Below are 69738 nucleotides of genomic sequence, written 5' to 3'. Positions count from 1 at the left end.
CCCCAGTTCCCATCAAGAGGTTCATGGATGTGAAAAATACAAGAACCCCGGCAGCCAGTGAAAACTGAGTCAGAGAACTCACTGACTAGCTCAGCTTCCTCCATATTTGTTGTAACCAGTTCTTCCTTGTCATTATCAGTGATACTCTCTATTTGGACTCTCTCTCTCAATAATGTACCTATAGAACCCCTTCTTGTTGTTTTTAACATCCCTTGCCAAATTCAGTTCTATCTGTGCCTTGGCTTTCCTAATTCCATCTCTGCAAGTTCAGACAGCATCCCTCTATTCTTCCCATGTGACATGCCCTTGCTTCCACTGTCTGGACTTGCTCTTCTTTTTCCTCAGTTTAATCAGAAGGTCATCAGAAGGTCCTTGCCAAGCCATGCTTATTCCTGCCTTCTCTGCCTGCTTTCTTATTTTGAGGGATGGAGAGCTCTTGAGTTCTCAGAAAAGCATCCTTAAAGAGTAGCCAGCTTTACTCCACTCCTTTGTCTGTAAGGACAGCTTGCCAGGAGATCTCGTCCAACAATTCGTTAAACAGCCTGAAGTTTGCTCTGAAGTTCAGGGTCCTTACTCTACTCTTTTCCAGGTACACGCTCCTGAATGAAGATCATGAACTCAGCCAGCATATGGTCACTGCAGCACAGGCTGCCTCCAATCTTAATGTCTTTAATGGTCTCCTCCACATTGGTGAGCATAAGGTCACCTCTGGTCGATTTGTCCAATACCTGAACCAGAAAGTTATTGTCAATGGATTCCAGGAGTCTCTTGGATTGCTTGCAGCTCATCATGTTGTTTTCCCAGCAGAAACTAGAAACATTAACTAGAGATAATTTAAACTTCCAAATCAGGCTCTGACAAGATGTCTGATGGCATGCCTGCAGCTGGCCCTACATCTCCAGGACACCAACAGAGCCACCCAAAATACAGTGAGTACCACTTAGTTGCTCCAAGCTTTGCCTATGCCTCACTTGAGGTGCCGCAGGCCTGTGTGAAGAATGATTCAGCTCGCCTGGCTAGAGCAAGCTTGTGGAAACCACACCTTGAATTGAGTCCTAGCAAGATTTGTGGAAGCAGGTTTAGGTGGATACAGGAGTGAGACACAAGGGGGACCATGAGCAGGGACATGTCCTCTATCACAGACAATAAGAAGTGGCTCATCTGAGGATGCTCCCAGATGCTAGACTCTCCATATTCGCCAGTGCTGTTGAATGTGAGATGTTAGCTGAGCACTTCTGGGTCTCCAGTAAGAGCTGATTACACAAAGCCAGGGTAATAGTAACAATCAGACAAGCTCTTTGGTGTGAAAAGGGGCAGTGGCAAGAAACAGATTTGAAACAAGTGATGTGATCCCAAATAACTCCCGAAGGAGGTGATGCCTCCAGTGACCCACCCAGGAAGAATAAACCCAAGGAAATCCCTAGACTATGATAAGCCATTGGGGGACTGGATGCACCACTAGGATGGGACATGCTGAAATATTATATCTATACATGGAAGATTTATTGCAGCTCAGATAACAACACAACCACCTCAATTACTTCTTCTTTCTCTGTTAGCTAGTCATTGTGTGAGGGGATTGATACTGATACTTCTGAAGGTTAGGAGCTGCGCTATGCTACTCTTCACCTGCCTGGGAATCACATCCTGCCCCAGTACCTCTCCCCTTGATCCACACACCAAACTTCAAAGGCATCGCATTGCTTCCAGTAGAACCCAGACTATGACCACAGGGATGGATGTTCCTTTTCCAGAGGCTTTCACCTTGTGGAGCTCCCACTGAATGATGTAGAACTGCTTACTGCTCAGTGCCATAGTCAGGCACCTTCAGGCCCAACATGTGGCAGAAAGTGTGGCTTGCAAGGTGGTGTGTGAGTGCCTACACCTGAGCAGAAAGCTACTACTGAGCCATGGATGGTGATAAGTTCTTCAGAAGGGATAGGCAAGGAAGGAGAGGTGGCAATGTGGCTCTCTATGTTAGAGAGTGTTTTGATATTGTAGAGCTCAGTGATGAGAATTATAAGGTTAAGTTTCAGTGGGTAAGAATAAAGGGGAGGGCCAACAAAGCTGACGTGGGGATCTGTTGTAGATCACCTAACATGGATGAAGAGACAGATGAGGTGCTCTATGAGCAGATGGCAGAAGTTGTGTGATTGCCAGCCCTTGTTCTCGTGGGGGACTTCAACTTCCCTGATATAATCTGTAAATATAATACTGAGCAGTAGAAGCAGTCTAGGAGGTTTGTATGGAAGAAAAATCCCTGACACAGCTGGTAACAGAGCTACCAGGGAAGAGACCTGCTAGACCTGCTGTTCAGAGAGAAGGACTGTTAGGAGATGTGGAGGTGGGGAGCTGTCTTGGGCAGTGCAGCCACAAAATGAGCTAGAGTAGAGTTCTCTATTCTTGGTGAAGTCATGAGATGGGTCAGAAAAACTACTTCCTTGGATTTCCAGAGGGTGGAATTTGAACTGTTCAGGACACTGGTAGGGAGGGTCCTTTGGGATTTAGTCACGAGTGGTGTCTCCCAGGGGTCAGTACTGGAGCAGGTCCTGCTTAATAGCTTTACTGATTATTTGGGTGAGGGAATTGAGTGTACCCTCAGTAAGTTTGCATATGACACCAAATTGGGAGGAAGTGTTGGTTTGTCTGAGGGTAGGAAGGCCCTACAGAGCTGTACAGACAGGCTGGATAGCTGGACTGAGGCCAGTGGAATGAAGTTCAACAAGACCAATTGCGCTTTGGTCACAATAACCCGAGGCAGCGCTACAGGATTGGGGCAGAGTGGCTGGAAAGATGCGTGGAGAAAAAGGATCTTGGGATGTTAGCTGACAGCCGGCTGAATGTGAGCCAGCAGTGTGCCCATATACTCAGCTGTGGTGAGGCTGCACCTCAAGTGCTGTGCTCAGTTTTGGGCCCCTCATTACAAGAAAGACATTGAGGCCCTGGAGTATGTCCAGATTGGGGCAATGAAGTTGGTGAGGAATCTGGAGCATAAGTCTTATGGGCAGAAGCTGAGGGACCTGGGATTGTTCAGTCTGGAGGAGGTTTAGGGGAGACCTTATCACCCTCTACAAATGCCTGAAAAGAGGTTGTAGGGAGGTGGGTGTTGGCCTATTCTCCTATGTAACTAGCTAACTGGAGAGAATGGCCTCAAATTGCACCAAGAGGGGGTTCAGATTGAATATTTGGAAATTGCATTGGCGCAGGCTGCCCAGGGAGGTGGCGGAGTCACCATCCCTGGAAGTGTTCAATGTTTAGATGTTGTTTAGATGTTTACTGAGGGACATGGTTTAGTGGGAAATAATGAAGGTAGATGGAAAGTTGGACTAGATGATCTTGGAGGTCTTTTCCAACCATGGTGTTTCTATGATTATATGATTCATTTCAATCAGAGAGGGATTGTATTCATCCACAAGCACTCAGGGAGGGCTGAGGACCACTCCAGGGAGCAAAGGAAAGCAAGTGACAGCTCAGGTGGGACTGGAGTGCAGCCTGCTAAGAGAATCACAGAATCGCACAAGTTAGAATGAACCTCAAGAAATCATTCAGTCCAACTCTCCTGCTAAAGAAGGTACTCCTCAATAAGTTGCAGAGATAGTCATCCAGACGCGTCCTGAATATGTTCATAGAAGGAGACCCCACAACCTGTCTGGGCAGCCTGTTCCAGTGCTCAGTCACCATTATTGTAAGTAAGTTTTGCATGTTAACACAGAACTTCCTATGTTCAAGTTTTAGGCCTTTACTCCTTGTCTTATTGCTAACACTGAGAAGAGCCTGGCCTCATCCATGTGCATCCCACCTCCCTTTAGATATTTACAAACATCGATCAAATTCCCTCTCAGTCTTCTGTTTCCCAGGCAGAACAGAACCAGGTTACTCAGCCTTTTCTCATATGGGAGATGCTCTAGCCCCTTTATCATCTTTGTGGCCCTCCACTGGAATGGGAAACACCCTGCAGCATATGTGGCATTCTAAGCTCTTCTCCATCCCAGGTTGGCCTGGGAGCCTTCTTGCTTCTCTTTCATGTGGAAAACTCTGTTAGCCAGATGGCATGGGTAAGTGTGCCTAAAGTACACTATAGGCTTTTTTCCAGACGCAAGGGATGGAGCTTCTTAGGACAGCAGATGGGCTTATTTCCCCACTGTGAGAATTGTTCCCAAACCAGCTCCTGAGCCCTGCTGGGAAGAGCACAGCAGTTTTAGGCAAGTCAAAGGAGAAGACCAGTTCAGGCCCAAAGCTACTCAGCACATTTCACAACTTCTGAGTGACTGAGCTTTAAATCTCATGGATGCCCACAGAGAGAAGCTCGACAAGAAGAAATCCTAAACCTGTTCTTTGCAGCAATAAAAGCACTTACACATGTGCATGGAAGCACAAGACCCAGAGCACCATGCTGGGAGCTCCCTGCTACATGCTTCACCACCCACTGCTGGCACTGAGAACACTGTGTCCACCTCTGCTGCAAGAAAACAGACAGGACCAGTCTTTGCTGACATCCAAGTGAGAACCTGAGGTCTTGCAGGGGTGTTTGTTCTCTCCCCCTCTGTCCCCACCTCAGTGTCACTTGCACAGACACATCTGGGTCACACAAACAAGAGTCAGCAGTTACTGTCTAAGGTGAGACCAGGAGCTCATACTTGCTTAATCTCATTTCCCTTCATGCCACAAGGAGCTCGAGTGCCAGCTATCCTTAGTCCCCAAGTACAGCTCCTCTCCTTTCCATCACCCTGTTTTATTAATGATGCTTATTGGCTTTGTGCCATTCCCGTTGAGCCAGGACGCTTTTTTCAGCCTCCAGATCTTCAGAGAAAAAGTAAACTTCACTCACAGGGATATGCCACTAAAGGCCCTTAAACCACGTGACAGGCAGGAATGCATTACGGTGAGGGACAGTTATTTATTTTCCTGGTTTGTGGAAAAAGCACATCCTGCAAATCCCTCTTTTGTACACTTAGCGTTTGTGTCTGTGCTCAGACCTACTCCTTGCTGAAGCTTCATCCCAGTAGTGTTTGGGGATGCCACAATTCCCCTAGTCCTATGAGAAGCTCTGCATGGCAGTGGTTCTCATGAGTGAACCCTCCAACTTCTTCTCTACTCAGGACAAGCCTCAGGAGGCAAAGATGTAGGAAAGATGCTCGAGAAGTCACGAGCCATGTATCATGAACAGGAGAATTCCTAGACTGTCACCTTTTGTGCCCATTACCCTCCCTTGCTTTGTTTTGACTCAGGAGAAACATGTTTCTCTAATATGTGCTGCCAGCTCATTAGGGTTTGAGGCCATCAGAGGTCAGCATCAGCCAGATGGCAGCTGGAGGGACTATGGGCTCCTCTCACAGGTCCTATCTCCTTCATACAGAGGATGTGACTGCTGGAAATACTCCCACCTTGATGTTTGTTTTGGTCACCTGGGGAGCTCAGTGCTTTTCAGTCAGTGTCAGCTGAGGCCCTGGGGAGATGTTCTTGTAGAATCTAAGGAAAGTTAATTGTTTTAGAGATAAGGCTGTGGTCGCTTCTCCAAGCACATCACAAGAGAAAGTATTGGGACAGAAAGAGAAAGAAAAAAAAAACACAAAAAACCATCAGCTGCTTAAATAAAGGGCTGATTCAGCAATGAACAATTATTTGGATAGAAGAACTACATCCAAACCCTCTATTATAAAGTGCCTGATCCCAGTCAGAGAAAGCCTTTTGCTGCCTAAGGGATTTGGAGTCTTTATATTATCCCAGAAGGAAACCTCATGTTTGCCAGCTGACCATTAGATTTTCCTACTTTGTTTCCTACTCAACAAACATCTTTTTCTGCTGCATTTGTATATCACTGTGAACTGCAAAGTCCTACTCCATGCCTGATTTTCCAGAATGCTGCTAGCATGCAGGGAACCTGGAGGAAATGCAGACACATCTGCAGATGTGACTTCCTTTGCCCTAATGCCTGTCCCAAGCGGTCCACCACTGCAATGTGGGCTGCTGTGCAGAAGAAGCCTGTGTTATCTGTCTGGATTGCTAGATTACTAGGAGCAGCACAGACTTGGGTTGCTGCTGGCCCAGTTCCCTCATGCCTTGCAGGAAGATTGAGGGGAAATGGATAAATGCTTGCAAATGGAGCAGTGTCAGACCAATCTATTTCCCATTCCCCTTTGACCACTTCCACCATTATTACAAGGTGCTGATGTCTCCAGATTGATAAATAAGAGCAGAGAAGCTGCAAGGGAATGTCACTGCTAATAGCATGCAAGACAAGATGATTGCTTTTTCATGCTGATGACTGAGACATTTTGCTTGTGAAAGTGTCGCTCTTGTGGCTGAACTTTACCCTCCTGTACCTCTCAGGGATACGTTTTCTCAGATTGGGCAAAGATATGCAGAGTCTGGGGCTGTTTCTGACCTGCCTTCACAATTCTCCCAGTCCAAGCATGAGAGATGAGGACTGAAATACAACCACTTCACTCCAGGCCCTATTCTGCCTAAATATCTCTTTTTTTTATTTTTTTTTCTTTCTTTTTGTTTTTCCTCCCACAGTATCTGCAATTAGCTCAATTAGTTTTCAGCTCTAATGCCACTACTTCTCACCAAACTCTATGCAGTCTCTTCTTCTTACAGCACTGCATCTGCCTGTGTATTCACCCATACAACAGTTTTGTAAAGAGACTCATGTCAAGGGTCTCATGAAGGCATGGGCTAGGGCAAATTTAAATGCATCCTGGGAGACTGGATTTGTTGTAAGGAATTAAAGGCTCCCAAAGATTCGTCTGGCCAAGTTGCACCAAGATCTCTTATCATAGAATCATAGAATCGCAGGGTTGGAAAGGGCCTACAAGATCATCCAGTCCAACCGTCCTCCCATCACCACTGCTACCACAAGCACTAAACCAGATCTCGCAGCTCCTCATCCAGATGCCTCCTGAACACTGCCAGGGACGGCGACTCCACCACTTCCCTGGGCAGCCATTCCAGTGCCTGGTCACTCTCTGAGAGAAAAAGTTTTTCCTTATGTCTAACCTAAACCTCCTCTGGTACAACTTGCGGCCATTTCAAGGCTTCATTCCCAATAACTGCAACACACATGTGGAATACAGGCCATTTAAGAAGCTTCCAGAAATGGCTGGTGGTCCAGGTGTCAAATAGTTCTAGTATTTGCTCCTGGTAATTGGGCCTTTCCTGGAGCTGGCTGTCATCGTGATAATCAGTGCAACATCCTGACTGAGAGGACTGAGGGATGTCTTGCCTGAGGGCTCAGCCCAGCTTATGACAGCTCTTTGTTGGAGGAAGACTGGATGCAGGATGCGGTGGGGAAATCTCTGCGTATCACCTACATGGCTACAGATACAACTTGTAGCAAGATCACTACAGCAATATCAAGAACCTTTCAAGGTCTTCTATGACATCTCATAAAGATCTCAGATATACAGTTTCAGGTGAAATTCACAGATCTGCTGCTGCCTGAGAAGCTTGGGTAAGCTCTGTGCATGGCTACAGGCACCAGCAAGTCACCAGGAGTGCAGACAGCCCCAGTGCCTTTATACTATGTAGCCAATGCTACAGACATGGTTTATAACACATTTTTAATTTTTCTGAAAAAATGGACACATTTCAGGTTTTACTGAAAAACCCACATTAAGGGATTTACTGTACTGAACGACTTCTGAGTGATATTTTACCTAGGTTTATATTCAGTGAAAACTAAACCATGCTTATAAACAAGCTTGTCAGCAAGTCATGGGAAAAGGGTAAAATTAAGCCGGAAATGAAAAATATTTCTTCTTTAATAGAAAATAAAAATAAAAATCTGGAATGTCTTCAAGATAGAGGTAAACAAAGAAGACATCTATTCAATAAAATCTGTGAAGAGGCAAATTAATATTTTTACAAATGTTACCCTTTCTTAAAAAAATCAGAAATGTTACCATCCACAAGCATGCTAGTCTCCCACTCTGTGTCATTTAAAAGGTACCAATGTGTTCTTATTTCAATAGCAACTTCAAAGGTGGGCTTTGGAAGCACACACAAAAGACTGCTCAATCCTGCAAGAATTTATTTGCACCAGATGTTGTCATGCTTAGTTGTGTATGGCATTAAATATTTCTCTCACATACATGGTATAGCCCAGAGATGTTTTGCTGGAATTATCAGATCAATTCTCAAGTCTGATCATGTAAAAATGTGGGAAACAAAAATAAACCCAAGACATCTTAATCCGAAGCCCAATGTGCCTTCGTGGAAGGCACTTTGCAGTGCTGAGAATAAATCCCTATCTCTGCTTATGTCCAAAATCCAAGAGTAAATTATTTGATGTTTATTCTTGCAACGTATGTGAAAGTTTTATTCATTACATGTTTGGCTCTCAGGATAAGTGGATAAGCACTGGCTGCTGGTCTCCAGGCTCAACAGAAAGGCTGCGAGCCTACCAGAGTAAGTGAATTACTCTCCTGTTCTCTAAACAGAAAAGGGATGATGCCCAAAATTCACTGCTGAGCCCAGCTCAGGCCCAGAGTATCAGAATGCCTCAGTTGGCCCACCAACCCTCATCCACCACCATCTCATCTTCTATCTCCTCTTTTCCAACATCTCTTCTCACCAGATCTTGTGTGACTGGGGCTCCGTACTTCTCCAGGGCCTGCGACAGCAGAGCCCCACTCTCCCACTTGGCCTCATGCAGGTGCTCCAGCTGAAATCCCTGTCAGCACCCTAAGCTGGCCTCCACCTGGCCGGCAAGGTTTGCCCCAGCTGGAAGAGATGGTGTGCCACCAGCACCATGCCAGAAACATCAGCAGGTCAGGCATTTTGCAGTCAAGCCTTAAGCCTCCACTTCCTTCCAGAAACACTTTTTATTCATATTCCTCCCTTCTGCCAACCCTGCCCCTTGTGCAAGGTTTGGCAGGAGCTCTGACAGGTTGCTTCTCTAAGGGAGACCATCTCTTTGAATTTCCAGCCCAGAACGTTTTAGGTTTGGGAGTGGGATTTTTAATGCTACATAAATTTCAGCCTGCATCAGAGAGGCCAAGTAGCATGGGCAGCATAAAGAAGGATTCAGAAGAGAGATTCACAGAAGTTACAGAGGCTTTTTAAAAAAAGAGCTATCTATGATTAATCTCCTAAATGCAAAGAGTATTTTCTGTGATGTTAATTTAATGAGTCACCACTGCTTTCACAGTGCTATCAAGTCCATCCCCTTGCCCTAGCTGCTGGAGTCCAGAGAATTCTGCTTCAGTTCAGACTAAGAAGTGCAGAATTCCAGGGGCAAGAAGAATAGCTGGACAAGGCAATAAAAGGCCTCCAGAATGGCATGCAAAGGGACCGAGTAACTCATCACTAACAAACTAGACTCGTAGATTTCGTGCCCTATTCCCACCCACCTGGAAAACCACCACGGAGGCCAGGCTCATCCCAGCTCCCCTGCACAAGAACATCCCCTGCCAGGGGCCAACACTCTTATCTGTGCTGTGCACATGGAGCTGGGAGAGCACTTTGTGGCTTCTACAGAGCTGGCAGGGGACAGAGCAGCAGCATGAGCATGGGTGTGGGATGTGGTAACAGCACAGGGGCTGCTTGCAGGGACAGGTAGAGCTGGGTGCAGGCAGGACCTTGCCATGCTATGATGGCCAGGCAGTGACAATCAGTCTATGCATTGCTACTGCCTTGCAACAGAGCTGGCAGGAAGCACTGGCAGTGTCAGGGGAATGGAGCAGGCAGGCCCAGGGGCGCGCTTGCCCCACTGGGCTCCTTGCACTGGCATCACCAAACAGCCTTGTGGTTACAAATTTCAGCCAGGACTGACGTGAACTGAGAGCAGATGGACAGGACTGGAAAGCAGATGGAGAGAAGGAAATTTGGACATAATTTAAAGGCCACTAAGTATCTTGTCAAGAAAACACACATTATGGGCAGCTGTCTGAATGGTAGACAAGCCCATGGCCAAGTGTGAGTGCAAAGCTGGAACAAAAGGGATGCAAAAGGAGGGCAAAACACAGCTACCGTTCACAGGCAAGTCATGACCCACTCAAATCTATGTTGGCACACACAGCCTCCAACTTGCTGGCATACACTGGTGCGGACAGAGATGGATGTTTTGCCATCTTTTGAAGCTTCTGAAGCAAATAATGCCAGGCATGATACTGGCCAGATCTGCGCTGGGGATACATGTATATGTGTGGCCAGGACACGGAAGGACTATTTAATTTTCTGTCACGTGGGTAAGGGTGGGAAAACTCTGTCCCTAAAACAGCCTGTCTTGGACTCATTCCACAGTGGAGAGTGTTTCCTGGTGGTTTACTTCACCTAGTTCTCCCAGACAGAAATCCTTGTGCTGGTAGACAGCTAGCTAGCTAGTAACTTGTATGCATACTGCTTGCAGCATAGCTGCAAAATCACTTCACAGTGCTGTGCCTAGAGCAGGTTGCTGGTGCTGGGCCACAGTCCCTCAAGGTCCTGGATGGCTTGGCCTCACTTTTCATCTCCTCCACCATGCACCCTTTCCCTGCAATCCTCACACTGCCCCACAGCTGCCCAGAGCAGAGGGGCTGGCTCCTGCACTGTGGCTCTGCTGACAAATGCTCCAATCTTCCACAACCCCATGGCTCTCAGCCCTAAGGCTGCCATGGCTTGTGAAGCCTTCCTGCTACAAGTGGCCCCGGAATCCTTTGAAATGAGAGTGGGAGCTGCTCACTACAGAGAGCAGATAGGAAAATGGGGGAAATGAGAGCCAGTTTGCTATCTGTATATTGGTTTCTGCACCCCTCTGCTGGGCAGTCAGTACTACTGCTAAATAACGCAGCAGTGAATCACAGTGGAGGGCAGTAATGAGGGTTGGCAAGAAAAGAAAATATAAAAATGCTACTGAAATGAAAATAACTTCATCAAAATTTCAAAACATGAAAGATGTTGATAATCTCTACTGACAGACAGACTGGAGTCAGTGATAACCTCCCAGGGCCCTATTCTGCCTGGAGGCAACAGGCTCAAAATATATTTTCATCAGGAGAATCACTTAAAGACAATCAAGAAGGGAATCCTTGCTCTGTTCTTCCAGTGATGTAAGATGCTGGACAGAAGACATTTGAAAATATTCACTTTTACCTCACTGAGCATTCACCTTTTATATTCTCTCAAGATAGCAGAGGTTGGGGACCAGTCTTGGAGACATCTCAAATCAGAGATTTTTTTGGCCTAAGCACAGACACCACGTGTATTCTGTGACACTATGAAAACGGCAATGTGACAGTTGTACCTACAGTTCTCACACAGATAGGTCAATCAATCTTACAAACATATATAGGACAAAATGAAACAGCAGACCTTTAGATACACTTCCCAAACTGAATAATAATAATAATAAAAGGTCTCAGCATATAATGAGTACTTTGTCTGAGCACAGAATAGATGACATTACTGTGACACTTCTCAGGGACAGGCAGGATGTCCGCATGGAGAGTGTATTTTTGCTGGAATGTATGACCATATAGGAGATGTAAACAGCACACATCGCATAGCACTGCTACTGGGGAAACACAGCAAACATACCTACTGCCCAAGGATATCTATCTCTGCTCATATGTGTAAGTCCAAGCTGTATAAGGATACCTCCAGACCTATATTGGGTGCCTCTGTTTAGAAAATGGATACATAGGGAGATGAAATCCTTTTGCAGAAGAGAAAACAAGAGACTGCAAGCTACAAAAGCCACTTGGCTGCCACCCTTAACTGGGCACTGATGATGCCCAGGGAGTGCCCACAAAACACCTAAGGACACCCAAATACACAATAGAAAAAAGCGTTAAAAAATCACATTCTAGCCACTAACATGCAGAAACAGTTACTGTCAATTCAGCAGATTTGCATGTATCACAGAAACACAGAATCATAGCATGGCCTGAGCTGGAAAGGACCTTAAACATCATAGAGTTCCATTCCCCTGCCATGGGCTGGCTGCCCCCCACCAGATCAGGCTTCCCGGAGCCCCATCCAGCCTGGCCTTGGGCACCTCTAGGGATGGGGCAGCCTATGCCAGGTGCTCACCGCCCTCTGAGTGGATGTGTGTGTATGTGTCAAGAGGTTCAGTTTTGGTCCAAAGCCCAGGCAGACACTCACAAGTCAGTGACTAGTCTGACCCAGCTCTGAAGGATCTGCTAAGCCACAGAAGATGGATGAGTTGCTTGAAGAACAGCCCCTGGGAGCCATGAACATCTCTTGTACCTCTGCTCACTTCGAAACATTTTTTAGTTTGTGCCATGACTGGATGACGACAGCTTTTGCAACTCTTTTATTTTAACATTTTAACAGTGAATCCATTTTAACTGCGAATCTACTTTAACTACAAATCCATTATAACTGCAAATACAAACTTACCCTTCGATATCAGTGACTGTGACATTCACCTAAAGAAGCGAGGCAAAATGCGAGCAAAACAAAAAATCCAGTCCTGGCAGCCTGCACATTTTGCCTCTTGAGCAGCACCCTGAGCTCAGAACCGGGTTCTCTGCCAAAGACATGACAGGGAATTGTTGATCTGAAAGGAAAGTGTAACAGCAATACTGTCATACACCTGACAGCAGTGTCCTGAGATGTCAGTCTTGCAACAAATAGCTGACACATAATGAATTCAGGATATGCATATTTTATACTGTTTTCATGAGACACACACATATGTCTGTACTTGCTACTGGCAAGATTGGAGAAAGATCATCAATTTCATGCTGAGGACTCCTTTGACAACAGATTGTAAGAAATAATCACTAGCCAAATATTAGTACTCAACAAAACAGACAAATTACATATGTTTTTAATTGGGCTAACAAAAAAGACCATTAAAAAGCTACCAGAGCTCTCTTTGTATCTTACAGATTATGATTAAGACTTCAAGTCTTTGTAACAAGAGAGCCTTTCACCTTTAGCAAAAAAAAGGATGAATTGTAATTTCTTCTTATGACGCTTCTCCCACCTTCCACTGCGGAAGCTGTGTGAAAAGACTAATACTTATCTTCATTTCTCTGTTCCCTCTTTGTCTTATGTGCCCAAGAAAACGCATCAGAGGTTTGAATTAGAGAGTTGCAATTTACAGTTCTGTGGAGCAGGTTGATTTGGTGAGCCAGGCCAGTCAACTAACACATTTGAGCCATTTATTCTGGGCTTTCAGGGGTCAGAAACACATATCCCTTTAAAGAAAGATGCGTACTTGTGTCAGGAATAAGAAAGGAATAAGTTGGGGCATAAAAATAGGACAATACAGAGATAGGGATGGGAAACAGCCCAGGACCACTGATCCAGAAGTAAGAAGAAGACAACTGGATCTTATCTGTGTCTCATGTGAGTAACATCTACTAGCAGGCCCAGCCTGTGTAAGAGGTTAGATTCATCTCTGGTCACTACATACCTGTTTTACAGCCACTTCTTGCCTCTCAGGTTTACCAACAGATCATTAGTGAAGGCTAAGATTATGCCTCTAATCACATCCAAGACTGGTCATATGGGTCCTGACATCTGCCTAGGCAGATTTTTTGTTGTTCTCCTCCTAGGTATCAGCTTGACCTTAGCTCGGCCATCAAGCCCCTTGAAGTGGGAGGATATCAGAGGAAAAAGAAGCAATGTGAAAAACAGGCAAGTGATTATGGGGGACAACCAGTGGAAAAAAAGGGCAGGGGTGTGGGAATCAAGGATTTCAAAATGGCTTGAAAGTGCACCAAAGGCAGACATTGGACACAGCACCCAGTGAGAAGGCACCATGAAGTCCCTTCGTCTCTCAAGTATAGGAACAAAGTAAGAGAACAGTCATGCTTCAAGATCCAAGCATGACTCCAAGCAGAGCTCCAAGCATGACTCCAAGCACCGGGGATCAACTTTCCATTCTTTACAGCAAGTCTCTCTCTGCAGTCATCTGACAAGAGCTTTGAGATGTCCTCCCAAAGCGTATAATGGGAGCCCTAGGAGGCTTCAAAGGTGCATCACCCCATGCTGGTATATCAGTATTGCATGTGAAATATGGAACTTCATACAGTCCCATCCTCTGATATTTGCACTTGGTGCACAGGCGTGAAAATTCACTGGAGAAATGGGCACTGTTGCATTGAAGATAACTGTACAATTCCTCTGCCACTGAATGGGCTTTGCATGTGTTCTAGTCCAGAATCGGAAAGGTCCAGGCAGCACTGCTCCCCTCACCAGCAAGACATGCTGCTAGGAATGACTCAGATCAAACAGAGATGGAATCGGGCAACTCTCTGTCTTTTGCCATCCTAGACATTCCTTTAATCCAGTATATGCATTTTAGTGCTATTTTGACTCTTTCTAGACCTTTCTCTCTTTTATACTTTGTTGTTTACTCATTTGGGTATTTTTTTCTAACTTGATGTGGCTCTTGGGAGATGGGTTTATCCAATAGATTTTGTGACAGAAAGACCAATTTTCATTTGTTTGCTTTTGTTTGCAAAACTTGACACCACTTTGCTTGGGGTAGGTAGGCCCCAGTCACAGTTCTTCAACAAAGCAAATCACAACAAAGAAGGTGCTGGGACTGTTTGTGCTTTTATGCTCCATACAGCCCACAGCCGAGCTGACTTTCTTTCAATTCCAGCAGCATTGTCTGGACATATTCTCCAAACAGAAAGCAGTGAAATAAACAGCAGCTGAAGTCTTGAAGCTCAGAGGGTGCACAAACAACACATTTGTCATAAAGAACTTTTTTTCCTGCTGGAGGTGGGAGAGAAATTCCTTATGCAGAGAGGCAGGGACGCTGCAGTTGTGTAACAGGGCAGGATTTCCATGGGCTGTGTGAAAATACAGAACTGCAGCCTTTCTTGAAAAAGCAGTTAATTTAAGGCTCTGATGATGAAGAGTTTCCACTTGCAGGGAAACCCTTAAGAAGAGGTTTAGCTTTCCTCTTATCCTTGAACATAAGCAGAGGTTTACACGCTGTGAGAAAGCTAGCACAGGCATTTTAACAAGAATTACCTAATTGCGTTGCCTCCTCCAAATGTTAGCATCCAACTCTCCTTTGCTGTGGGTGCCAGCACGGACAATTTCACATGAATAATCACAACCAATGTTCTTCTAATTTGGGACCCTGGATCTTTATCTCCTTAAAGAGCACGAGTGAAAAAGGACAGTAACGGGGTGGAGAACGGCTGGCGACGGGAGCTCAGCAGCGATGGGAGCAGCACCAGAGCGGTGCAGCCGCGCGGAGACCGCACGCCCGCACCAACAGCACGGCCGCAGCGGCGCAGGTCGCGGGGCCATGCGATCGGGAGACGCCACTGCGCATAGGCGGAACGGCGCTCCCGGTTAAGGTCCGCCACCGCCCCGCACATGCGTACAGGGCGGCCTCTGAGCCCCAAGCTCCAGCACGCGCGGAGGGACGCGCATGCGCGCAGACACGCCGCCCTACGCACCTCTCTTCCACCGTCCCGCTCGGGCAGCGCGGTGGCGTCACGGCTGCGGCCCCGCCCCTACCCGCGTTCGCCGTAACGTCCGCTGCGGTCCCGCCCCCTCTCTATAAAAGCGACCGCGGGCGGCAGGCGCCATTGTGCTGCGGAGCAGGCCGCGGCGGTGCGGCTTGTGGGCCTGGGATTGCACGCTTCCCGCTCTCTGTTCGCCTTTTTCTCTCTCTCCTTCTCTTTTTCTTCTCCTCTCCCTCCCCTCTCTCCCTCTCTCCTCCTCCGGCCGCGGATATGCCGCGCGTGTACATCGGCCGCCTGAGCTACCACGTCCGGGAGAAGGACATCCAGCGTTTCTTCAGTGGCTACGGCCGCCTGCTTGAGGTCGACCTCAAAAACGGGTGAGCGCCGTCTGCGGGCCGAGAGCGGCCTGCGAGCGTCCGGGCGCGTCCTCCCTTTTTCCCCTCCCCCCCACCCGAGGCCCCGCGGGGCCGCCCCTCCCCCACACTAGCGGCCCAGCCCGCGCCTCCCGCCGCTGCCGCGTGGCGCCCGCCTCAAAATGGCGGCGGCGCGGGGGGAGCGGGAGTGCTGCGGCGGGGGGCCCTCATTGTCCCGGCCTTGGGAGCCGCCGGCGGGCGGGGCCGGGGCTGACGGAGCGGTTCCTTTTCACCCAGTTACGGTTTCGTGGAGTTCGAGGACTCCCGCGACGCCGACGATGCCGTTTACGAGCTGAACGGCAAGGATCTGTGCGGGGAGCGCGTGATCGTGGAGCACGCCCGCGGCCCCCGCCGGGACAGGGACGGGTACAGCTACAGCAGCCGCAGTGAGTACGGTCCGTTCTGCGGGGGGCTGCCGGGGCGAGGGCCGGGCGGGGCCGCGCTGGGGTCGGTGTGCGTGCGGGTACCTGGGCGCCGCTGGGAGCGCTGGCGGCGGTTTGTCGCGGCGCCGCGCTGCACTCGGGTACCCCGGAGAAATAAGAGAGGATATAAGCGGAGCGGTTTCGGCTGCGAAATTGGGGCCGTCTTCTAGAAAGAGTTTCTTGTAGCTTAGAGATAATGTGCTCTGCTAACCTATGGGCTCCCCGCTCGTAGGAGCGCTGAGATAAAAGAGTGATGTTCCATCGCTAATGTTAATGAGTAAATATCGTTGCTTAATTGGGGTAGAGGCAGTCAGTGGTGACGGGTGGGGGAGGATTTCCAGCAGCAGTGTGGTGTATTCGTGGGGCGTGCTGTAAACTTCTCTATGCTCAGCTCATTCGTGTAGCTCCTTGAGGAGCTGAGCTGTGTGCATTAACTGCCCGGTACTGTAACTGAAGTACTGCGGCTTGCTGTTTAGTAATCTCTGAAATGGTGGTGTTGGGGAGGAGGGGAGGGGGGTGGGAATCTATCTGTTTAAAAGAATCGAATGTATGTTGTTTAAAATTGTTGCATGTTCAATTTCAAACTTTTTAACAAGTCCTTGATGTTTCAATTTAAAAGTGACCAGTGGGGCTGAGGCTGTGTCCACTGAGGCTAAGATGACTGCCTTTCCTGATTGGCCATGGCTTTTCCATACATTGTGTGACCCTTGCCCTATGACCCTTTGGCTGACCTTACCGGAAGCCATGACGACAGCAGCCTTTTGCCATTAGACGCAGGGTGATGGTGAGGATTCCAAGGGTTAGACAAAACTGGTTAAACTGAACTAGGTGACTGTTACCTTGCGTGTTTTGTGGCCAAACCACCACCAAAAACCTCATACTGTGATGTAAGTACTTAGTGTAACTAGTAAACGTTTTTGTAAAATGTAGAAATGCATGTAATCAGTTAAGTTTTATATTTTACAATGTTCTGTAAAATAAAACTTAGCAAGGTGAATCTAATAAGGAGCAGTCACTCTCTAACAGATCTTAGGAAGACTTACAGGATTTCAGTCTGTTTGATTTGCCATTAGTATATATTATGGCAAAATTGCAAGTTTATTGGAGGTATAGAGAAATAAAGTCCTACTCCAGTAAATATAACTGTTTAACTAACTTTTTCAGAACGTTTTAATTTTCTTCATGCTAGAAGACAATCTAACTTTATTTCTTTGTACAATAAAGGTGGGGGTGGTGGCGGATATAGCAGTCGGAGACAGTCTGGAAGAGATAAATATGGACCACCTGTTCGTACAGAGCACAGACTGATTGTTGAAAACCTTTCCAGTCGCTGTAGTTGGCAGGATTTGAAAGTATGTATTAGTGTTCTGTCATAGAATGTGTTGTGATCAGTAGTGGGCAGTAGCTTCCTTTCTGTGTAAATGTTATTTTGATTTCGGTGGAAATAATTGAGAAGCATTTGCATATGAGTGTTGGCACACAATCGGTGCTTTTTCATTTGCTCAGACTTGTCTCTTAAGCTAATGTAACTGTGAAATGCGTATGAAATAATTGTGTAATTTTTCATCTACTCTTAAAAGGATTTTATGAGGCAGGCTGGTGAGGTGACCTATGCAGATGCTCACAAAGAACGTACAAATGAAGGAGTAATTGAGTTCCGATCATATTCGGACATGAAACGTGCCCTGGACAAACTGGATGGCACAGAGATAAATGGAAGGAAGATCAGGCTGGTTGAAGACAAGCCACGGTCAAGCCATAGACGATCTTACTCTTGCAGCAGGTCAAGGTAATGTGTGGGATATGTCAGTCTCTGCATCAAGACAAGTGAAATTAAACTAAGAATATACATTTGTGTGTGTGTCTGCAGCCTGACCTACCGGGGTTACCTTCAGTTGGTGCTTTAGGAATGGGGTGATTACTGAGAACGTTAAGTTGTTTTATATAACGCAGCAGTGGAGTATGAGAGTTTTTACATGATAAGATTAATTGACAGTATATTGAGTTGAGGTGGATTAGTGGTATATCTTGATGTGGTTGCTTTGCTGAGAAGTTCTTTAACAATTTCTCTGTGGCTAATAGCGGGGCAGGGCACACCAAACAAACAGTAAGGACCTGCTTGTGTTTGCATCTAGGTCACGATCTAGAAGACGATCTAGAAGCAGAAGTCGTAGAAGTAGGAGCAGCCGCAGCAGGTCCCGTAGTGTCTCTAAAAGTCGTTCCAGGTAAGTGATCCGTTGCTTTCTGTTAATACAAGAATTGCTGCTTATTAATTTTTAACAATTTAAAACAGCTATAAGTATATTTCAGTTCATGCAGAATAAGCTGTCTTTCTTTTCGGAAGATCTAAATCCAGGTCACGAAGCAAAGACCGCTCACGCTCCAGATCTAAAAGCCGGAAGTCCAGATCAAAGAGCAAATCAAAACCCAAGTCTGACAGGGGGTCACGCTCTCACAGCAGATCTAAGGAGAAGTCGGAGAAGTCTCGGTCCAGGTCCAGGTCTCGATCTCCCAAAGAAAATGGTAAAGGAGATACTAAGTCAAAATCCAGGTCAAGGAGTAGGTCTCGTTCCAATTCTCCGCAGCAGCAGCCATCTGCCAAGGCTCGTTCAGAGTCACCACCCAAAAGAGCTGCATCGAGGTCCCGTTCCAGATCTCGTTCAAAGTCTCGCTCACGATCAAGATCTAGTTCAAGAGATTAAGACTAGAACTCTCCTCTTACCTTGCACACTATTAAGGAACATTTTTCCTACTTGTCAGGCCATTAGTGTTATGTTAGCTATTCAGAAGTTGGTTTTTTTCTTGCAGGAGTGAATGGCCTATGAACTAAGTAATGAGGCGTAAAGCTTTAATTTGTATCCTAAATTTGAAAATACGAGATCAGATGGTGTGGTACAAAGCAGAAAAGGCCCCCCCCCCCCCCTTTTTTTTTTTTTTTTTTTTGACATTCAGGTAGAACTTTGATTATTTTTTTTATAGTGTTTCTGCTGGAGTAACTTAACTACTCTAAAGTACAGAGTAGTTTTTATATTAAAAGTTGAATATAACAGGCTTAAATCTGGGCTTTTTCCTTTTTCCTCCTTGGTTTTAGAACTATGAGTATCATTGACTTAGCAGGTTTACAGCTTGCTACCAAAAGCAAGATTGTCTTGCTGGCCAGATCAGAATTGTCTGGTTTATCTTAATTTGTGGAAGCAGGCTGCAAAGCAAGAAACTAAACTAGGAAGGCTAGACCAGCAATAAACTCAAGTTGGAGCATTTGTTTTGCATCTTAACTTGCCAAAAGAACATTCCTCCCCAATACTGTGACTGTATTAAAGGTAACAAAGGTACTCTAACCTGTGTCATGCTGTATTGCTACAAATCATACTTTTGAAACTTAAAAGAATGAAAGCTTTTTGATGTTTTTTTTGCTTGACTATCAAGTGGCAGTTCTCAGACACTAATGTGTCTCTTGGATGTAGCTGAAGTCCACTAGTATGTTGTATGATTTGTCAGCCTTGAAATATATATTGGATATGAAAACTAGCAAAATAAAACTTCGCTCCCTTTAGACTCATTTATGTTAACATTCTGCTTCAGAACTAAGATCGTATTGTTTGAACCTGAACTTTACTGGAAGTGTAATCTCTTCAAGCTAGAGTTCTAGTCTTAATGAATGCTTTGCTAAACCACAGTTGCCAATTCACTTAAATTGTGGAATAGAACTCATCCTAAAAATTCCCCTTTATAGCTAAATTGATTTTTTTTTTTGTAACATGCAACATTAGAACTGCCTTGTACTCTTTATACAATGTGTAGTTTGACTTGTATAAAATTAAATTGGTGACTCAAACTCTTGTGTTTATTGGCTTGCAATGGAATTCTTTCTCTGCCTCATCCTGGGGAAATCACTTTCTTTACACTTGATTAATTACTTTTTCTTTCAGCAGGAAAGTTGGGAGCTTTCAAAATAAAACTTGGTTTTGTGCCTGAGATGAGCTGGTCAGCCAACTACAGTTTTTCATTAAGAAATTCTTTAGTTGCTCATTGTCTTTTCTTCAGATGTGACAATGTAGAACATCTCTGACTTAGCAGGACTTAAGAAATCAGTTCAGATAATTGGATCATGCATAAGAGTATCTGGTGCATACTCCAATGAGACTGATGTGATGCTAACTTGTCAGGAGTTGCTTTACCTGAAGATTCCTCATCACAGCTAGAAGGCCTGAACTTTCTTTTTTGCCTGCTGTGTACTAGTAGCTGTTCTAGGGATTGAAAGATGAGTAAAGTTGGCTGACCATTAAGCACATATCCTAGTGAAACCTGAACTGAAATGATTTAATTTTGTGCTTTGTAGTGGCAAAATGACTTATTACTGTTGTCCATGTTGTGTCTATCCCAAGCATGGAAGAGCTGCTCGTAATACTTTCCCTCCTTCTTCAACTGTGGGTACTTACTGGAAACTTCAACATAAGTTGGATGGATCTAAGATACATGGCTGGAAAGATTTTAATCCCTTAAAATTATAAAAAATAACATTTCCTTGTTTTCTGGGGGGATGTGTATATATTTTTAGTCTTCTTTCAGGATGTAGGTCAGATTTTCTGGAGAGCTACCCCTGGATTATACTCTTGGGGCTCTGTAAAATACATGTTCCTCAAAATCATATTTCTGAGTTAAGAAAAAACTCAGTCTGTTGTATGTGATCAAGTACACTTGATCTTTTAGACTTTATGAAAGTGTAGTTTGGATGAATAATGTCTTAAACTTGAAGAGCATGGAAGCCTTGCATGCATGCAGTCTTTGGCAGCTGTAACATGTAACAAGAACAATTAAAGGCAAAAGCATCTGGTGTTATTCAGCTCAGATTTTTAACCTGATGTGGGAACCATCTTTTCAGGGATGTGCGTGTTTATTAGGCATGCAACTTCCTTCTGCATTTGATACAATGCAACATAAACTTGTTCTTGGAAAAAAAGAATGATGAACACGCGTAGTCATCGATGTGTAGGACTAATTTAAATTGTTTTGTCTTAAAGCAAATTTTGAAGGGGAAATCAGTGCTGTTCCATAAAAGCTTTGAGAATCGCAGTGAATACGTTTGGAGTCTGTACCTGGGCTTTCCTTCTTTTGTTTGTTTTTTAAGTCCTCTCTCCTTAAATGTTGTTTTGGCGCAAATAACAGAATCAACAGGGTTGGAAAAAGACCCCAAAGATCATCCAGTCCAACCATCCACCTCTTACGTGATGTTAAGTGCCTGCCTTAAAGTGAGATGGTGAAAACCCTTCATGTCTGTAATGTGTCTGGAACTGTTGATAAACAGTAGGAGAGCTTGTGCTTCATGTGGGTGAGTTGGAATGCTCTTCAGCTTTGGAAGTGAATTGAGACCTTCTTGCAGAGAAGAAGCTGCAGTACAGTCAGTAGTCAGGAGTGGCCTTAATTCTACATCAGGTCAAGACTAGTTGAGATTCCTGGATCTGCACAACGGCAAATAATTCACTGCTCAAGTAGGAGCTGTGGCAGTGTTTGCAACTTGTTCCACACAGAGACAAGGTGCCAGTGGCTATTATATATCTCAGTGGGGATATCTGGTAATACACTATTGCTCAGGGCTTCATGCTGACTTGTAGTTTGTATTTGCCTTAACTTAATCTGCCTTGCCTGCCAGTATATCAGAAGAGGATTCCTTTTTTCCCCAGTTCAGAAAGGCCCTTCCTCTTGTGTTCTAGCTCTATGTTTTAATGGAAAAGAGAATAAAACAATACACCAGGTCTGATGAGGAAGAAAGTTGCAAAATATGATTATTCCTGAGCTGGGTAGATGACTGAAGCCTGAAATTGAGGTAGTGATTAATATGCAGGCTTATTTCATGGCAGATGTTCAGAAATCACTTCTTAAATAAGAGCAGGAAATGAACTAAGAACAAGAGAACAAGCTTGCTGAGCTTGTTACTTCATACCTGGTATGAATTAAATTATTTCCAATTCTTAAATCTAATTTATGTTAGCACTGTAATGAGAGCAGTGATTAATGTACTCTTCAGTCAAAGAGCGAATCTGGGGATGTGTTCAGATAGCCCAAGTTTACAGAACTGTAAACTGAGGAGTCTTCAAAAAAAAAAAAAGCAACAAAACCAGTTGAGCTAATGTTCCCTTATGCCCTTGAGAGAACGTGGAAAACTTTGCAAGATACATACTTAAAATTTTCCTGCAACAGAGTTAGCAGATCTTTGCTGTATTTCTTGTTTGCTTTTCAATGCTGATGTAATATTTATAGGAATGCACTGCTTTAAAAGGTGAGAAGAAAAACTAAATAAAAACTGTTTTGTGTAGTGGCTTGTTCTTCGGATCATAAGAGTATCTGAGCATTGTGATTGACCTATTTTCCCATGTTTAGCTTTGTGGTTAGCTGGAAGGAATCGAGTAGCTAAACTCTCAAAGCTTCTTCACACTTATTTTTGCTAGATGTGAATGTTGGAGGGGAAGTTTATTTGCTTCGTTTTACATGATTTTGTGGGGTTTTAGCTTAACCTATAAAAATCTGCAGTCAACTGCTCTGAAATGGCTCAAACCCTTTTGGAGATATCTTTCAATAATGACCTGAGCTGGTTAGCTAAATATAGGTGTAAGGGCACATCACAGCAGTTGGTGTGATACATACTGCTGTAAAAGTAGTGGCACTAAGTTGATGTGTACAGCTAAAACATGTTTTAGAATGCATTTCGCAGTGGTTCCTAGCTCTGGACAGGATTCGGGGTAATTCTGACTCCAGGGCTGCATCATTTTACAGGAAGCTGAAAGTTGAAAGTGATTGGAAGATGAGATGGATGGTGCTGTGGGTGAAATTTGACAAATACTCCCCTGGTCTGTGCATCTGGAATAGGATTATATTGTGTTTAAATAGTAAATATTACTGTTCAGTAGATGTGTAATAGCTCATGCCTCATCTGCTTGGTATAATGATGTGCAGTTGCACCTGATTGATTAGCTAGCAGGAAAAACATTGCTTCTAGAAACAGGTAAAACGGAAAGCCTTTTCCTTACACAGTACTTCTGCTTAGCATCAGCCACCATCATTGCTGCTCAGCATCAATGTGAGATGAAAATAATGCAGCAAATAGCCACTTGGGATCATAGTGGCACAGTGACATTGCAGTTAACCTGTGGAGCAGTAGTGGTTCACATGTGGACAGTGCTTGGGATGGCAGCTCCTGTTCTGAGCTGTCCAGTAGGGCCATGCTGCTCAGCGTGGAGCAAGTGCTGTGAGGAACTGAGAGGAGAAATATGTTAAAAGAGCCATTTAAAAGTAAATACAAATTTAAAAGTAAATACAAATATTACAAAGAAGTAACTTGAAATAAATAGAGGCTGTTACAACAGAGGTTGCAGAAATGGCAGTTGAGGCACAGGAAAATGGAACAGATGCGTAGAACACCGGTGTAGTACAGTAGCCAGAAGGCTCACTGCAGAGCTGAGGACCCTCATGGTTTTTTTTTTGTTGTTGTTGGTTTTGAGGTTTTTTGTTTTTTGTTTTGCCAAAACCAGCTGTTCCCCAGGCATTCAGCATTCTTGAATTTGTAACTTTTTTTTTTAATTGGCAAATATTGCCAAGAACAGAGGACCTATGGTGTGTGCCTTCAGCACAGGGAGGATGAGTTCTGGCTGCTTTTCCAGTGGCAGATCTTGGATCTCAACTGCTCTTCACTTGAATCTGTTTGAATCTCCTACTGCAGTGTAAATACATTATGGGATGACTCTTCCCTGCTTTAGTACTGAGTGCTTATTTAAAAACGGGAAAGAAGGCAGCACCCGCAGAGGAAGCAGCTGGCAGTTGTTTTCTGATTGCTTGATCAGGTTTCTGCATCTCTTTTAACATGTTAAAAGTCTCAGAGTGCACAAATCCTGGCACGGTGAAGTGGCAGGGACTCCATAGGAACAGCTTGCTCCTGTGCTGCCTTTGCTGGCCTGCTTCGATGGGGCTTAAGGGGCCAGTTATGTCATCCTGTAGGTCTACTATCTATATTATATGAGGTAGGTACTTTACCAGCCATGATGGGTTTTGGTTGCTCTCCCTGCCCAACGTAACCCAATTTCAAGCTTAAATTTCTAAGAAAGAGGAGTGAAATTTGAGCCCCCTCACTGCCCCAGTACGAAGCAGGGCTATGGGAGCCTGGTTTGCCCCGCAGTTCACGTTGTGAGGACTGAGTACTTCGTGCCTGCTCGCTTCTGCTACAGGCCGGGGGAACGGAAGGAGAGGCGGATTCACCGCTATCGCTGCAGCTCACGGAGGGCCCGAGCGCAGCAGAGCTGCCGCCGACAACCGGGCCGCGCCCAGACCTCTCCCCGGCCGGCTTTCCGCGCGCCGTGCCCGGGCGCTGCCGTCGGGCCGCTCCCCGAAATCGCACGGCCGGACCGGGAACGGACGGCGCGGCGCCGAAGAACGCGAGGGTTGCCATGGCGACGGCGCTCATTAAGTGCATACATTCCCAACCTGCCCAATTACCGCCCCCTCCCCCCGCACACTCTCACTCACGCACACGCCCGGCCCTCCCGGCGCGGGGCTCCGCAGCTCCGGGCCGCGCGGGCGCCGCGGAACGCGGCCCAACCCGCATCTGCGCAACGCGCTCCCTGCAGCGCCAGCACCGCCCTGAGCGGGCCGCGGGGCGCCCCGTGCGGGTCGGCAGCGCCGTGCCGGTAAGCAGCGCCGTGCGGGTCAGCGGGGCGGCGGAGGGCACCGCCAAGCCCGGGCCTGCGGCGGCGCTTCCCGGTACTCGAGCCGGGCGCTGCGGCCCGCGCGGGTTTCGCCTTGTTTTTTTTTTATATTTATTTTCTTTCTTTCTCCTCGAAGGGCAGCGGGCGGCGCGCCGTGACGAGGGGCGGCGGGGCAGGAGGAGGGCGCGGATCGGAGCCCGGCGGGCAGCGCCTTCCCGCGGCGCTCCGCTCCGCACCGCCCCCTGCAGACGGGGCGGCCCCGGCGCACCCCGCGGGGAGGGGAAACTCCGCCATTTTCGCGCTGCGAAAAAAAAGCCGTGCCTCGGGGAGAGCGGAGGGTGCGGGCGGGCGGCCCCCAGCCCAGGGCGCTTGCCCGGGTCCGCGGAGCAGTGCGGGGGGAGGGTTTGCCCCGCATCGCCGCGCGCCCGTGCCGCGGCAGCGCTACGCGGTGTTTTGTCTTTATACGAACCGCTATTCCAAACAATGGGGGGCGTATCTTACGAAAAAAAAAGTAGGTGTGGGTGCGCATTTCTCGGGCAGGAGGGCAGGAGGTCTCATCGCTGCCCCGCACCGACCGCCGCACCCCGGTCGGCTCTCCCTCCCGCAGCGCTGCGCGGGGCTCCGCCGGGGCAGAGACGAGGGGAGCGCCTCACTTGCGCGTCGGGTCGCGATTGCCACACGTTCGTTTGGACATCCGCAGGCAGCGCGTTTATGTCACCTGGAAACAGCAGCAAATACCAAAAAATCGTTGTTTTTTCTGTCGGAGGTCTGAAACTTATCCTCTCATTCCTTTATCAGAACAGAAAGCAAGGCGCCTAGTTTTTGCCATTCACAGGACCGTGTTCAGCCAGCTTCTCAAAATGCATTATGTTATTGCTGTAGCTTGAGCTTGCGGTAATTTAACTTTCATTCCAAACGCTGCTGTAATTTGAAACATAGCACAGATAAGCTGCTTTTCACCTTGAAGATGCCTATGCGGTTCATTTAAATGAGTATCAACTCCACCAAAAAATGCTCCAACTTCTAGCACCAGCTTTCCTTTTGATTCCATACATGCCGTGATTTCATCTTACAGATCATAAAATCTTCGAAGCATTTCCCACCCCCCAGCCATCTTCCTTCAGAAGAGCAAATGATGTCCCCACAATTAGCATCCATACTTTTAAGGGACTCCTGGAACTGGCCATGAGTAAGTCCCTCTGACTTAATGAAATTCACAGCACTGATGACGATTTGCACAATGTTATCCATGTTTAAGGCTCTTTTGCACATACATTTCCTTGATGTTTGATGATAACCATCAGATGAGAGTTGCTGGCAGCATTGGTGTTGTCTTCTATTCATTTTACAAGTCCCCCTTTCACCAGCCATCGCTGGGCACCATCAGCAGTGTGCCAGATACGTTGACACAGGTTTAGGAAAACTGTTCTCGTGTCATTTTTATTGCTTTATACAAATGGAGAGATTTAGTTGTGTCCCAGTGGCACCATAGCAGTGATGAGATATTCGTTGTCAATACTTCTAAGGAAAATGGCAGGCAGAGCCGTATCTTGTAACATAAGAACTTTCATCTGTTGCCAAGGAGTAAAACTTGAAGAGAGCAACTTTACTCTCCAAATTTCTTTCTCTGGATTTTCCTGTTTCTTCAGTTTACCAAACTCTGCTCAAGGAATGCCCCGTCAGTGGGTTTGATGTTCTGTGCTGTCAGATATGCTTCCGCATGACGAGTGTTTAGAGAAGTCAGTATGAGCTGTAACTCATCAATGAACACCGAGATGACACTTCTCAGTTCCACTCTTTTGTCTCAACAAAACGTTCCTTGATAGGCATCAGGTTTGGCAGCACGATTTTGCATATCATGTCTTCTTGAATTTGTCACGGATTTATCTATAGATCTGAGTTTGTGGCAAGGGGCACAAAAGCAGGAGACAAAAGTGAGGGGAAAAAACCTACCCTACCTATTAACAGTGCGCCCGGCCCTGTGACTAATGAGGCCAGGCGCGTTGCGGGCCGGGAGCGGGGGAGGGGGGGAAGGGAGCCTAGCAGATGGGTCTAACAAAAAAAACAACGGCAGCGATCTGAGGAGGAATGGTAATTTACTAAATCTAACAAAATCAAACCAAATGAGACGGACAAGAGTGTCCAAAATACGACACAGTATCCGACAGTCGCACTCCAGCACACCGCAGGGCAAGCACGTCCTTTTTCCTTCGCGGCAAACCGACAGCGAGCGGCCGCCGTCCCGCAAGCAGCTCCGCCTTCCTTCCTCTGCCCGCCAGGTCCTCCGGAATGCTGCTCCTTCCCTCCCATCCGAGGACCCAAAATGCCCAAAAAGGCAGTCCGCGGAAACAGCGTGAGCTCTTTAACTCCCATTGTTTTACGTGATGTTCTGATGTGGAATACCGACAACAAAAATCACAAAACCACAACAGAATGTAACCTTTGATAACAGAGGTAATTTCCTTGCTAAAGAAATTTCGTGCCCTATTAATTGTCTTGACAAAAAGTTGCTCATATGTCCATTTTTCTGGGGACACTCCTCTTTCATCCACAGTTTTTCTCTCCTGTCTTGTTCCCTGTTGAGAGGACAGTTGGTAGGTAGAAGAAATATTAGCATTGGCACACCTGCCGAACACCTATGTGATCTAGGATAGTTTTTACTTAATTAGTTTGAAGATAAAAGTTGGTATTTCAAAATGTTTCTGGACCATATTTCAGTTATCTTTGGATGCATCTCCCTGCTTGTAAACAGTAGAGAATAGCAGGCTGGGATGTTGCGAGCAGTGCTCAGAGCAGGAGTTGGCTGGCAAGGTCTCTGCTCATCCCAGGATTGCATGTGAGATCACTAGTAACTTTGTGTTCTCCCTGTGTACTCCTTTGAGCCATTACTCCAGAACCACAGGCTTGAGAGCTGGTCTCAGTGACAGTGATGCTTGATGCTCCTGGAGATGACCAGAGGGAGAGAAGTTCCAAGCGTTCCTGCTTTGTTTGCTGTGTCTGAACCGTGCCATTCCCCCTCCCACTTCTGAATTAGAATCATAGAATTGTTTGAATAGGAAGGGTCCCTTAAAAGCCATCTGGTTCAACTCCTCTGCAGTGAACAGGGACACCTACAGCTCCATCAGGTGCTCAGAGCCCCGTCCAGCCTGACTGTGTCTCCAAGTACGGAGCATCCACAATGCTCTGGGCAACCTGTCCCAGTATCTCACCACCTTTATTGTAAAAATCTTCCTTATATTCAATCTAAATCACCTCTCTTTTAGTTTGAAATCATTTCCCTTGTCCTATCGCAAAAGAGCTTGCTAAAGAGTCTGTCCTTTTCTCCATCATCCTTTGACAGTCCTGGCTAGCCGGGAATGTCCCAGTGGACTGGAGACTGGCACATGTGACATCCATCTACCAAAAGGGCTGGAAAGATGATCCTGATAGCTACAGACCTATCAGTCTCACCTCAGTGCTGAGTGCGGGGGAAGGTAATGGAACGGATAATCTCGGGAGCCATCATGGGCTAGTTAAAGGTCACCCAGGGGATCAGGCCCAGGCAGCATGGGTTTACGAACGGTAGATTCTGTTTGACAAACCTGATGTCATATGACAAGGTGACCTGCTCAGTGGATGAGGGTTAGGCTGTTGACGTGGTCAACCTGGACTTCAGTCAAGCCTTTGACACTGTCCCCCACAGCATCCTCATGGAGAAGGTGGCTGCCCATGGTTTGGATGGGCGTATGCTCTGCTGGGTGAAACACTGGCTGGATGGCCAGGCCCAAAGAGTTGTGGTCAGTGGAGTTAAATCCATTTGGCTGCCAGTCACGAGTCATGTCACCCAAGGCTCAGTGCTGGGGCCGCTTCTATTTAACAACTTTATTAATCATCTTGACAAGGGGATTGAGTGCACCCTCAGTAAGTCTGCAGACGACACCAAGTTGGGAGGGAGCGTTGATCTGCCAGAAGGGAGGAAGGCACTGCAGAGGGAGCTGGACAGGCTTGATTGACAGGCCAAGGTTAACTGTATGTGTTTCAGAGAGCCAAGTGTTGGGTGCCTGATGGAAAGGGACCTTGGTGTACTGTTGGACTGTTGGCTGAATATGAGCCAGCACTGTGCCCAGGTGGCTAAGAAGGCCAATGGCATCCTGTCTTGGATCAGGAATAGAGTGATGAGCAGGACTAGGGAAGTCATACTGTCCCTGTACTCGAAATTGGTGAGGCCTCACCTTGAGTGCTGTGTTCAGTTTTGGGCAGCTCCATACAGAAAGGACATGGAGGTGCTGGAGCAGGTCCAAAGAAGGGCAGCAAGGCTGGGGAAGGGCTTGGAGAATATGGCCTATGAGGAGAGACTGAAGGAACTGGGGCTGCAGTCTGGGGAAGAGGAGGCTGAGGGGAGACCTTACTGGTCTCTTCAAATACCTGAAGGGTGATTACAGTGAGAGCAGGATTGGTCTCTTCTCACACGTGACAGGACGAGGGGAAATGGCCTCACATTGCACCAGGGGAGGTTTAGGCTGGATATCAGGAAACACTTCTTTACAGAAAGGGTTGTTAAGCACTGGAATAGGCTGCCCAGGGAGGTGGCTGAGTGTGTTTAAAAACCGTTTGGATGTAGTGCTCAGGGACATGATTTAGTGGAGGGTTGTTACAGTTAGGGTAGTATGGCTAGGTTGTGGTTGGACTTGATGATCTTTAAGGTCTTTTCCAATGTGAGCAATTCTATGATTCTGTGATTCTTTTTTATAGTCCTCCTTTAGAAACTGCAGGCTGCTCTCAGCTCTCCCCACAGCCTTCTCTTCTCCATGCTGCACAGCCCCAGCTCTCTCAGCCTGTCTTCATTGGAGAGGTGTTCCATCCCTGGGATCACTTTTGTGGCCCTCTTCTGGACACGCTCCAACAACTCCATGTCTCTCCTGTGCTTCAGACTTAACATCTGGACGCAGTACTCCAAGAGGGGTCTCAGTGCAGAGATGGCAGGATCCTGCTAGCCATACTTCTTTTGATGCAGCCCAGGATAAAGTTGGCTTTTTGGGTTTTGCAGGTACATTGCTGGCTCATGCCCAGCTACCACCCACCAGTACCCTGAGGTTATTTTGGCAGGGCTGCTCTCTCCCCCAGCTTGTATCGATAGCGGGGGCTGCCGTGACCCAGGTGCCAGACCTTGCACTTGGCTTTGTTGAACTGCTTGAGCTTGTCTAGATCTCTTTGGATGACAGTGTTCACAGCATCTGTTCAGTAACTTGAAATGTGCGATACAAACACAGCCTCTCATCACACTGACGGACATTTCATCCTGTTTTGTGATGTTGTTAACAGGCACAGCATGCAGAAGGGCAATGGAGGCAGCCACAGTCCACTCCAAACTTCACCCTGTGCTGGAGCAAAAACCTGAAGGGTTTTGAGGCTCTTTATTTACTTCCAAAGGATTTATTATTATTATTGTAGGTTTAAAGCAGCAATCAGATTTGGAAGGGAAGAGGTAGTGTGCTTGCCTTTACCACTGGGCCACCTGCGGGGTGTGCTTCTGTATCAGTACGGAGCAAATACTATCACAATGCCATTAGTCTCATAAAACATCTGCTCTGGGCAATGCCAGATGAGGAGGAGGATCCAAGGAAGCAGCTCCCAGACCACTGTGTCTCCAAAATGCTGTTTTTCCACATGTAGTTTTAACGTGATCCGAAGTATTGCTTTTTCTTAATGGCTCTGTTTTGTCACTGGAGGTAGTTAATAATACATATCTCAGCTTGGAATCTCTCTAGTGGTTCCAAGTCTCTCTCGTACTCTGGGGAGCTCAGAACTGGACCCACCACTCCAGGTATGGCCCAGCAGTGCTGGGCACAGGGGAGGTGTCACCTGCTGGCACACTCATGCAGGCCAGGATGCCATCAGCCTTCTTTGTGGCAAGGGCATGCTGCTGACTCTTGGTCAACTTGGTGTCCATGAAGTCCTTTCCTGTAAAGCTGCTTCCCAGACAAGTGGTCCTCAGCATGGATTAGCACAGAACTGAAAGAAGTTTTACTTTCTCAAAAGCCACAAGGCCAATAAACACGTGATATTGTTTTAGATATAGCTATTTAAAATCAGTTGTGTGGTGAAAAGATACACATTTTGAGTGTGCTGTGCTTTGTGAAGTGCTAATTGTTGGGGATATGCTGTGTCTCTGAGCTGAGAGCTGCTTTTCTCTTTGCTCTGTGATGGCCCATTCCACAGAGTGTAACCCTCCTCTTTGCAAAGAGACCATCCCTTGGTTTTGCTGTAGGCTTGTGAGAGTTAAAGTGTGAGGTTTCAGCAGAGTTGGCGCCTCTTCTGCATAGCAACAATAGAAACGGCAGCTTTCTGAGTCCTGGTGCTGCTGGTCCAGAGAAGTGGTGTCCAAAGCCTAACATTTTTTGTTTGATGAGTTAGAAACTTCAGAAGGAGCAGAAGCAGAGAATACTAGTTGCCTTATAATGCATGTTTTGTGGTCAGTTTCCTATGTGTGTGTATGTGCTATGGTCAGCTATCCTCAGTAAATTCAGATCATTCTGCTGACACCTTCCCTGTGAGGTGAGAGCAATCCAGGGACCTTGTTCTCTATGTAGATTCTTTGTCTCCCAGACATGAAGGTTTTACTACTAGAGACCAATATTATGGAGACATCTATCTTGCTGTCAAAACTGGTTGAAATACACTGGCAGGGTCTGTTTGCAGACAGATGGCTGTATACCCATACACTGAGAGCATGATTGCAAAAACTGCTGTACAGGAGGAAAGCAGGCCAAGAAAGAAAGCGTTTCTGGATGAAAGTTTTCTTGACGGTTTGTGATATATTATTCTTTTCAGCTTGCCTATTGTGGTGGCCTCTGTGGAGACCACAAATCAACCATACATGCATGGCTGGAGTGTCCTAGAATGGCATTTTTCCTTTCTGCGTTTTTTGTTAGACTGAGCAGGAGCATGAGGTCCTTTTTCTGCTCCTCAACAGAAGGTAAGAGAGAGGAATGAGTGTGCAGAGTTTTCAGAGAGAGGTACACAATACAGGTGAGGCACAGCACAATGGTTCACCACCAGCCCATCACTGCCTAGCCAGTCCCTGAGCAACAGCAGCCCACCTGGCTGCTTGCTCCATGTTTATTATTCTTCCTGATGCCATATGGTATGGGTTATCCTTTTGTCCAGTTTGGATCAGCTGTTCTACTTGTGTCCCCTCCCACCTGTTTATGCACGCCTGGCCTTCTCACTGGGCAGGTGCAGCTCAATTGGCAGATCCCCAACCACCAAGCTCCAGGTGGTTTAGTCAATGTACCCTATTGTCTGAATGTCTCAGCACTCTTTGCTTGCAACATAGTGTTTAACAGTCCATTGTATCATTAGATTTTACTGGAGGCTGGTGTGTGACAGGGGATGTGATGTACCCACTCAATGCCATGCTTTTTAGCCCAGACATTTTTGAGGTTGCTTTGGAAATGAGTCCTGCTGTGTAGTTCAGTTCTTTCTTGGGTGCTCTGTTGCCAGAAGACTTGCTTTCAAAGGCCCAGGATAGTTTTTCAGGCATTGGCATTAGGGCATGGAAAAGATTTCCCACTGTCCAGTGGTTGCTTTCACCATTGTGAGCACAATGATACTTGCCTTGGTGGGCTTGTGGTAGTGTGTCAGCCTCCATTCTCAATTAGACTTCCTCACTGGCCATATGGGTACTAAAGTTTAAAGAGTGACTGAATCTTGTTAATTACTCATTGTATCTCCAATCAGCTAATGGATGGGAATGGGGGAGTGTTGATTGGTGCAGTATTGTTGCCAGTGGATTGTTGTGGCAGCAATTATTACCTGCTGTTTTTCAACCATCAGCTACCACAGAGCAGAAGGGTCATTCAAGAGGCTGGGCAAACTGGACAGATGTTTAATCTCCATGTCCAGGGTAGCTATACCAAAAGCCCACTGTTAGCCTTTTAGGTCCTTAAAGGATGCATGGAGCCTCTGGGCCAGTAACAATGGAGTGCTTTTGCCAATCCTTCCCGGTTAGGCTCGCTTTGGCATCCAGTATAGTTAGCTCTTGAGATCCTCTTGTCACTCCAGAAATACAGTTGGGTTCTGTCCCTTTATAATTTTATGGCATTACAGTACTCTGTGTACTGATGTCTACTCAAGCCTTACATTCCTGTGTCTGATGTGCCAGACAACTGAAACCACTTCGTTTGATAAATCCCTTTCCTCTGTCTGGCCAGAGGAAGGGTCCCTCAAGTTGCTCTTCATCATATTTGAAAAATCGTGGCTGTCAGGTGAAGTCCCTGCTAATTGGAAAAATGGAAACATCACTCTGATTTACAAGAAAGGGAGTAAGGAAGAGCCAAGGAACTACCAGCTGGTGAACCTCATGTCTGTGCCTGTGAAGATCACAGAGCAGATCCTCCTGGAAGAGATATTCAGGCAAATGAGAGATGAGGAGGTGATCCAAGACAGCCAGCACTGCTACACCAAGTGCAGATTGTGCCTGACCAATCTAATGGCCTTCTATGGTGGAGTGATGGCATCGGTGGACAAAGGAGGGGCAGCTGATGTTGTCTACCTGGTCTTGTGCAAGGCCTTTGACATGGTCCTGCACCACATCCTTATATCTAGTGAGGTTCAACAAGGCCAAGTGCAAAGTGTTGCACTTTTGTCAAGGCAATCCAAGATACGAGTACAGACTGGGAGAAGATCTTGAGAGCAGCCCTGTGGAGAAGGACTTGGGGGTCCTGGTGGATGAAAAGCTGGACAGCAGTGCGTGCTCACAGCCTGAAAGGCCAACTGTGTCCTGGGTTGCATCAACAGGGGGGCAGTAGGAGGAGGGAGGGGATTGTTCTCCTCTGCTCTGTCTTCGTGAGGCCCCATCTGCAGCACTGTGCCCAGGCCTGGGACCCGCAGCACAGGAAGGACGTGGAGGTGGAATTATTGGAGCAGGTCCAGAGGAGGGCACTGAGATGATCAGAGGGCTGGAGCAGCTCTCCTATGAAGAAAGGTTGAGGGAACTGGGCTTGTTTAGCCTGGAGAAGAGAAGGCTGAGGGGAGACCTCATTGCAGTCTTCCAGTGCTTGAAGGGAACTATAAGCAGGGGGGGGACCAAATTTTTACATGGTCTGATAGTGGCAGGACTGGCTTTAAATTAAAAAAAGGGAGATTTAGATTGGATGTCTGCGGAAATGTTTTACTCGGGGAAGATGAGGTGCTGGAACGTGTTGCCCTGGGAGGTTGTGGATGCCCCATCTCTGGAGGCATTCAAGGCCAGGTTGGGTGGCATCCTGGGCACCCTGATCGGGAGTTTAGAAATCCTGCCTGTGGCGGGGGGTTGGAATGAGATGATCATTAAGGTCCCCTTCAACCTAAGACATTTTATGGTTCTAGTTGGAGTAGCCGTTATTTAATTACCTGTAATAATGTAATAAATGTAAATAAATGTAAACCAGAAGTCCCTTCATTAAGATCAGAAGTATGATTAGCCCTTCATTCTGTCTGGGAAGCTGCTCAACAGAAACTGGAGCAGTTGTTTTCCTCTTTTGGCTGTTGTGTTATTCTTGCAACTCACACACCTGTCCTGCTATCTTCAAAGTCTTTCCCCTTCCTCATGTTTTCCACATGATCATGCAGATAAAACCACAGAGTGGCACTTGACATGTACCCACTATATCTTCTGTTGTGAGCGGAGAAACTTTTCCTCCTAGTAGCTGTGACACTAGACCGTACAGGTGGGAAGGAGCAACTCTTTGAGTTGCTGGACCCCTCAGGCAGTTTCCTCACAGCCAAGATGCAGGCCCATTGGGAAGGGAGAGATTTTCTTTGTGTTACCAGAGCTGGATGACCACTATGTCCACCGTTGGTTCCTCTCCGTCTTTCCAGCGTGCTGGCATATGATGATTGATCCATACAAATTTCTGTCTCATTGACTGCATGCACGGGCTTCATCTGGATCTGTGGTTACCTGCTTGTTACCCAAGTGACCACAAATCTGTTCCAGCACAGCTAATGTGCACAGCAGACCATATGAAGGTGCTGGATACCTTTTTTTCACGGTGGTCCACTTGCCTAGGTGACATACATCATCTTCTTTGAAGGAATTTGATGTCCGACAGGAGTCACCTCCAGAGGCTGAGGGCTTGTGGGCCTTTTCCAATCCCCTTGCCAGTGTCCTATTCCTTAGAGAGAAATTCCAGCTGTATGACTTCCCTGCATTGTCCTGTTATCCTCACATCAGAATAACCAGGAGACAACATTCTTGCCTGGATGATGGCTGAAATCCATTTCATGTATCTCAAGTCTCACTCAGGAATAGGGATTGGGTAGTTACTGACTGATTTGAGTTCTGTCTCTTTCTCCTCCTGTTCTTGTGATAGCCCCACTTCCTCTTCCAGTTCTTCATCTTGGTACCTGCTAGGAGAAGCTGCTTCTTCCCCTACTAAGTCAGCTGCCTTCTGCTTCGGTTGTTTTCTCTTGGTACAGCAGTGACTGATACTGTGGAGGTCAGGCTCTCTGGTTCGGCCACCGTCCCTGTAGTGGAGTTGTGTTAGCCACAGTGTCTGTCAGCAGAGGTGGATTAGCTGCAGGGCTTGAATTAGCTGCGGTGTCTGTGGTGGAGGTTGGATTAATGTTGAGTACGGCCCAGTGGGCATAGGCCAAGCCCCAGCACATTTGTCCTGGTTTTATCTGGGACAGAGTTAACTTTCTTCAGAGTGTCTGATATGATGCTATGTTTTGGGTTTAGGAGAAAAGAACAGGGTTGGTAAAACAGCAGTATTTTAGTTATTGCTGAGCAGTGCTGTACTGAGCCAAGGAAGTTTCAGCTGCTCGTACTGTCCTGCCAGCAAGGAGCTGGGGGACACAGAGGGAGCTGAAAGGGAACAGAACCAGGACAGCTGACCTAAACTTGCCAAAGGGATGATCCGTACCATACAGTATCATGCTGAAAATTGGGGTGTTGGCCATTGGGATGGAATTGGGGTGAGGAGCTACTGCTGCCTGGGAACTGCTTTGGCATTGGTCAGTGAGTGGTGAACAATTGCTTGTAAATATATACAAAGGCTGCTTTCTTTTATGATGTGGGCAGAAAACATCAGAAGCAGATGTTGGTGGGATGGCAGTAGAAGTTGAATCTTCCCACCATCCTGTTCCGTTTTGTTGAGATATGACAGATGGCAGCAGAGGAGCAGACAGACAGCATGGCCTCTGACATGGGAGTGCAAAAGTGTGGAACTGAACTCCTTGTGGAAAAGAAGTGTAGCCATTGATATTCATCAGCATTTGCTGAATGTTTATGAATACCAAACAGTGGATGCTGGCACAGTGAAGCAGTGGGTGGTGAATGTCAGTAGTGGCAACAGGGGCAGTGGGGCATCTCTGCTGGTGCAGATTTATAGGAGCACAGCATGCAAGCTCTTATTCATTGCTGGCAAAAATGTATAGTTAAGGGTGCTGAAAAGGACTATTTTGTAGCTGAGAATGTGTTCTGTCAAATAGTGCTATTTGTACCTGTTGTAGTTTCCTTGGAAATAAATAGGAGGCATTGCTTTTGGAGCACTCCTCTTATATATGTATTATTATTGTCATTACTATTATTTCTCTCTTCCTATTCTATTTTAGTAAATAGTTTTTATCTCAGCCTACAAGTTCCACTTTTTTCTTTCTGATTTTCTCCCCTTCCCCTCTGGCTGTGTGGTGCTGAGCTTGCTGCTGGGTTAAACTACAACAGTGTTGCAGTGATTTGTGTGATGCAGACATTTTTACAGTTTTTCAATATTTTGCACTTGTTCAGATATGAAGTTCTAAACCACTGGCAGTGTCCACTGCCCAAAATGTCTGCCCATATAATCTCACACACCCTTCCACCTGTAACTAGCCTGCTTCAGGGCAGGTCTCTCCGTGAACAGGTTGCCCAAGGAGGTTGTGGATGCCCCATCTCTGCAGGCATTCAAGGCCAGGCTGGATGTGGCTCTGGGCAGCCTGGGCTGCTGGCTGGTGACCCTGCACATAGCAGGGGGTTGGAACTGGATGAGCATTGTGGTCCTTTTCAACCCAGGCCATTCTGTGATTCTGTGATATTCTTAAGTAGTTCTTTAACCTTAGATAGAACCTGCAACACACTCTGGAGACATAGCAATAGTTTGCTTGTTTGACCATTTCAAAGATATTCAAAGTTCTCAAGCACTGTTGTAACTAGCCTGGAGGAGAAGAAGAAGGTGGAGGAGAATGGAGAGATGTCCTCTGCAGATTCACTCTCTGTGGAGAAAATGTAGAAAATGTACTTGGTCATAGTTTCACAAAATAATTCCTGAAGTATTATCCACTACTGAGGATGCTAGCAGCGCTGAATAGATGTACCAGATTAGGTTCATGGTCACTGTAACATAGGCAGATATTATAGACAAACTGAGGAAGTCAAAACCAAACTTAAGCCAGCTCTCAGAGATAGAGGCAGGTAGAAAGTGGTTACATAGAAAACCTTGTGAGTAAATAAATCAATGTTAACAACAAAGAAATCTGTGTTGTAATTGGCAACTGTTAAATGAATATGGTACTTACAGCAAATTACAAACATACTTTTTCTAACACACTCAGGTAGATCTGTTATTGTGATCTGTGGGGCTCCATGTTGGGTGCCAAAGGAGATGTTGTTGTAGTTTAACCCACTGGGCGTCTCAGCACCACAGAGCTGATAACCCACTCTCCCCACAGTGAGATAGGGATGTGAGAAACATGCTCAAGATCAAAAATTTCTAATCAGGCAAAGATCTCAGTGAAGAGCAGTTTATTCATTATTGCAGTAATGGGCACACACCTCCTACTGACATGGGAGAAATTGCTTGCTAGTCAGTGAAATCCATCCTCTTACGTACCCTGGGTCTACGCAGGTAAAGCCTCTCCTGGCAGTCATTGGTTGAGCGTCTCAGGCTCACAACCTTCTGACGCTGTTGCTACCTTATATTTCCATACAATGTCTGTTTCCAACCCATTGTTTTTAGGTATGTTCTGTACTTTTTATGGCGACAGGAGGACAATAGTCTCAAGAATTAGCACACTAGTTCTGTCCTGTACCAGACTCTCCCCTACCCTGTGCCAATTCTACCCAGGTCGGAACGTCCCAGTCTCAACTTTGCTCTGTTCAGGAGCTTTCTTTGTGAAAGGCAACTTATCCTATGCTACATACAGAAATACTGGAAACTTCCACTGCAAAAACATGATCTACCTCTCACAGGGAAGAGACTCAACAAAGAAAAAAGTAAAATTCTCAGATAAAGACATAATAATAGGAAGGAAAAAGGAGGAAAAGTAATAATATTAATTAAGAAAAAAAAAAAGCAAAACAAAAAGAATACACAAAAGGAATGATGCACAATGCAGTTGCTCATCACGCACTGACCAATGCCAAGCCAGCAGCAGCCCTCCCCCCCGACAAACTCACCCCAATTTTCAGCATGATGCTGTGTGATATTGATCATCTCTTCGGCAACCTTAGGTCAGATGTCCTGTTTCTGTCCCTCCCAGCTCCTTCTGACTCCTCTCCAGCTCCTTGCTGGCAAGGCAGCAGGAAAAGCTGAAATGTCCTTGAGCATTGCTAGTGAACAGATAAAGCATTGGTATGCTACCAGTGTTGTTCTCATCCTACATCCAAATCACAGCACCAAAGCAGCTACTATCAAGAAAATAAACCATCAGCCAAAGCCAGGACACCATAAAAAAATATGTGTGGGTTACTCCAACAGTAATGCCTCCTGTTTATTTCAACTGTAACTGCAACAGATACAAAGAGCACAGTGAGCAAGTTCTCAGCTACAAAGCATTATTTTTCAACAGAGTCACTACCATTAGCTATATATTTTTGCCAGTGATGAACAAGAGCCTGCATTCTGTGCTCATAAAAATCTGCACCATGGAGGTGACCCAATGCGGCTGTTGCCACTGCTGAAATGAAAGTTAGACTGACGTGTCACAGCTGTGGGCCTCCTCTCCCTAACATCTGACAGAGGTCCCACTCAGAAAGAAGAGCTGTCCAAAGGGCTGTGTGCCAGTGCCTTTGCTCCTGCTGCAACAGTGATGCTCGGTCTTCATAGCTGCAGCTGTGCTCCTACTTATTCTCTTTTCTCCCTTTTTATTTCTTCGGATGTTCCCCATCTGAGGTATTTTGCAGCAGGCTGAGCTTTTTGGGGCTTTTCTGCCAGTGTTTTGAAAGGTGTGAGTTGCAAACGCTGTCTCCAACCCTATTTCTCACTCCTTTGGAGGTGAGGAAGGAACTTGTCAGCCTTTCTGTTGTTTGGTGCCAACTCTCCTTCCAGTAGTGAGGTTCCTGGACATTATGGGACAGTGAACCAGAGCAGTGCTGTGTTATTTGTGGAGGACGTATCTCAGAAATACTGTATTCAGAGTTTAACCATAGTTAATGTGAGCAGTGTTGGTGGTGGGTTGCTGTCTAATACTATGGAAGCTCATGAGGAATGGTGGGAAATCTTTGTGAGCTGCTGGATTTCAGCTACAGCAATGGTGTATTTACAAATCCACACCAACAGTGTTCTCATTAGACATTTGGCCTTGGAGTAGCTTTTGGCCTGGCCTGTGGTCTCTGAAGAAGGAAGCAAGTACTGAGCCATCATGGACAGGTCCAGCTGAGAACTCAGATCACCAGGCAAGGCCTGAGACCATTCAGGAGATCCACTTGCAGGCTAAGTTCTGTGGCTACCAAGAAAGCTTGAGGTCAAGCCAGGCTCCAGACCAGCAGGGGATGGTCCGTTTTCCGCCCCCCCCACCACATGCCTTGCCTGCTCCTTGAAATTCGTGACTGGATGGGTTGAACATCACCGATACTGTGAGAAATTCAGTTGCATGCAATGGATATTCCTCCTGATTAAGTCTTGTTTGTGAAATTCTCTCTTATAGACAGTTAAAAGAAAATCGAGAGTCACTGCACAGTTGAAGAACTGAAAGGTGAACTCTTTCTTCTCCAGTGTAGGGTTCACCAAGACCCAGTCATGGTCTGCAACTGGATGGTATAGACCTCAGAGCCAGGAGCAGCATTGCTTGTACTGAACCTGTTGCACTCATCCCTTCTTATGGTTGTGCCAGGTAAGATAAAAACCTTGATGTTCGCAGGCTGGGATCATAGAACATGGGCTTTACTAGGTCATGTTGTGACTTTCATGATCTTCTCTGTTGGGATAAATGGGCCTTTAATATATCTTAGAGAAATGCCTCCTGGAAGATGGTGGAAAGAGATGGAACATTTTCCATGGTCGCTTTCTCACTCCTTTGTTGTGTTGATACTACCAACTTGATTTCTTTCTTGCTAGCTTCCAGTGTCTCACTCTGTGCCCACGCAAGGTGATGGATGGCAGATCAGAGATGGAGGTTGTGAGAACCATAAAGGGAAATGCTGCTGGGGAGGTCAGCGTTCATGTGGTCACCACTGAGAGCACTGTGCAGAGCACCCACCTGCCAACGACTGCCTTCATCTTACCAGGTATGCGGTCTGATTTTTGAATGGTCCTTTGTAGAGCCGGGAGGTAGGATATTCTATGATTCTGTGGTTGTCCTGTCCAACTGAGTTTCCCCAGCTCTCTCACCACGCATTGATATGTATCACACTTCTTGTATGTCTATGATCCTCCCAAACCTTGGGAGGCAAGGTTGTGCTGCTGTTACTATCTTAGAAATTCTCTGTGGCTATCCCACATCACTTGGATCACTTTCTGGCTGATCAAAAGCTCTCAGCTTTTGAAATGAAGCCCTGATCTCTAGGGCCCTGTGCCAGTGCAGTGCAGTTTGCCTAGGTGCCCTTTTGCAGAGTGTATGGGCTCCTGTGTTGCAGTTCTAGGGCTAATCTGGCCCAGCTGAGCAGCATAGAAGCAAATGTCCTAATTGTTCCTCCTCCTGACCTTGGATCCCACTGTGGAAAAGCCGTGGACTGTATAGTGCATTCATTGAGCAGTCCAGAAGCTTGCTGGCACTCTGCTGCAATGTGGTGTTCTGATCATGGGAGCAGGCTGAAGTTAGGCTGAAGTAAGATCCCCCGAATGTGGATAGTGCCACCTCCTCGCACTGGCATCTCTGGCTGCAGATCCTGTTGGGCCACATTGCCTGCACGTGAGTGCTTTAGAACACCATACTGAGCCCTTGGCTGGAAGATTATGTCTGTTACTTTGTGCTACCTGAGGTTGCTGTGATTCCTTTAAGATTTGTTTGCATCAGCAAAACATTCTGTGTATGTCTCTGGTTGGTTGTTTCTTTTCTTCCCCTCTCAAGCAAATGCCACTACCATCAACCTTCCTACGAGCACCTTAGAAATCCAGCGATTCCCCAGGGAGCCACCAAGAAACACAGGGGCTGAGAGGCCAGAGAAGGGAGTAGGGAGTGAACCCATCACAGCCACTGTCATTCCCCAGATCAGTGGGGTGCAGACCTGCAACACAGTCCGTGTGCTGGAGTGGAAAGATGGGGTGGCTACTTTGCCCGGGAGCAACCTGCGGGTAAGTGTAACCACGGGCCACATTTGTCCTCCTTCCACCCTTCTGCTGCTGCCTCCAACTACTTGCTCTTTTAAGTGGCAGCCCTCAAGCCTGTGCCAGCCTGGGATCTCTGGAATATGATGCAGGGCCCTGGCAGTACCCATGGCCCAGCCAGAGAATCCTTCAGCTGTTCCTGCTCTGTGAGGCTGCTCATTCCCCATCTCTGTGACTGTGAGCTTTGCAAAGAAAGCATTTACATGCTGTGTTTGGGGCTGCAGCATTCTGCCCTGCACAGGGAGACAGAGGAATGCTACTTTCTGTGTGGGGCATTTTTCCTTTCCAAGCCGTGTTGTGGAGTTGATTCTCAACAGAGTCCTGCACTCACTGTAAAAGCAGCAGTCTTGCACTCATCAGACAGCTTTTAAGTGTACTGAGGCTACTGAATAGTACGAAATAGCTTGCATGAAGTGCACTGATTTCTAAGCTTCTATTTAGCCACAGGGCATCACATCATTATGCCTGCTCAGTGCTACCAGCTGGTGCTGATCACACCCAAGTGCAGGCAGACAGCAGATGAGGCCTGGGATTAGAGCCTCTCGTGCTTCTCCTCTCTTCTTGGATCATGCAGGGTAGGTTCAGTAGCTAGCAGGGACTGCGTGGTGGGGCATCAGGACAGCTGACTTTTGTGCTCACCTCTATCATTGGAGGAGCCATCCTCTTTCTGTACACAGTAATCACCAAGCCATGCCCCTGTTATTCTCAGAATTCATGTGCACTCACTAGCTATAAAGTTACATTTCTACCTCCTTGTTAACTTTTTCCTTCTGTTTTTTTGGTTCAATGGCATAGTTTCGAATAAATGAGTATGGGACGCTGAAGGTGTTGAGTGCTGACAAGATGCCTCCAGCAGAAGCTATAAAGGAGGGTCATGCGAAGAAAGATGGGGAGTCAGATGTGGCACCCACTAGCAGAGACAATACTATTGTTGCTCAGGGTAAGAGCATCTTAGTGGTACTTCTGGGGGTGGGTAATATCATCCAGCATGTGCTGTCTGGCTTAGGGCATAAGCAAGGCAAATATCTCCTGCTTCTTGCTTTTTTTCCTTTCTTTGCTACTCTTTGTGCCTCATTGTTCCTCTTCTCTTTGACTCAGATGTGCCAGAGCAACCCAAACTGCCTACAGCAGATAGCATTTGCCACTGTGATACCTGTGGCCGGAGACATGTGTCAGATGGAGCCCGAGAAGGCAGGGGTTTCTGCAGCGAGCATTGTCACCAGCAGTTCAAAGAAAGGTAAAGGAAGGGGGGTTTGCTCCATGCAGGGACATATCTGTCCATCTGTCTGCCCTCTCTCTCCTAATCAGCATGCTTCCAGGAAGAGATGCAAGCTCATCTATCTCTGGCAGGTTCTGAGGACCCCACTTGTTTCTGTCTAACCTGTAGGCAGAGTGTACAGGGTACAGTGTGGGGGAGATAAAGAGTTGTTCCAAGGGGCAACAAAAGCTGCAGGAAGGTTTCTCTTACCCAGTTTGTGGCCTCATAAACATGCATCTGCTGGGGCAGGACTGCTGTGGGAGTTTGCTATAGTGGGCACTTCCAGGCTGAGCAGCAGTGGGAAGTGTGGGTTGCAAGGGTATTTCCAACCTTTCTGCTTACTGACGTGCGACTTCCAGCACTGATTTTCCAGCATCTCTGTGGGCCCGCCTCTAAGTTCAGGTCTCCAATACTAGTGTATGAGGGTGGTTCTGCTCTGTATTCTGGTTCTTGCCAGCTTTGGTGCTAAGAGGAGTGTATAAGTTAGTCAGAAGGAAGGGGATGCTGTGCAAATAAGAAATGGGACAACAGCACTTCTCCATGACTGACTCCCTTACCAGTGCCACAGATATTGCCATATATTTTACCATAGTGGTTTACTTTTCTCTGTGTAGGTCTGTCATTGTGGAAAATGCTGCCAGCAGCACCAGTGCCACTGAAATCCTCAAGCCAGTAAAGAAAAGAAAGAGGAAGGACTACCAGAGCCCTTCAGAAGAAGACTATGAATCTGAGCAAATGGTAGGAAGAAGGCAAGGCAAGCATGTGTATGCCCATATCAGTGTTACTGTGTGGAGCTCTCATCAGTGTTTTTCAGTGCCATATTAGCAGTATGTTGAAGGGGTAACCAGAAGCTGTTAGTGCCAAAAAGACGAATATCGTGGCTTCTAGACAATTGGCTGGCTGTTTGTCATACTGAGTACATGGGAATGTTCAGTGTCGGACGTGTTCTGATTAGGCTGTTTTAGGTACTGAATGCTCTCAACTATTGTCTTGAATCTAGGCCACTCTAGAGTAGAAGTGCTGAAGGGAGCACCTACTGTGTGATGTGTTTCTGGGGGACAGGACTGTTTGACAAGGCAAAGAAACTCTACTTGTCAGGCCTGGCTGTAGCAGATCCACACCAGATGTCATTGCTACCACACAGTACCAGAATTTCCCTGTCAGATTCTCAGATCAATCCTGTTGGCTTCCCATTTCTGGGCTAAGTATCAGTTGAATCATGGATGTTGTTATAGGCTCATCTTGACCCTTGACACTGGCGTGAAGGTACAACATGCAGCATAAACCTCTGCACAGGGATCCTGACATCTAACACCTTTGTCTGCTCTTGTATCAAGGAGGAAAAGCAGGAAGAGCTGAAAAACTCTGTGGGAGATTCTGCCATCAGCAATCCAGAGGCCGACACTTGGAGCCAGCACAGTACAGAGGGGCCAGGTCGGTGGTGGGGTGAGCAGTCCTCTGCCACAGCAGTGTGGATGGGAATGCATTGTGAGGGCTGCAGTCCTGCAGGGCTGGGCCAGCATTTTGGTGCTCCAGCAGAGTCAAGCACCAGTGCCACACATTGGTGCATGTTCTTGAAAGCTTGTGAACTTCTCTGCTTGATTGATCCTGCTCTCTCTGTCTCTTTCCCTTTCTTTCCTTTCCTCTTTTTCTCCCCATGGAATGGTTGCACCCTTACGAGTTATGGTTGTGTCTTCTTCAGGAGCTGTGTCATACTGTACAGTGCTTTCTGGTCCCTCCCTTTGGGAATTAACCCTCCTGTGTGGGTATTCCACTCTGAGAGGTGCTGTCCTGAGCAATAACCTGTTTGTGCCTTGTCTGACTGTTCCCTCCTCTTTGGATGGTCTCAAAGGGAACTTCCCTCTTGAGATCAGGAGCTCACAGGTTTGGGTGCTGCTCCTGTAGGTCTTGGCTTGTAGGAGTCCACTGATTTGGGGTTGGCTCATGTCACAGGGATCTATTCCTAGGCTGAATAAGAGCAAATCTCAAACACAGAGATGTGGTGAAATCAGAGGAAAATTGGACAAGCTGAAGGATGCACTGTTTGCTTGCTTTTTTTTTTTTTTTTTCCACCTTGGAGTATGATAGGGGGGTGAGGGAGCAGAGGAAAACTTGTGAAAATACTGGAAGTAAACATTTATGGAAAATATATTTTCTTTGAAGTGAAAGGTCATACTTAAAGTTATTTCAAAATGGAACTATTCCAGCTTCATACTCACCTCCATAGCAAAATGCAGGGATTGTAACAGGCTCTAGATGGCTGTCAAATCCTGATTTTGAATAGGTCCAAAGGAGGGACACGAGGCTGCTCAGAGGGCTGGAGCACCTCTTCTGTGCAGACAGCCTGGGCTTGTTCAGCCTGGAGAAGGATGACGAGAGACCTGAGAGTGGTCTTCCAGTACTTTAAGGGAGCTTGTAAGCAGGAAAGAAATCAACATTTTACATGGATGAACAGTGATAGGACAAGGGGGAACAGTTTTAAGCTCAAAGAGGGAGATTTAGATTTGATGTTGGGGAAATCTTTCACTGAGAGAGTAGTGAAACCCTGCCACAGGTATGGATGCCCCATCCCTATAAGGTGAGGCTGGATGGGGCTGTGGGCAACCTTATCTAGTGCCTGATTTAGTGCTTGGCAACCCTACACACAGCAGAGATATGGAACTAGATGGTGTCCAAGGTCCCTTCCAACCTAAGCCATTCTATGATTCTATGAGTACAGTGAGTAAAACACTTCTGAAAAAGGAGGTTGTATGTGCTTGCCAGCTCCTTTTCTCTACAGTCTGAGCCCTGAACACAGAATCTTCCCTGCTGTTTACAAGTAAGCAGTGCTGAGCTTTGTTATTTTCAGCATTTTATTTTCTCATGTTTTAGAAGTTCATCAGTAGACAAAATATGCACCTGGATACTTTGGTGCAGCAAAGTAGGTGCACATTCGGTCTCTGGGTGTATTTATCACCCTCCAGAAGCATGAAATTTGTATTCATGCATTCCCTGGACATATTTTGTTGTTTTGGATATTGTCTTCTTTAAATGAGTATTATAAGGGTAAATTTATCTCTAGGGCATCAATGTGGCTCTGGAGTCTGAGGAGGACTCAGGTGGATATCTCAGAGAAGATAGCAGAACTTGTTCCTCTGAAGTGGTGGAGGAAGGTGGTTTGACTGGCTGGGAGCCACTTGCGTCGGGAAGGAATTCCCAGACTTCTAGATGGATGGTGCTGGTGGTCTCAGATCTGTCAGCACAGTGGCCATTTCGGATGTACTGGCTGAAGGACAGGTTGCAGAGGTGTCCTGATGCTATTGAACAAGATGGCTCATGGTCTTTAGGTGCCTTCTAGAGTGTTATACACTGGCAAAAGACATTTGGGTTACAGGGACCTGTGTGAGAGGGGGGATCACTTGGCTCCTTGGGCAGCTGGCCAGGTTTGCTGGAGAAGGAGCTCTGATAGGACAGTGCTGAGCTTTGCAGTTATGCAGGACTGTGTGTGAGAGTGGGATGTGGCCCCAGTGGGACCTGTGTGCTCACCTGCCCAAGGCAGGCAGGGACTGGGGCTGGAGCAGAACCTCAGCAGCGCCTCTTGTGTGTGCGTTTGTGCTGCGCTCAGGTGCCAGCGAGGAGAAGAAAGAAGGCTGGTCTTGGGCGTCCTACTTGGAGGAGCAGAAAGCTGTCGCTGCCCCTTTAGATCTCTTCCAGGATGTGAGTTGGGATTTTCCTGTCTTTTTCCCTCTTTCATCTTCTCTTTTCTGTACCTTTTCTTTCCCACTCCTCCTCTTTCTCCTCTATTCCTTGCTTCCCTATTTAGTGGGTTCCCATCTTCACTTGGAAGTGAACCAGTCAGCCTCCAGTTCTGATTGACCCAAGTCCTGCTCCCCAGCAGGATGCAGTCCCTGTCCCAAGCGCCCCGTGTCTGCCTATTGCTCTGGGAGGTTGGAGCCCTGCCAGTCCTTCCTCAAGTCAGGCCTGGGATCTCCTCAGGCCATACAGGGGATCTGTGCCCTCACTTCCCATTGGTTGATTGCCAGGGTGCAAGAGGAGCCCACACCCCATGCCCCACTCCTTGTCAGCCTAGGGACACTCTGCCCTGACAGCATCAAGAGACACAAACTCACAAGGAGGTGAAGGAACATGTTTTTTTCTGTGGAAAATGCATAACAATTTGGCCAAAAACATAACCTGTTGCCCACAATCTTCTGGGCCCAGCAGCTCCCATAGGCTGATGGTTGTTCCTTGGGATGATTCTAGACCAATTTATATCTGCCATTTTTTTACACTGTATTTTAATTTTTGTTTCCAGTACCAAGTAGCTTCCCAGCACAGGAATGGGTTTAAAGTGGGGATGAAGCTGGAGGGAATTGATCCACAACACCCATCCATGTATTTTATCCTGACGGTGGCTGAGGTAAGGTGCCTTTGCTTTCTGCATCTTTCTGCCTGTCCTTGTGCTTCTCATTCCTGCCCAGCGGAACAGGAATTTGGGGCCCTCACTTGCTTTCTGCTGCCAGCACTGCATGAAATGAGCTAGCACTCTATCACCTCTGTCAAGCAAATGGGTGTTTCCTTCCCATTTGTAAGGGCAGGAGACAGTGCTGTGGAGCAGCTGCCATGTCCCAGCCCAGTTATTCTCTTTGCCACCCTGGAGCCATGGGAGAAGAAACTGTGGTATTGGCAACAGATTCTTACTTTTGAGTTGATGCCTCTCAGACAGGTGTGAGCCCTGGAGATGGAAGATGTGAAGGTGTCCCATTGCTCTTGTGTCTGCAGAGGTCCTCTGGCACCGGCATTTTCCCCTCAGTCATTTGTCTTGTCCCCAAATCAGACTTGCCTTGCCTTTCTTTCTGGGCCCACAGGCAGGCAGAAAAATCACCTACATGACAGCGGATACTGTTCTTGCTACTGGAGAGATTTCACCAGAGCAACATGACATTTAGCAAAATTTCTGTGCAAATATTTTCAACAAATGCAGAAAAGGGAATACTTGCACTCACTGGTTCCATCACATAAAGTGAATACAGAGATATTTTACTATGGCATCTTAAGCACCAGCCTGAAATCCCCTGCTCAGAAGCTGGCTAGCAGTGGCCTTATATTTACCTTGCTCCATATTGGATAGCTCTTGGGTCTAGCATCCTGATTTGTGCACTGACATATAATTTTTGTTTCTTAAGTGCTTGGCTTCCTTAAGTGCTATGCTGAAATGGTGTGTGGGAGGGGTGGTGGGTGCAACATCCAGCCAGGGACAGCAGGAGGTTTCCATTCCTTCTTGTGCCGTTTCTGTGGGTAGGTATGTGGTTATCGGATGCGTCTTCACTTTGATGGCTACTCTGAGTGCCATGATTTCTGGCTGAATGCTGACTCCCCTGACATCCACCCTGCTGGCTGGTTTGAAGAGACAGGACACAAACTCCAGCCTCCAAAAGGTAAGAGTCTTGGCTGATGAGCCTTACTGAAGGAAGGGAATGAATAACAGGCCCCCAGTCCAAGAATAGGAGATAGGGATGGGGTGGCTCCCTGGGTTCCAGGAGGGATGATACTATGCTGGGTGTTGCTGCAGGACACCACTTTAGGTGCCCATCAACATTAAACTTCTCTTCAATTCTGGGGCAAAGCCCTGTTGCCTTGGATGCACTAGGCTGGTGCCCAGTGGTGCTACCCCAACCTGGGTGCAGTGCACTCCTGGGCAGAGGACCAGTGCTCTCCAGTGCTAAGCTGTTTTTCCACTCCAATGCTAACATTTCTTAGCACCCCTCTGAAGTCAGACACTGGCCTAAACCATAGGCTATAGGTGCTGAAAGGCTGTTCAAAACCCTGCCCACCATTGGTGTGAGGGCTGGCTGGATTAGGATGTTCAGGCTCAACCACATGACCTCTTGGCTTCCTGTGAACTTGCTGCTCTCATTTCTCTTCCTGAGGGGTTTTAGGTTATAAGGAAGAAGAATTCAGCTGGACAAACTACCTGAAGATAACAAAGGCGCAGGCAGCCCCTAAGCACCTCTTTGTGATCCGAAACTCTGTGAGTAGCAGCTTCTCCTCTCTGTCAGAGCCTGTGGGTTTGGGGTGACTCCTCTCCAAGTGAATGTTGGGCTTTTCTCTGTTCACCCCACAATTCTCAAAGCCACAGTGCGTAGGGCCAAGAGAATGCATTGCTTGCGTTGCTTGTCAAGATGTCATGTGCTTAGCTGCTGAAGATCCTTACCTTGGGCACAGGCTTGCTGTGCCCAAAATTGGAGCTGGGCTGATTTGCTTTGTCATCTGGGTCCATCTCATGGACTGTTAACATCTGTTCCAAAGGTACTGACTGGGGAGAAATACTCTCAACAAATATTTTGCCAAAGAAAACCAAACAAACTATTCATGTTCTTTATCATTATCTGTTTTCTGTCTTCGTTATCTCTGTCTCTGCCTTTGTTTTTCATATGGCAGCTTGGGTAAAGGAAGTGAGCATATAGTGGAAAGAAAAATGCTGGTGGTTTCTTTTCAGCTGCAGAGGAAACTAAGCCTACTGATAAATCAGTCTCTTTAAGTTATTTACTGTGGCTAAGTCCATGAATGGATGGATTCCCTGCCGAGGTGGGGATGTGATTTGCTACAACAATTCCATTAGAATGTGTGACACGGTGTTTTGCAGATTTGGGATCCAGAAAGTAAGGCAAGGTAGGATGCAGGGCACTGACCCAGCTCTTTCTACCAAACCTAGTAGCTAATACAGTAGGAACATGACTAGGCTGAAATCAGTATAAGTTGGAGGCACGTTTTCTCTCCTTATAGAAGATCTTGAGGGTCTGAAGACTTTTTTCTTTCTTTTTGTATGGCCAGGGTGATTTAATTACCCTCTGCTTGTTCTCTTACATACACAGGCCCTTCTGACCGTAAGTGGCCCTAGGCCTGCCTCTGCAGGCCTGAGAGGGTCTTGTTTTAGGCAGCTGCTCTCTTACAGGCAAGGGAAGTGGTAAGAACGGTGCTGGGACTGAGGCTGTGAAAGAAACTTGCTCCTTTCTCCTCCCAGCATGAGGCTCCTCCAGGCTTCGAGGTGGGCATGAAGCTTGAGGCTGTGGACCGCATGAATCCTTCCCTGATCTGTGTTGCCACAGTGACTGATGTGGTGGACGATCGCTTTTTGGTGCACTTTGACAACTGGGATGATACTTATGACTACTGGTAAGTGCACAGAGGCTTCTAGGTTCCCAGTGCCAGCTCTCAGTAGCACCTTGCTGCTGCTTCAGCAAGAGTGATGAGGTGCTTTAGAAAACAGGACAATACCACAAGCATGCTGCTGCAGATCAAGCAACAATCTGACCCTGTAATGCTCATAGACCGACCCAGTAACAATCATAGAATCATGTAGATTAGAAAAGACATTCAGGATCTTGAAGTCTAACTATCATCTGATCTACCTAGTCCTATCACTAAACCATGTCCAGAGGTAGAGACTCCAACAGTTCCTTGGATAGACTGTTCCAGTACTTGGCCATCCTCTCCATGAAGAAATGATTCCTAACATTCAATCTAAACCTCTCTTGGTGCAACTTGAGACCATTATGAGACTGAAGAAGAGGGTCACCTACCTTTGCTGGGGTGCAAACCTTTACCTGTTCATTGTCATTTTCTGGGATGTTGCTGTGGCCTTTTAGGTAACATGGGGCTAAGGCAGGTCTGATCACAAACCATAGGCTGGCCCTGATACTCACTTGGGTGTCAGGGAGGGTTTTCTGCAATGCAGCTGAGGCAGAGGCTGGATACCTACTCTTAAAAAGAGTTCCTGGTCCTGCACGTGAGGCATTGTTTGCCTCTGTGGGTGTGAGTATGGAGGTGTCCCAGTTGAGGCTAATTTAAGCCAAGTAGCATAAATAGAGTTCTGCTTTCTTACTGATACCCTCTTATTTTGCATCCCAAGGAACTGTGGGGCTGCAGCAATTTCTGTCGGTGGCTGCTCCTTGCTGGTGTTGGGTACACAAAATAAGTACTTCGTGCTCTGATCCAAGGCAGACCTCAAGTATTCTGTGATGTACTAGGAGCTGTGACCAGGGTGTGAGCCCTGCTGTTTGCCCAGATTTGACTGCTGTGAACTCTGAAAGACATGGCATGTACCCCCCCCTACAGGGTTGCTTTTCCCTGGGCAGCTCTGACACAGCACTTCATCCAACTCGCATTCATGGCCTGCTCTTGTGAGATGGAGTACCCTACTCTAGCCCTTGCCCTGGTAGGGCCTGGAGTCCCCTTGGTCACTCAGGGCCAAAGGTGCTGTAGAAAGCCTTTGTTTCTGCAGGGGCTTTTGCTGGTGGTGTAGATCTAGACTGTCCCACTTGCTGGCCTATCCCAGGCCCTGGCAGCCTGCACAGTCTAGCAGGGGTGAGACAGGTGTCTCAGTCCTGTATAATGGTTTAGATGTATTTTCTAGGTGTGACCCCAGCAGTCCATACATTCACCCAGTCGGATGGTGTCAGGAGCATGGCAAACCCCTCACACCTCCTCAAGGTGAGTTGATAGCTGGGGAGCACAGCCTTCAGTGTCACATCACCTCAGAGACAGCTTTCTGGGATGGGATGGGATGCCTAGGGAATCAAACCCCATGGCCTGTGCTTGCCTGCAGGCCCAGGCAGTTTCCTTCAGCAAGGTTGTGGCCAAGGAGGTGGCATGTACAAGAGTCTCTTGTACATGTGTGTTCAGGTCCAGCATGATGTTTGTATCAGACCAAGTGGAAAGGTCAGGAAGACCCAAGCTATTTGTGCAGGCCCAAATGTTCCTGCTTCCCTGCACCCTGGGTTTCATGGTCCAGGACAAAATAGTAGCACATCTCAATGTCTCCTAGATTTCCATATACGTGGCACAGGCATGGTTGGTCTTTCAAGGCCTCTGGGTTACTTGCCATCTTCCTGCTGTTGTGTATCTCACCTTCTGCATCTTTCCCTTCTAGATTATCCTGACCCTGATAATTTCATCTGGGAAAAGTACTTAAAAGAAACGGGAGCATCTGCTGTCCCAGCTTGGGCCTTTAAAGTGGTGAGTGCCACATCATCTTCTCCATTATACATGGGCAGGAATTCAAGTTTTCTCTATTGTCAGGTCTTCACATTTATGAAGAGTAAAGAGATGTTATGCATCTTCTTACCACAAGCCCGGGATTCAGATCTATGCTCAAGGTTCAGAAGTGAAGGCTGTCCTAGGCAAATAGTTCAAAATGGGAAAAAATCAGAAGAATGGCCGTCACCTCTGCTAGACAGAAGCTGTGTGATGGAAAATCATTTAAGTTTGCTATATAGCTATCTCCACTTGTTTCAACAACAGCTATGTCCAGCCAAGTGCAGCTGTGCTATAGAATCCCTAAATGACTCTTGAAGGCTTTCTTCCTTTGGGCATAGCTTTTCCATCTTGTTAAAAACACAGTTCAAATCTGGGAGATCTATTCACACTCTCCTGGTAGCCAGTATTAGCAGCAGTGGCTTTTATCTGGACAGGACAGGAGGTAGGAGCGTTGGGAATACGTATGTTTCTGGGAAAGCAAAGCAGTCTGGGGGTGACAGGATCCTGAGCATGGCCCTACTCCCTGCTGACCTATACTTTTCCTTGTCCCAGCGCCCACCCCATGGCTTCCTGGTCAACATGAAGCTTGAGGCAGTGGACAGGAGGACTCCTTCCCTCATCCGAGTGGCCAGTGTGGAGGATGTGGAAGATCACAGGATAAAAGTGGGTTCTGAAGTCTTGGTGCTGAGCCTAGCTCCAGGCACTGTGCTGGCTTCTCTTACCTTTCCTAATTCACTGCCATTTGCAATGGCAAAGTATATAGAGGTCTGTGAAAGCACACAGTGCATAAGATGGCAGATGGCAAGTCCCAGTGCCTGGATCCAGGAGAGGAGCAAAATCTTGTGTTGCAGTTCATCCCTGCTCTGTTGCATGCTATCAGCTTGGAAGACTTCAGAGCTACTCCTGGAGATATACTGAGGTTTAAAGGGTGACCTCTCTACTTCTTTCCCCAGATCCACTTTGACGGCTGGAGCCATGTATATGATTTCTGGATTGATGCAGATCATCCAGACATACATCCCATAGGCTGGTGCTCAAAAACTGGTCATCCACTGCAGCCTCCTCTTAGTAAGTTCTCATACCAGGGCCCAAATGTGTCAGATCCCCACAGTCACCATCACCTGTCCACTGGCATCCATTGTGCTGGTCAAGGGTGGGCAGGGAGGAAGGGCTTCTACGAGGAAAATACTCTGGTTTGGTGCGTGCTGGGGTGTCTGGTGCTGTGTCTATGACAGTCTGTCCCCTGTTCTTCTGGTCTAGGGCCAAAGGAACCAGCTTCCTCTGCTCACTCAGGCTGCCCAACCCTGGGCTGCAAGAACATCCCTCATACCAAGAGCTCCAAGTACAGCTTTCACCACAGGTGAGCTCCTCAGCTCAGAGGGGCAGAGCTTCCCTGCCAGCTATGTGCCAGGGCCTTCCTCTGCGCCTGTCAGCAACCAGTCCTTCCTTGCACCCACCCTGTGCCTGGCTCTGTCCCTGGAGCCTGCTGCCAGCTTAACTACTGATGAGCTGATGCTTTCCTTTCTGTACCTGTCCTGTGTCCCCAGAGCTCCTGAGGATGCTCTGCAAGTTCATCTGCAAGGGCTCCTATAAGCCTTGTAGAGGATGGCCTTTATGTAGTTGTAGATGATGCTTTGAGAATGATATTCCTCCCACCCCTTCCTTTCACTGTGAGGTTGTAAGCTGGGAAGTACTGAGAAGGGATATATCCCTCAAGGCTTTGTCAGTTGTTTGCATGATCCTTTTCAGGAGAAGCCAGTGCTAGTGTGATGACAGCATGACAGGCTGTCATCAGAGCAGAGGAGCGAATATAGCAGAGAATACTTGAGAATGAGGGAGGCAAGTCTGGTTCCCAGGGGTTTATCGCTGGGCACAGTCATGGCACGTGCTTTATACTACTTTGAGGCTAATCTGGATGCCTGTGAGGAAGCACTCCTACGAACCCCACTGACCTGCTTGATCAGCATTCTGCTGACTTGCACAGGGTGGCTGTGGTGCCAGTGGACGAGACAGGACAGGTGTTCCTACCTGGAGGGACTGGACTTGCCCTATCTATGAGCCCACACAGCTGGCACGATGGCCCCAGGGAATGTGCTCAGCAAGTCTTTACTACACTTTGCTTGGCCAAGGCTATGGCTTCCAGCAGTTGGGGTCAGACAGTGGTCCCAAGCCAGTTTCACTCTTGCGTTATGCTTTGTTCAACTCTCACCTGTCCTCTGTTCTTTAGGAAGTGCCCCACGCCAGGTTGTGATGGATCAGGACATGTGACAGGAAGATTCACAGCACACTACTGCCTCTCAGGGTGCCCACTGGCAGAGAAGAACCAGGGCAGGCTTAAGGCAGACTTGTCTGACACTGAGGCCTCAACTCGGAAGAGGAACCTGATCGGCTTCCCTCAGCGGAAGAAATCTCGGCACCATGGGAGGTAGGGGCAAGCCTGGCGACCCCCACACAGCAGTGTGGGGCCACTCGGCTATACATGACATCTGTAGGATGGATGGTTGAGTTGGAGAGACTCCTTGCCTGCAGGGGAGCATGTTTGCTGACAGCTGGCATTTGTTATTGCAGCTCTATTGAGTGTCCTTTGACACCTCTCTTGTTTTTTTTTATTCACATTATGTTTCTTCGGCTGTCAACCCTTTTTGTCAGGGTCTGAGAGGTAATCCTTGCTCCTACTGTCAAGGCATTGCTCTGTGCAGTGTGGCGAAGGGCCCTTAGGCCAGTTTCAACATAGGTGAAATCAGTTTTCCTTTATCTTTAGAGGGCGACCTCCAAAGTACCGGAAGATCCAGCAGGAAGACTTCCAGAGTAAGTGCTCTCCTCTGCCATGGTGTCATTGCAGAACTGGGTTAGACTTGAGGAGCTGGGTGGTGGCTGGCAGAAGTATGTCTTTCCTTGGGTTGCTCTGTTAGTCCTTGCACAGGTCAGCACCAGGCAGAGGGCTGTGTAGACCTCAGGATGTCAAAACGAGCCATCTAACAAGGGATGCCTGTGACTCTTATCAGAGCTCTGCTAGGTCCCTCATCACTTCTCTTGATTTGTATCTGTGAATCTTTGAGTGCTTTAGGGCAAGGAATCGGGACTGTCTCTCGCTGCACATTTTTCCAGGCCCTTTGTCTTCAGCTTGGGGTGCTGTGCCTTCATCCTATCGGTGCTATACCCCAAATCCTCAGTGTGAGGTGCCACATTACTCCTGCAGAACAGAACCTGTTGTTAAACATTTTCTTGGCATTTAGCTCTGATGATTGGCATGGGACATAAGTGGCTGTAGAGTGGTAAGGCATTTTCTCCAGCCAGTACTGATTTTACCATAGGCTGGCTTAGTGTTTAGCTCATCACTGGAGCTGAATGAAAATCTCTTATTGGAAGCCATCATTGGCTCATCAGTGCAGAGACTAAGGCTTAAAGTTTTGTTATAAACCTAAAAGGAGTCGAATGATAAGGGATTTCTGGTGTGAAATTTGATTTGAAGTTTATCTCAGCATGAAGGACTGAAGAGAACAAGGCAAAGTCAGCCTGGTCTCTAAACTACCCCCACCATCCCCAGTGCCACTGTACTGAATGCCTTTGATGCAATATATCCTGTTAATTCAAAGGACAGCCACCAGCTCTTGATAATGTAACCCCACAAGAGCATCTGCTCCCAGCCCCAGATCCTTTCCTCAACAGAGTCTTCTCCAAGGCTTGTAGAATGGGACAGGATGTTCTCATGCCCCTTCTTTGTATCACACTTTGCATTTTTATTGGCAGCTATTTCTTCAGACAATATGCACCAGTCACTCTTCATGTCTGCCCTGTCTGCCCATCCTGACCGCTCTCTATCACTGTGTTGGGAGCAGCACTGCAAACTCCTACCAGGAGTGGCTGGCATCACAGCAACCACAGTAGCCAAGTGGACAATTGATGAGGTAAGGCAGTTTTGGAGTGTGTGCTGGTTCCTAACCCACTGGCAAGCCTGGGAGGACTTCAGCTGGCTGTGCAGCACCATGGTACATGTCCCTGGCACAGAACAGTAGCCTTTTCCCTGGCCTAATGAGGTGTCCCACTGGATAAACCTGGAGAGCACGGTGTGAACAGCTGTCAGTCACATGCCCTGGTGGCAGTGGCTTGGGAAGAATGTGTAGAACTACCAGATTCTTCCTTGGCTTGAACGTGATGCTAACAGGGCAGGCAGGTGAAGGACAACAGTCTTCATTTAGCATACTAGTTTTCCAAATTAGTTTTCTCTTTTCTAAATAAAGAACAAAACAACAAACAAGCAAAAAAAACTCCCATAGACTCTGCAGGTAGGGAATCGCTTCCCTCTTTCTCTGTGATGAAATATTTACCTCTGATTCATACTCATCACTTTCATTTACTTTCTTTCGTATCGGTAATGGCCTCTCTTGAAGGTTGGGTAGCTGGACCTCTGACACTGGACTGGCAGCCCCAGCACCCAGCTCTGCCTGATGTCCTCTGTATGCACCACTTCTGCCCCAGTCCCTTGTTGGGCTGGAGCTGGCTTATTGGAGATAAAGCTATTGTAGCATTTGCTGCTCTGGGGCTGGAAAGGACCAGCACCTATGCTGTTTGTTGAGCAGGCTATGTCTTGGATGGGTGCCACTAAGCAAGCTTTGAGGCAAGAATTGTTCCAGCTTACACCCTGGTCAGGAGTGGCATAGGAGAATGCTGCAACTGCAGCACTTTGCCCTACCAGGCATGTGTTAACTTAAAGGAGCCATAAAGCTGTAGAAATGAGGATGTGATCTCGTGGGGTGTCTTCAGACAGAAACATTGCTTCCATCTTGACATTTCTTTCTGTTTATTCCAAGGTCTTTAGCTTTGTTCAAACTCTGACGGGTTGTGAGGACCAAGCCAAGCTCTTCAAAGATGAGGTGAGAAGGGCTGGAGGATGAATGCAGGTAGCCCAAAGCAGCTGTTTGCCAACAGAGGATGAAGGAATTGGCCATTGGCCTTCCTTCAGTGGCTTTGCTGCTGAATGCCTAGAGCACATCCACCACCTTGCAGTGATTCCCACCCTGGGGGCGGCAGCTGCATGGCATTCCAGTGTGCAACTGTCAGCCTTTGCAGACAGTGGCATGAGGGAGATTCTGGATTCTGTCCATATCATGTTGTGCTTCCCTCTTCCCCTGGCATGAGTGAAGAAGGGTCCCTCTGAGGAGGCTGAGACTGGGGAGCAGGAGGATGGTGCTGCAACTTCATAGAATCATAGCAATTCTCAGGTTGGAAAAGATCTTAAAGATCATCAAGTCCAACCACAACCTAGCCATACTACCCTAACTGTAGCAACCCTCCACTAAATCATGTCCCTGAGCACCACATCCAAACGGTTTTTAAACACATCCAGGAATCACCAGGACTCAGCCACCTCCCTGGGCAGCCTATTCCAGTGCTTAACAACCCTTTCTGTAAAGAAGTGTTTCCTGATATCCAGCCTAAGCCTCCCCTGGTGCAATGTGAGGCCATTTCCCCTCGTCCTGTCACGTGTGAGAAGAGACCAATCCTGCTCTCACTGTAATCACCCTTCAGGTATTTGAAGAGACCAGTAAGGTCTCCCCTCAGCCTCCTCTTCCCCAGACTGAACAGCCCCAGTTCCTTCAGTCTCTCCTCATAGGCCATATTCTCCAAGCCCTTCCCCAGCCTTGCTGCCCTTCTTTGGACCTGCTCCAGCACCTCCATGTCCTTTCTGTATGGAGCTGCCCAAAACTGAACACAGCACTCAAGGTGAGGCCCCACCAGTGCTGAGAATAGGGGCAGGATGATTTTCTTAGTCCTGCTCATCACTCTATTCCTGATCCAAACCAGGATGCCATTGGCCTTCTTGGCCACCTGGGCACACTGCTGGCTCATATTCAGCCAACTGTCCATTCAGTGGCATCACTGCCTCCTGAGTGAAACTCCTAAACCCTCATACATCCATCCTTCCCTTCCTGTATCCTCTTACCAACATGTCAGTTTTATGACACTACTGTCCATTAAGGAGGTTCATCATTTTTAGATCTCACTGTGGACAGACATACATAGAAACTGATTTCTAGCATGTGCATTTCGCCCCAGGCAGGCTGATCCTGGGCACACTCAGTACAGCGTATGTCAGCTTCAAACAAAATGGCCACTGTGCTCTAAGGGTACTCAGGCAAAGTCAAAGTGGGGGAAGCCTCTGTGCATGCTGGGGTCTAGCAAGAATCAGCCTGGTGTTTGCCCAGAGCGACTTGCCTGCTAGCTGTGAAGTGCCCACTGCACTCTGGCACAGAAGCCCAGGCCAGCTGCAGTGTGAGTTCCTGGACCAGCCCCTGGATGGGTTTATCTGCATCCTTGCACTGACCCTGACCCAGATCTGGCTTATCTATCCGGGGCAGCATAGGAGCACTGTGGGTGGCTCTTGCCACGCTCCGTATGAGCAGGGGGGAGGCTGTGGCCGGCTGCCAGAAGTGAGTATGGTTGTTCACATCTCCAGAGTGCCTGCACTGTCTGTCTGTAGGACATCACAGCCTGGTTTGTCGGTGAATGCCTTAAGTCCCTGCTCTCCTCTGCAGATGATTGATGGCGAAGCATTCCTCTTGCTGACTCAGGCTGACATCGTCAAGATTATGAGCGTTAAGCTGGGCCCGGCTCTCAAGATCTACAATGCCATCCTCATGTTCAAGAATGCTGATGACACCTTAAAGTGACTTTTCTTGGCCCCACTGGGACCTTCCTTCAGCACTGGTGCTGCCAAACTGCCTGGCCAGGACAGAGACCCCCTGAGTGCCCTCAGCTTGTTGTGTCCTGCAGCATCTCCTACAGTCTGTTTCCTGTCCCCTCCCTCATTCTTTCTCCATGCCACCTTTCTGCTCCAGTGCTGGGCATGGGCTGACCACAAGCTGCAGAGACGGGGTGGATGTGGAACTGCCTTAGTACAAAAGCTGCCCCGATACCCCTCTGTGACTGCACCCATATGGGGTGTGATCAAGGATGGGGGAGCAGTGCAGAGGTTGTAACAGCTGGAGGCTGACTGTTCAGCTTAAGCCATTGAGGTAAGGGAAAGGACTGACTGACTGCATACATGCTTGAAGGCTGGTCTTTGCTCAACAACTGGGAGAGATTTTTGTTCTTTTTTTTCTCTTGTTGTGTTTCTCTCTGGGGGATTAGGTGCTCTAAAGGAGCTTCTGCTCACTTTGTTTTTTTGTCTTTTGTTCTTGTGATTCAAGGCTAGATGATAACTTTGCTTTGCCCCTCACTGTGCTGAGAAGCAGTAGCCTCGTCTCTTGCTCTTTCTGGCAAACTGTGTCCTGGCTGCAGCTCTGCCTATGACTGTCTGTGTTTTGTTCTTTACAGAGAAGCCTGGTGGAGCTAGGGCTGGGTGACTGTAGAACAAGCTCCATTTCCTCTTCTAGAAGCTGTCTTTGCCAGCATGTCTGTGGGGAAAGAGTGGTTGGTTAAATTGTTCCCCTTTCAGCAGTTAAAAAAATCCTTTGCAAGGGAGAGTCAAACCTACTTTGGTCCATGTGTTAGGAGCAAAGCCCTTTCTAGAGCTGAGGCAGCTGCAAAGGGCAAAAAATATCCGCAGGCAGAATGAGGGCTTGGTTCCAAAGGCATTCTTAGCCCAATAGTCTTAAGTCTTAAGACTAATAGTCCTGCTTAATAGTCCAGCCAAGCTGCCTTCTTCCCCATTTTGCCTTTGTGTGGTCCCTGGGTGTTCCTGTATGAAGAGCAGGATCCCTTGCTGTTCCTGGATTTCTTCCCTTCAAAACCAAAAGGAAGTTGTTTTTTTTATTATTTTTTTCCCCTCCTATATTTTTACTAATATATGATTTTTCCAGCAAGGACGCATGCACTTTGGAAATGCTCATGTAGCACTCTCCCCTGTAACAGAGCAGTGTTCTGGAAGAAGATCCTCTCTTCAGATATTCCATGTGTCCCCTGCTCCTCGGGATGAGGCCCTGAAGCACTCACATGGCACTTACTGTGGTCTGCCATCCTTATGTGTACAGCTGCTGCAGGTGTTGTTGGAGCAGCAGAGTGGCAGTGCTGTGCTGCAGGGCAGCCACATACCCCAAGGGCTCTCCATAGTCTGCAGTGATGTGACCCCTTAAGTCCCACACTCACTTTCTTTCCCATTCCCAAGAATGACACACCAGTAGCAAAATATTTTTTCCCCCTTCCCCAGTGTCCAAAGAGATGAGGTGTCTTAGCAAGTGCACCAGCAGTGTGTGGGGCAGAACTGCCTTGGGAACCACAATCACACCTGAGTCAATGTGTTCTAGGCTTCCCATGGAAATGTAGCATTTTGACTCTTTGTTACTGAATATTTGAGGTTGCATTTGACCTGCTGTTGCAATGTCTGCTGCCGGCTCTTAATGCAGTTAGTCAATGTATTTATTTATTTTGTCAGTGCTTGGGTTTGAGTAGACAGCTCTGTCATCTTTTCAAGAACTGCACCATGGTCTGCTGTGGAGAGAGGGTGTGAGTGGTAGGGGACACCTGTGTCCCACAGTGACTCCTCGAATCACTCTTGATTTGCAGTAAAGGTCCCAAAATAAATTGGTCTCTTCAGCTATTAGAGAGTTTTCCTGGGCCACTGTGTGTTGGGAAGGAGGAAGAGCAGTCCTGGGACCTTCAGCTGTGAGAGTCTTCATACAGACCACATTGAGACATTTTCAGGTGTGGTCTGGGATGGAATGGCTCCTGTTTGGCTCTTGTTACCCATGTGCAGCACTTGGTTATTAAGCTTATAGGGAAGCAACTTAGGAAAGAATCCTGTTCTCATCTACTAACTTAGGCTAAGTCGCTCCTTCACATGGGGAAGTGACTAAGCGTTGATCCTGGGTGCTAGGAGAGGAATGTCAGATCTGAAAGCAGTGTGAATGATGGACAGCCTTGTTTAACACAGGGCTGCTCTGCAGAACAGAGGTGCTGGTGAGTTCAGAAGATACCTGCTGAAGAACTACTCTGCTGTTGGGTGTAATCAAGCTGTACTCTGCCTGGGCAACAGCAAAACAGGCAGACGTGTGTGCTCCAGACTGTGCCAGCCTTTGGCATCAGCAGGAAGCTGTGCCTATGGGGTAATCCTCTCCTGGGTTCTTTTGACCTCCCTATAAGATCTGGTGGCACAGCTTGATCCTAGGTCCCTGCTGGGCTGGTACTCTGGAAGCAGCTGCCAGGAAAACCAGTGCCACTGGAAAGGTAACGTGTGGAGTGATGGTCTCTATCACTCACTTGTCTGCTGTCTTGAGTCTCCTGCTGTCTTCTGTCCATGGGCCTCCTAGGCTGACTCCTCTCAGCCCTCTGGGTACAAATCTTGTGCACTGGTTTATGTGAGAGACTCACAGGGTCTGCAGATTGTTAAGGGCTATTTGCTGTTAAAGCTTATAAGCTTTTTTTTGATTCCTCTAGAATTGGAAATCAAGCCCAAAGCATTGTGAGTGTGGGTGTGGGTGTGTGTGGATAGGTTTTTGTGGGTACTAGTGTGGAAAAATCACAGAACGACGTCCTACACTGTTGGTGTGACACCGTTTAATTGTGGTGGTCTCAGGCCATGGAGGTGGCCCAGGGTCTCCAGCAATGGATTCTTCATTATCAGAAGTTGTCACTGGTCCCAGGAGGGAATCCAGGAAGAAGAAAGTTTGCCTGCACCTCTAAATTTAGCATAATGTCTCCACAGAGCACTGTATGGGAGCCCCCTTTCAGGGAGCCTCAGGATGAAGGCAGAAGGACCAAAGTTTCTTTTCCTTATCACCAGACTAAACTCCTTGCAGGGATATTCAGTGCCATGTCTCTGAGAAGCTGGAATGGACATGGGCTGCACTGTGCCCACGGGTTCTCTGTGGTCTTCCTGAGATGTGTGACCACAGCCAAAGTTTCTAAGGTAGTGAAGGGTTTTAAAGTCAAATGTATTTTTCAGTAAAGTTTCGTTTTCCCCCTTCTCTCCCCAGAGCCATCATCCATGTTTTCTGCTTTAGCCATATGAGTTGTTCCACCACACACTTTGGCATCTTCTGGGGTGACTAGTCCACTGGTGACTCTGTATACATGGGCACAATTGGAGCCTCTTGAGAAGGTGCTTCTCCTTTATGGTAACAAGCAGCATTGTGATGGCGTGAGGCTGAGGTCTCTGTTTCTTTGAGAGCAGCCAACCTGAAGCTCAGTGAGGAGGGTGACTATGTCTGCCCTATGGAAGAACAAGTTCACTGGGAGGGTTTACGGCTTAGGATATCTGCCTCCTGCAGAGGCAAATCTGGGGACTCAAGTGCAATGAAAGGAGCTGGAGAAGAGGGAGCCATGAGATAAATGTGGCTCGACTACTACTCTTCTGTTCCTCCTCACTCCTTAACCTGTTGGGAAGGGACTGCTTGATTCATAGGAGAGGAAAATAACTGAGGGCTACAGCCTAGCTCCATCCCTGCAACCCATCTCTTCCTACTTGGGGGCAGAAAAAGGGGGAATATGTGGGAGGAGCGTGATATGACAACAAAGACTTTTTGCACTTTCATTCATTTTGCACTTGTTTTTATTTTTTATTTTTATTATATATATATTTTTTTTATATTTGCACATCCCCTTTGTGTTTTCATAACAAAAATATTTTTGTTGTAGCCAGTGAAGCTTTTCTGAAATTTGTGTCCCGACTATATGGAAGTTTAAAGGTTTTATATATATAAATTTATATCTACATAAAATAAATTTATATATATAGATCATGGTGTGATGTGTTCTGTCAGTGTTTTAAAATAATAAATGGATGTGAGCAATGGAAGTCAGCGCAACTGGAGATTACTTATTCAGCCCCACTCCCTCTCCCAGGCTCAGACCCAAACCGCTCACAGTAGGGGCGGGGGGTGCCCTCCCTCCTCTGAACAGGGGGAAATGAAGACACAGAGCACTGCTGTGGGAGCCTGTCCCAGGAGCCCACTCCCTGCCATTGGGTCCCCAGGCCAATCAGAGCTCAAAGTCCACCCTGAACCTTGCCCCATCCCACAAAGGTGACTGCTGGAGGCAGCAGGAAAAGGAAGGGATGGTTTATTTCATCATAAAGGACTTAAGGAGAAATATCCCATTACTGGTCTCAGGTGGGAGGATGCCTGTTACAGGGAGCTCTGTGTGCTGGGCACGTACTGACTGAGCCCTTCAATCTAGGTGGCTGTGGCAGCACGACCTCCCATCTGGGAGCTGTGTCTCATTCCAGTGGCAGCTGTCCTGGTGTGTTCCTTTGGCTGTTCACAGCCTCAGCTACCATCAGCCCCAGCAGGATCGTGACCTCCACCCCAAGGGCTAGGTGCACCATGTTGCTCCACGTATAATTACAGGGATGGAAAGGACAGTCACTGGAATTCCAGGGGAAAATTGGGGACCTCTAGGAGGAACCGGGGGGTCCAGAGAGTTCCCAGAGCAAAGGGTGCAACAGGTTACCCAAGGGGACAAAGGGGAGACACAAGGGGCTCCCAGGGCAAGCAGACTTGTGGATAAAGGAGCATGCTGGGGAGTCCTGGGCTAAAGAGGAATAGGTTTACAGGGAACAAAGAGGACCCCTAAGGGCTTCTGTCTGCCCCCACTTCCCACATCCCTGCTCCTGGGGAAATGCCCCTACCCACAGTCTCTGATCTGTCACCCAACCCAGTGCGTCCTGGCACTGAGGATGAAGAGGTTAATGGGAACATAGAGCTGGATCTCACCTACAACTGTCAGCCAGACGCTGCTGCTGGACTGTGATGAGATGTACCGCTGTGACCAGGGACAGTAGCTGCAGGCGTAGGTCCCACCATTGTGTCCCATCACATGGGGTAGTACAAAGGTGGCCACGTTGCTTTCTTGCTCTATAAACCCTCCCAGATCTTCTAGATAACAATCTCCCAGATCTTCCAGAAGTAATACTGGGCTCTCTGGACTCCACTGGTGCACCACAGTGTTACATTGGTCCCCAGCTGGACACAGCCTAGAGGCTTCAGGGACAGGCTGGACCTGACCAGTTTGTGATCTGTCAGGAGGGGACAAGTGAGGCACTCGGAAAGGGACAGTACATCTGCAACCACTTTCTCATTCTCATCCCAAGCTGCTCTGGGGCAGAACATCCTCTCCATGTTATTGGGGGAAGCCCCCAGCCCAAAGTCCAAGTTTTTCCAGCAACTCAGGGACTGAGGACAGCCCTTGGTGTACCTGCAGGTCCCCAAACCCAGCATGGGGTCACAGCTGTATTTCATGCTCTCACCAGAAGCTCAGCAAAGGGGCTGAGTTGTGAAAGGCTGCTGGGGTCCGATCCATTCCATGTAGTGGCAGGCATAGGCTTCCCCATCTTCTCAGGCTACCTGAGTGATGGTGAACGTTGCCATGCCCTTGACTGGCCAGGCTCTCTGCTGGATGCTGACATTCCTAGACTTGTATAGCAACATGACTGTCTGATGGCACTGACACATGCAGTGGACTGTGGCTGATGTCCCCAGAATGGCACCTTCCTGACAAGACACAGAGCTGGAGGGGCAAGAGAGCAGTGACTCTGGGCACAGGTAGCAACTCTCAGAACTGAATGAGAGCAGGCAGCCCCTCCACCTCAGCACTGAATGCTTTCCCTACATCCACCATGCAAACAGTGTGCCAGAAAGATTATAGATTACCTATAGCGACTCAGAGGAGCTGACAAGACTCAAATGCATCTGAAGGAAGCTGTAATCTTCTACTTATGCCCGTTACACCCGCTTTGTTCCTCTACCTCCTTGTTTCTAGTTCCATGGGATGTGGCTGAAGAGGGGTTCTCTCACTTTTCACTACCAGTTCCAGTGTATTGCTGACTCCAGACTAGTTGATTGGAGTTCCCTCGGTGTAGCACTGGCAGCTTTAGCAGCCCCCCTTGTTGTGATCCACCCAGGAGAGGTAGAAATCTGTGTATTCCACTGAAATTTTGAGGGCAGTTGCCTGGCCCTCCAGGGATAGGAAACAGCTTTGGAGCATTTGATGGTGCAGTGGAGCATAATGTCAGCTCCTGCAGCGACCTCATGACCGGGCAGGATAGAAAGAACAGGCTTGGGAAGACAGAACTGTGTGGGGAGAGGAGAGGACATGAGAAGTTTTGCAGGAGCCACTGGGTTTCCATAACTCTACCACCTGTCTCAGGCAGAGGTGATGGTCATCTCTACCACTCCAAGCCAGGAAAAAGGGGAAAAATCTTGCCCGTCATGTGGATGGGGAAGTGGCTGTTTGTGCCCCAGCCGCCCAACTTGAAGGGTCTTGGCACAACCACATCACATCCCTCACCTTCCAACTTTGACCTCCATGGTGTCATGCGAGTCAGCACAGTCCCATTGCCTCCATCCACATATTGGCAGCTGACTTCTGTCCATTTGGGTGGCCGTAGAGATGGAGAACTCAGCTGTGCTACCATGTAGCTCCAGGGTTCAGAACTGGTAACCATCCTTCACAGAATCACAGAATCACAGAATTGTAGGGGTTGGAAGGGACCTCTAGAGATCATCGAGACCAACCCCACTGCCAAAGCAGGTTCCCTACACCAGGTCGCACAGGTAGGCGTCCAGGCGAGACTTGAATATCTCCAGAGAAGGAGACTCCACAACCTCCCTGGGCAGCCTGTTCCAGTGCTCCGTCACCTCACCGTGAAGAAGTTCTTACGCGCATTCGTGCAAAACTTCCTATGCTGCAGCTGATGGCCGTTTCCCCTCGTCCTGTCTCCACGCACCACTGAAAAGAGCCTGGCCTCACTGCTATGGCCGCCACACCTCAGACATTTATAAACCTGGATCAGGTCCCCTCTCAGTCGTCTTTTCTCAAGGCTAAACAGACCCAGTTCACTCAGCCTTTCTTCATAGGGGAGATGCTCCAGGCCCTTCACCATCTTTGTGGCCCTCCGCTGGACTCTTTCCAAGAGATCCCTGTCTTTTTGGTACTGGGGAGCTCAGAACTGGACACAGTACTCCAGATGAGGCCTTACCAGGGCAGAGTAGAGGGGGAGGATCACCTCCCTCGACCTGCTGGACACGCTCTTCTTAATGCACCCCAGAATGCCATTGGCCTTTTTGGCCACGAGGGCACACTGCTGGCTCATGGCCAACCTGTCGTCCACCAGGTCGCCCAGGTCCCTCTCTGCAGAGCTCCTCTCCAGCATCCTTGTACAGTACTATGTTCCCACCATGGCACAGACACCTGCAAAAGACAGTGGTAGAGTTTCCCAGTGGGATCACCCAAGGCAGCAGGAAGATGGAGACTGGGGGCACCTGCAGAGACAGAGATGTTGCCAAATGGACAAGTAAGGCCCAGTTTTCCACTGCCATGTGATGAGCCTGAAGCCAGTTCCATACCCCATCTCTATACAGGGATGGGTTTTGTTCTGTGGGGCTAAGGAAGAGCCCCGGGAGATGGATTAGGGCTCAGAGATGCATCCAAATTCCCCATCCATCCACCACATAATACTTGTAGCCTTACTCTGTGCAATTAGCCAAACACCTGCAAGATAAATTGTTGTGTAATCCTCTGTGGAGTCTCTGAGCGCATTGTGACCCCCACTGGTAGTCCATACAACCAATGACACTCACAGAAGGCTAGCACACAGGTTGCAGGAAGCACGATGCTTCTCTTGTATCTTTCAACTGAAGCAGGGTTTCTCGAATGAAGATGCCGGCAGGAGACACTGAGCCTGTTCTTTTGCAGAGAGATTGCTTCATTTGAGTCCCGCCAAGAGTGTCACAGGCCACTTTCTGCTCCATGGAAAGTGTGTTTCTGAAGTGCAGGGCTGGGAAGGTCAAACTGGAACCAGAACGTCCCAGTCAACTCTCCCAGGATTGGACACCTGTGATAACCTGATTTGCTCCTGAGGCTCTTCATTTCTATTTCTTTGCTCTGCATTCTTGATGGGGAAATGACTTCTCCCAACTCTTGCGAAACAAGAGAATGTTCTGCAAGTCAGACTGGGGGAATAAATGACTCATGGTTCCTTCCAGATCTCAGTGAGAAAGCCTCAGCAAAAAAAAATAGTGTAATTAAATTGCTCTTTTTAAGACAGAGAAACAGTAATAAGTGAATCTTACTCTCCTTCAGAGACTGGGCACCACACTTTCCTGCATTATCAGTGGATGCTGAATGGATTTTCCTACAACAAGCTGCACAAATCCTGTCTGTGGGAAGGTGCTCAATAAAATTTACTTACCATTTATATTCTTTTTTTATTATTATTATGATTAGTGTGTGCCACTAAAACAGCTATTTTATTAATCTTTTGATTTTGGGCCTGGTTTTACCAATAGATGCAAAAACATTTATCAAGTTCAAAAGAGTAAACTTGTTTTTACTGTTCAAGATGATACAAAAAATAAGCAATAGACTAGAAATAAGGCAATGACATTACTATACAGCAAAAGTCATAATGATTAACAGAGAGCAATGGCCCTAATACTTTACCATCATCCAGCTCTGCAATTGCTGAGGAGCCCTGGTTACCGCAAGGATTTGGTGAGTCTTTCCTGGTAACTGGGAGGTCTTACATGACGTGTCCATCCATAGGTGAGGTCTCCAGTATTGCTGTAAGAGGGTCCAGCTTTTATACTGCTGAATAAACAAGCTTACCTAACTTCAAGGGTGGAAACATCTGGTTTCATTCTCCTTTTGGATTCCACCCCAAGCCTGGTCAAGGGAGGAACCAAGGGAGTTTGTGTACTTGGCCTTGATATCATGCTTCTAAACAAGTAAAAATTAGTACATTCATATAATGTTTTATCTAAGTTGTACATCCTGCTAATGAGACAGTTTATCTAAGCTACATATTTTGCTAATAATCAAATACTAATGTCATATAATGCTTTGTTGAGAAGTTCACCTAGAGGCCAGCGTTGGCTCAGGGCCCATTGTTCAGGCCTTAGCACTCCAGGTCTGTCTCACTGAAGTCAAGGAAGATCTCTGCACCATATAATGCCCCTATAGTGATTTAACACTGGTAGGAAGCTGAGCACCACTCTCTCTCCCAGTACTCAGAGCTAATAACAACTGGAGCAATGACAGTTAAAAAGAGAAGTAAAAATACCCTCCTCTATCTGAATGGCACAGTGGGATTGGGAAAGGAGGTTGTGGTCAGTCCAGTACATTTATCTCTGCCAACTGTTCACTGTCAGTCTTCCTCCGCTTTGGTGTGGAGTCTCTTCCAGTGAGATGCAATCCTTCCTGAACTGATTCTGTGTGGTCCCTGTGCAAGCTGCGGTCCTTTGAAAACTGCCCCAATATGGGTCCATACCACAGGGTTCATACTTCCAAGGCAGACTACTTCAGAGCAGGTCCCCACGGGCTGCAGCTCCGGCCCAGGCCCTGCTCCTGGGGGGCTCCGTGGGCTGCACCTTCTTCAGTCCACATCCACTGCTGCACCACAGGTTCCTCCATGGCTGCAAGAGCAGATCTGCTCCGTGTGGTGCCTCTCCTGGGCTGCAGGGAGCTGCTGCTCTGTACTCCTTCTGCACTGACCTTGGTGGCTGTAGGGCTGCTTCCCTCTCATGTCTCACTCCTCGCTCCCAGCTGCTATTGTGAAGCATTTTTTTCCCTTCTTACATCTGCTCTCACAGGGGCACTCGGCACTACTCATGGCTCAGGTCTGGCCAGCACCAGGTTCCTTTTGGAGCTGTCAGGAGCTGGTTCTGATCTGAGATGAGGCAGCTGCTGGGCTCTGCTCACAGAGGCCACCCTTGCAGTCCCCTGCTACCAAAACCTTGCCACATAAACCCAATACAATTCCCCCTCTGAGCAGAACATACAGTGCAGTCTACAGAACCTCAGGAATCATTTTAGAAGAGCAGGAGCAGATACCTGGAAAAGCTCAACTGGATATCAAGCCTACACAGAGATGGGGGGAGCTGATGCACCATGTCTAAGGTAGGTTTCCTCCCAGTGAGCCGGAAAGCTGAGTAGGAATTGCTTCAGTGCCCCAGCCTTGAGAATATTAAGAGGTGCATAGGGAAATGAGAAGCTGGACTTTCTCCCCTTTCTTAAAAATGGGAGCGATGTTCCCCTTTTTCCAGTCAACAGGGATTTCACCTGCCAGCCACCATTTGATGGAGAATGGCTTAGCAACCACATCAGCCAGCTCCCCTAGGGCCATGGAATGCATGTCGTCTTGCCCCATTGACTTGTACACATTCAGTCTCACGAGGTGGTCTTTGACTTACTCTGCTGTTACAGTGGGGGGGGATTTTGCTCCCACAGTTCCCGCCAAGAAGTTAAGAGATGTGAGGTTCAGGGATGTGAGAGGCATGAGAATCCTGACTGCCAGTGAAGACTGAGGCAAAAAACTCCATGAATACCACAGCCTTCTCCATGTCTGTTGTAGCCAGTTCTCCCTTCACAGTTATCATAGAGGGCATGCTCTCCTTGGCCTGTCTCTTCTGACCAAAGTACCTACAGAATCCCTTCTTGTTTTTTACATCCCAAGTAAAGGGCAGTTCCATCTGTGCTTTGGTTTCATTATTCCACCCCTGCACATCCATATGGAATCCCTGTATTCTTTCTGGACTACGTGTTTTTGTTTCCATTGTCTATACCTGTCGTTCTTATCCCACAGTTTGACCAGCGGCCAAGCTACGTTGGTTTCCTGCCTCCTCTGCTTGTTTTCCTCTACTGAGGAACACAGAGCTCTTGCACTCTCAGAAAGGCATCCTTAAAGAGTAGCCAGCTTTGTTCCACTCCGTTGTCACTAAGACACAGCTTCCCAGGGGATCTCACCCAGTAATCCTTTAAATAGCCTGAAGTGTGCTCTCCTAACTTTGCTTTTTGCCAGGCCTACCCTTATCAAGATTACATTCTACTAGGGCATGTTCACTACTGCCCAGGGTGCCTCTAGTCTTAACTTCTTTCATTAGCTCCTCTAAGTTGGTGAGCACCAGGTCCAGAAATGCTTCACCTCTGGTTGACATGTCTAATACCTGGACCAGGAAGTTATCCTCAACACACTCAAGGAGTCTTCAAGACTGCTTGCAGCCTGCTGTATTGTTTTCCAGTAGACATTTGGGTAATTGAAAGCCCCTATCAAGATGAGAGCCTGTGAGAGTGACACTTCCTGCAGTTGAAGCAAGAAGGCTTCATCCACAGAATTCCTCCTAATCAGCCT

The 69738-nt window shown here is 47.5% G+C and overlaps 2 protein-coding genes, 1 long non-coding RNA gene and 1 pseudogene across 8 annotated transcripts; 2 read left to right on the top strand and 2 right to left on the bottom strand.

The window, feature by feature from the left end:
• Positions 1-12301: 12301 nt before the first annotated feature.
• Positions 12302-24750, bottom strand: LOC146542900 (uncharacterized). Its single transcript, XR_014887706.1, has 3 exons — positions 24736-24750; positions 13367-23472; positions 12302-12502 (listed from the first exon to the last, which is right to left on the bottom strand). It is a non-coding gene; the product is annotated as an uncharacterized LOC146542900 (long non-coding RNA).
• On the top strand, positions 15623-20056 carry SRSF6 (serine and arginine rich splicing factor 6). 2 transcript variants are annotated; one of them, XM_085241387.1, is made up of 6 exons: positions 15623-15763; positions 16037-16185; positions 17446-17573; positions 17802-18010; positions 18357-18446; positions 18566-20056. In XM_085241387.1, exons 1-6 carry the CDS (start codon positions 15657-15659, stop codon positions 18921-18923), a joined length of 1041 nt encoding a protein of 346 aa, XP_085097513.1. In that variant the 5' UTR covers positions 15623-15656; the 3' UTR covers positions 18924-20056. The 2 variants fall into 2 exon arrangements, with proteins under 2 accessions (XP_085097513.1, XP_085097512.1); XM_085241386.1 differs by having other exon boundaries at positions 16037-16194.
• Positions 24691-62409, top strand: L3MBTL1 (L3MBTL histone methyl-lysine binding protein 1). 5 transcript variants are annotated; one of them, XR_014887704.1, is made up of 24 exons: positions 24692-24896; positions 39853-39965; positions 40190-40359; positions 41142-41365; positions 42194-42338; positions 42497-42635; positions 43271-43394; positions 43994-44090; positions 46261-46352; positions 46951-47055; positions 47938-48073; positions 48566-48666; positions 49660-49811; positions 51052-51128; positions 51568-51653; positions 52227-52337; positions 52628-52742; positions 52935-53034; positions 53902-54099; positions 54436-54482; positions 55425-55582; positions 56486-56548; positions 58211-58690; positions 61589-62409. XR_014887704.1 is itself a non-coding variant. In XM_085241383.1 (23 exons), exons 3-23 carry the CDS (start codon positions 40224-40226, stop codon positions 58343-58345), a joined length of 2532 nt encoding a protein of 843 aa, XP_085097509.1. In that variant the 5' UTR covers positions 24691-24896; positions 39853-39965; positions 40190-40223; the 3' UTR covers positions 58346-62409. The 5 variants fall into 5 exon arrangements, 4 of the variants coding, with proteins under 4 accessions (XP_085097509.1, XP_085097508.1, XP_085097510.1 ...); XM_085241383.1 differs by having other exon boundaries at positions 24691-24896; positions 48575-48666; positions 58211-62409; XM_085241382.1 differs by having other exon boundaries at positions 58211-62409.
• Positions 62410-62829: 420 nt separating this feature from the next.
• Positions 62830-66319, bottom strand: LOC104913974 (immunoglobulin superfamily member 1-like; annotated as a pseudogene).
• Positions 66320-69738: the final 3419 nt, after the last annotated feature.

The sequence above is a fragment of the Meleagris gallopavo genome, chromosome 22 (assembly GCF_905368555.1).
Source record: "Meleagris gallopavo chromosome 22, MGAL_WU_HG_1.1, whole genome shotgun sequence".
NCBI classification, from domain to species: Eukaryota; Metazoa; Chordata; class Aves; order Galliformes; family Phasianidae; genus Meleagris; species Meleagris gallopavo.
Note: the sequence above shows the minus strand (reverse complement) of the source record. Positions and strands in the feature narration are given on the sequence as shown.

Excerpts from the sequence above, each read along its gene's own strand:
- SRSF6 (XM_085241386.1), top strand. The coding sequence starts at position 15,657 with ATGCCGCGCGTGTACATCGGCCGCCTGAGCTACCACGTCCGGGAGAAG. Across the intron at positions 18,011-18,356 it reads TACTCTTGCAGCAGGTCAAG|GTCACGATCTAGAAGACGAT; the intron begins GTAATGTGTGGG and ends GTTTGCATCTAG. Across the intron at positions 18,447-18,565 it reads GTCTCTAAAAGTCGTTCCAG|ATCTAAATCCAGGTCACGAA; the intron begins GTAAGTGATCCG and ends TCTTTTCGGAAG.
- L3MBTL1 (XM_085241382.1), top strand. The coding sequence starts at position 40,224 with ATGGATGGCAGATCAGAGATGGAGGTTGTGAGAACCATAAAGGGAAAT. Across the intron at positions 48,074-48,565 it reads CAAACTCCAGCCTCCAAAAG|GGGTTTTAGGTTATAAGGAA; the intron begins GTAAGAGTCTTG and ends TCTCTTCCTGAG. Across the intron at positions 48,667-49,659 it reads TCTTTGTGATCCGAAACTCT|CATGAGGCTCCTCCAGGCTT; the intron begins GTGAGTAGCAGC and ends TTCTCCTCCCAG.